The sequence below is a fragment of the Pogona vitticeps genome, chromosome 1 (genome assembly GCF_051106095.1).
Source record: "Pogona vitticeps strain Pit_001003342236 chromosome 1, PviZW2.1, whole genome shotgun sequence".
Classification (NCBI taxonomy): domain Eukaryota; kingdom Metazoa; phylum Chordata; class Lepidosauria; order Squamata; family Agamidae; genus Pogona; species Pogona vitticeps.
The window spans coordinates 65,901,523-65,973,611 of NC_135783.1; positions in this window are offsets into that span (position 1 = coordinate 65,901,523).

Consider the following 72,089-nt stretch of genomic DNA (forward strand, 5'->3'; position numbering starts at 1 on the left):
ATAAGGAAATTGAGGTTGAAAAGCAAACTTTGAATGATATTGTTTCCCCTTTTAAAATATGGAAGAAAAAAGAGTCGCAGAAACAAAACAAGCACAGGGAGGAAAGGGGAGGGGAGAGCAGGATTTATATTATTTTGGGTCTGCTGAGTGTATTCTCAAGAAAAAAGGAGGGTGAAAGAGGGGATATATTTCACAATTGGCCTTGGTGTTCTGATGCTGTGGGAATAACATAGATTTAAGCTGTAATACACGTATAAGTTGAAAGCTAAAGAGGTTAATACATAGACAAAATAGTCAAAAGAAGAAGAAGAAAAAGATGAAGAAAGATGAACCTTTATTGGAACATGAATAGATTAGATGTTTATATACTTGATATGTAAGATTGAATGATTATGCATTTGATGTTTTCTTATTCTCAAAACCCTTTTTCCATTCCCCCCACTGCCCTTTGCCTTTTGTATTCTTTCCCCATTACCCAATAGTTTTGAAAATAAAATTAAAAAATTATATATATAAAAAAGATCTAAATTTATCTGTTTTTATTGTTGTTGAAGAAAACATTAAGCTCAGTCCCCTAATACAGTGGTCCCCAACCTTGGGCCTCCAGATGTTCTTGGACTTCAACTCCCAGAAATCCTGGCCAGCAGAGATGGTGGTGAAGGCTTCTGGGAGCTGTAGTTCAAAAACATCTGGAGGCCCAAGGTTGGGGACCACTGCCCTAATAGACATAAGAAACATGATTGTTGAAGTGCAGCCTTCATTTCTCACCATTAGCTATCTGGGCTTGGCTCAATGAAAGTCTCAGTCCAACATCTTCTGGGAGATTACATGTTCCCCATTCCTGCTTTACTCCTAGTCTTCTTCTCTTAACCCATTGCTTTATATACCCACCAGTATGAACTAACACTTGATTTGTTCATCTTCCAATATTAAATGGACTGGCAGCAAGCCTATTTCTATTTCCACCCACCCCCCATTGTTGGAACATTCTGACTCGACCTGTGAATATTCAACGAAAACCCCATCACCTCCTTTTTCCACCTGCTTGGAGGATGGATAATTTTGGGAGGCCACTTTTGCTTCTCTTGAGGGCATGCTAGAAGGAGTGATTAGCCTTGCATACTGCATGAGCCTAATGTACCTCATACATTGTCAACATAATCACTAATTTAATTTCATATGGGAATGGATCCACACTGTCTAGAAGCCCTACATTGAGTGAGGAGCATTTGGTCCTGGAAATGTTTTGGTCTTTAGCTCATGTCAGCTACATTCAACATATTCAATGGTGAGCAATTATGGGAATTGCAATACATAGCTTTTACAGGCTATATGCTCCCTACTTCTCTGCTAGAGTTTTGTATAGCCATTGCAGCCTCCCACTTTTACCCAAATCCTCTTGCCCAGTTATGCTGGCATAGAATAATAAGTGTAACTTTTGGAGGCAAATTGCTCTAAGAAATGACTATAGGCATTATTTATTTTTATTTACAAGATTTTTTAGCTGTGCCATTACCAGTGGTTTCTGCGCAGCATAAAACAATATTAAAACTTTAAAAACAGTAAAACGTGTTGCATGACTTAGCATGCAGCTAATAGTGTCTACAATGATTTCTTAACTTGGAAAATTTGTCTCTAAAAGTTGAGTAGCTACACAAGAGAATTTTGGCCTTCATGTTCTCTTGCAATTGTCATTGAGTTTGGATTCATGATTCAGTGTTAGTTTCTCAGTCACACATTTTGAACATTGTTAATACTATCTTGGCTTTTACCTTAATATACACTGAAATCTGGACTAAAAATAACTTGCTTCAAAAGGCAATGTTCTTCAGCAAGCAAATAATTTTTACACATATGAAGGGAATCCAACTGTATACCAGATTGCTAGTGTGTAAAAAGTATACATTCATGTCTATTAAATATAAGTGCTATAATTTTCCAGATGAATCTTATAAAACTACAGTAAATTCATCCCCTTCTTGACAGGAGATCCCAAATAACACTGGTCCATGCATTGGGAATCTCGAGGACTGATTAGTGCAATGCTCTCTATGTGGGACTGCCCTTGAAGATGGTTTGGAAGCTGCAGCAAGTGTAAAATGCAGTGGCCAGGCTGGCCACTGATACATTGAGATTTGACCATATTTCGCCTTTCCTGGCTCACTTGCACTGGCTGCCAGTATGCTTCCAGGCAAAATTCAAGGTATGGATACTAACTTATAAAGCCCTTTACAGTTTAGGATCTTGCTACTTGTCAGAGCGCCTCTCCCTCAAATCATCTTCCCATCCCACTCGCACCTCCCAGTCTTTAATGTTGCAGGTGGTCACTCCAACATCAACCAGGAACCGGGCCTTTTCGGTAGTGGCTGTTCCATTCTGGAACTCTCTTCCTGTGGAGGTGTGACTGGCCCCCACCCTCCTGAGCTTCCTCAAGCAAATTTAAACCTGGCTTTTTACCGAGGCCTTCCCAAGCACCACCCTTTCGTAAAATTATGCTGGCCCGTTATCTGCCATCCTTTGTCCCAGACTGGTGATTTTATGGGTGGTGATGGTGGTAGGGTTTTGTTTGTTTTCTTTTAATATATTTTATATGGTTTAAATATGTTTAGCTGTATATTTTATAATATTTTGTAAGCTGCCCACAGTAGCATGCTCACTAAATGGGTGGGGTATAAATTTAAATCAATCAATCAATCTGCTTTTATGCTTTAGATTGCCACAAGAGCAGAAAAAATAGGAAATTAACCTTTTTTCATGATTATGTGTTTTTTTAAAGGCAATGTTTTAGATTCTCTAATAATATTGCTAAATGGCTCTTTCACCTCAGTTATGTTTTCCGAATTCAAGTCAAATTGAGAAAAAAGTTCAGTCTGTAAACCATTGGCAAGTTATGGTTGCAACCATAACCAATCTGGACTTACAAAACAGATGTCCCTGCACACATTAGTCAGAATAATTAGCAGGCTTAGGTATTTGATGGAACTCTTCTGTAGTGGTTTCACTATGATGGGGATGGTTGGGTTCTGAAATGACAGTTCATGTTGGCAGGAAAGATTCTGGGATGTATAAGCCAAAAAAAAAAAAAAGACTTTTCCAAATTGTGGTGTACTTAGATAAACTCTCAGTTGTGTTTCTAGGAGTGGTAGGACCAAAACGTAACTTTACCAAACTCTGTCTTTAAGATATTTGTAATGGAAAGCTATGCTCCTTTTTGCAAGAGGAAAAACAGATGGAGTTTTTCAGTTTTACCAGTAAAATCTCCCCACTGAGCTTCCATTAGTTAAAAAAAAAAATAAGGCAGTCCCTGATTGGGCTTTGAGGCAGTCTCACAGTCTCCAAATTTCTTCATATAGGATAAAAGACTAACAGTAAAATTATATGCATGTTTACTCAGAAGTTAAGTCCCATACAGTTCAGTGGGGCTTACTTCCCAGTAAGCATGCATAAACTTGTAGTCTGAGACCCCCTTGGGTCATTACTTTTGATTCACATCCTGATGCTGCAACACCTGGTCAGAATGATTGTTGGACTTTCCTGTTTATCCCCTGAGCTCTTCAAGTTCTGCCATGCCTAGCCTGAAGCATGGGTCTGTTGGATTTGAAAGCTTGTCTATTTTTGACATGGTGGGGATCTCAGAAACATATTACCTACCCTTGTTTCTGTATTCCTTTGTTGTGATCCCAAAGGGGTGGGATACTAATACTAATATTGCCCTGGGGCAAGGAGCAGCAAATTGCGGCCCATGGGCTCAAAGCAACCTCCCAGGGGCTTTCTGTGCCAGCCCTTAGACCACCTCAATGTTCCTCTCCCTTGTGTCCTCTGTGTGGGAAAAAAAAAAAAAGAACAACACTGCCAGGAGTCTCAAAATCAGATTTTGCTTTAGAGAGGTTAGGGAACACTTCCTTTAAAACCATGGCCATCCAGACACCTTCATTTTAACATTTTCTATTTTTCAAGTATTTTGGGCCATTTCCTGTCTGGCGTGGCCTGTGGCAGGTGCTGAAGGTAGAAGTTTGGTCCCCAGATCCACCAAAGTTTTATCCATCTGTTTGTGGACTGGACATGGTGCTACATAAAAACTGTGTATATCTCATGCATGAAAATAGTATCTCGAGGTCTACATTTTTAAAAGGCTGTTAGCTGCTGGGAATGCAATTCTCTGCAATGGCATTGTGCTGCTTGGTGTCAAAGACTATTAAAATCAGGAAAAGTCATTAACACATTTCTGTCTTAGAAGCCTAATCCCTGCTACATCATTGCATATCACCACTTGATAAGGACACACTCGCTTTTTCAAAGAGCATTACTTTAGTGCAACTCTGTAATTGTAATTGATCTTTTGAGGGAAAATATCTATTGGGAGCTTTTACCAAAAGTAGGATTAAGCTACTTCTCACACTCCAGATGCCCTGTCTTTCCTGGGGAAATACAATAGCAAGGCTGTTTTTTAGGCTTCCCCCCCCCCCCCAGATGTCAATACCCTTAGAGTCAAAATACAGGTCAGTCAGTTTCAAGCATCTGCTTCTCTATCCATCAAGAAAAAAATGAAAAAGAAAATTGCAGTAGCGCTATGTCCTTGAGATCTATCACAAAACATTACTGCACAAACTTATCACTGAAGGAGATACTTAGGTGTTATAATGATTTATTTTGATAGATACAGGCTACAGAGAAAAAAAAACCATATCTCACTTTGTGAAATTAGCAAGATATGCCTTGTTTACATTAAAATATTAAACTCTGTTTTGTTCTTTAGCATGGCAAGTAAAGGGTGTCAGTTTTTATGAAAAGATGCCATATTTTTTCATTTATAAGACAACCCGCCCACTTTTCTAACCCAAAAGTTAAGAAAACTTAGCTTTGAAGATTCAGCCTGTGGGCTCAGAACGCTCAGACATTAGGAGTCCCTATTGAATCTGAGCCTACAGACTCTACCTCCAATGAGGTGTGTTAGAATTGGTTTGTTCAGCATCAGCTGATGTCAGTTCCATCAGGCTTGGGGTTGGAGAAGCTAAGTCTCCTGACTGTAGGAAGCTAAACCTCCTGATTGGAGGCAGCTAAGCCTTGTTATTTCAGGAAGCCTTTTTATAGAGGCAAGGTACAGGCTATTTTGTTCTCTCTGTGTTCTCAGCTTACTTCTGTGTATAAGACTCCCCTCAATTTTTACTGTAATGATTTTAGGAAAAAGTAGCATCTTATACACGGAAAATACGGTACTTGTATGCATCGTTATAAATAGGAGTCAAATTCTGCCATTCTTCCTCTTTAAATTGGCTCCAAAGTTGCAAATAGGACTCTTTGAGCCTTCCCATAGCCCTTATCACGGCTGTGGCCAAGCTCACAGAACACACCTGCGGCCTCTGGCACATTGATTGGATGTCATCAACAAACATTGAAAAACCACATGCGGATCTGGAAGCCACAGGAAGGCCTCATGCTTGGAGTGAGTTTGGGAAGGAAGCAGTAAGGTGCTACATCCTATACAGAGAGTGGAAGGATAAAAACTTTTCACAGAGCTGAGGATAGGGCAGGGATAAGGAAAACCCTCCAGGTACTGTTGGATTATAACTGCCAGCATCCTTCACCATTGGTAATGCTACCAGGGGCTGAAGGCAACTGGAATCCATGAACACCTGCAGGACAACATGTTCTTCATCTCTGGTACAGCAGGAGCGTTATCATATGGCAACACCACTACAAGGGCTTGTGAATATGAACGAATTCTCCAGAAAGATCCACTTGGACATTTGTGATCTCATGCTCCCAGAACTAGCAACCCATCTCCTGTAGTAAGGACAGGAGCTGCCTTAAAAGAGCTCTAGCCTAATGAGGATACAGAAGGAACACAGACCATAGGAAGCTGCTTTAAATAAAGCTAAACTCATTCATGAGCTGATCCTGGATGAGGGTTCAGATCTGGCCTGTATCACTGAGACCTAGGTGGGCACAGAGGGTGGTGTGGCCTTCTCTCTAATCTGTCCACCTGGGTATTCCATCCAACATTAAAGCAGACACACATATCACCAGTACTCATCTCTCTCTGCAAGGCCTCTGCTCCCCTAAGCTGCCTCCTCTTTTTTTAAAAAAACAGATGCCACCTGTTCATTCATTCATTCATTCATTCATTCATTCATTTTTTAAACAGCTTTAGGAACTCTTACCACCAAGAAAAGCAAGTAATGGGGAGGAAGGAAAGCATTCTTAAGGCATTTCCTTTGAACTGTGCCACCTACAGGTGTTTCAAGTGGAATTGCCAGTAAAAAGTTTTTATCCTCTTCTGTGGCCACTTATATTGGATAGAACCAAGCGCCCCTGTGAGAATTTGCAGTGAGAGAAGGTGAATTAATTCACATTTCCCTTGCTGTGTAGTTATAGCCTTAGAGAGAAGCCAAACTGTTTTTTTCCACAAATTGGGAGACAGTTTCACTTATTTCTGAACCAAACCAAACTGAGCCTATCCCATTTCCTGCCTGGCAAGCCCACAGATCCTGCCATTCTCCATTGCAGTCACCCTATGTCCTGCATTTTCCAGCTTCTTCTGGTACAATATTTTAAAAGCAGTAGTTAGGTGCACATCATGGTTGTTACTATAGCTGTGCCTCCAACACAGCCCCATTGAGTTGGATCAATAAACACCTACTAGGAATTTTCATCTCCACTAGGACTCCAGTAAAGCTCATGGCTTTTGCTCACACCCAAAAGGCCACTACTTTCATTACGGAAGGATAACGTACAACAATTTGTTCATAGGGAGATCCTCGCGAGTACACAAACTGCTGTGAGAACTGCAGCTAAGTTCACAAAGAACCATGAATACCAGAAGGAGGAGGACATGTAATTGTCTGTACTAATAAAAAAAGCCCTGCAGTTCAATCCTATGCTCCACTACAAAACATTCCAAACATGTGGCTGTGCCAGTCTCTTGCAGCAAAAATAACAAAGAGTTTTGTGTCACCATAAAGGCTAACATGTTTCATTTGGCATATGCTTGCATAGATTGCCATCCACTTCTTCAGATGCCTTTCAGCTCTTTCTGTCTCTGAAGATTAATACTATGTGGAAAATCTCAGTGGCTGCTCTCAGGTTTTGGAATGCACTACCTGGACAAAGCCAGGTTGTCCCACTCCCTCTTATCTTGCCCTTGACAGGCAAAGACCTTCCTTTTAAGCAAGAAGTGGGACGCTAGGGAATGCTCTGTTAATGAAATTCAGATGTTTTTAAATGTTTTTCAAAATGTTTAAAAATTATTTTTAATTTTGATTAATGTTTAATTATTTTTAACTGCAGAGCTAGAAGGGTCCCTGGAGTCGAGCTCCTATCAAGGAAGCACAGTTTTGTATAGTAATTTATGATTGTACAGTTTTAACTGTTGCGAGTTGCCTTGATTCCCCTATGTGGAGAAAGATGGCATATTGGATGGATGGATGGATTGATGGATGGATGGATGGATGGATGGATGGATGGATGGATGGATGGATGGATGGATGGATGGATGGATGGATGGATGGATGGATGGGTGGGTGGATCTTGAGCAAGTTACTATGTTGTAGCAAAACCAAGAAAGAATTTTATGGCCCTTTGCTTAGTGGAAGCATTTGTGAGTGTTGTCCACTTTTTCACATTTGCCTGGGCTATGCTCCAGAAAACCCGACACCTAAAGCAATATGTTCTTTTTCACTTTTTCTTTTTTGCAATGACACAAGACTTTGCTGCGTTTGCTGCAGCTGGGCTTCACTACAATAATGGTTAGAACCTTAGGGGTAATTGTGTCTAGCAATGACATGTGGCGGTGCAGAGGGGAAGGCACTGGTGATTAGAGTGAAGGAACAGAATGAACTAAGTGTTATCTACAGCTACTTCTCATGCTATCCTGGCATAATAGATGAAGCCCCCAACCCCAGCTCTCCAAGCCCCATCAACCCTGGAAGTCATTGACTTGGGGCAGGATCTGTGTGACCTTGGTTGCTCAGAGAGTGATGAAGTTCCTCTGCCTAGTTTTCCAGTATGTGGGCAGTGAAGAACAATAGCTAGCAATATCTGATGTTTGCATCCAGAATCCATCGTGAGTCCATACAAAGTGAGCAGCACAAAATGCCATATCTAAATTATTGCCTTGGTAGTGAACATATTTGGACTGAGTTCAGTTTTCACTCATTAACAATATTGAAGATCAGACATGTGAGCAAATACATTCATTGCTTGCAGTTTGACCCATTTACTGACTTTTATCCTCAATCCAGGGATATGGGAGCAAACATGGAGGATATTGCTGAGCAAAATATCACATAAAGTCAAGTGAGGTACAGGAATCTCAAGACTACCTTTCCAATCCTTAATAAACCCTTGTATCAACATTCTTTTGTTTACCCACAAGCTGTAACAAGCTCCAGATAGAGGGAACATAGAATTTATCATTTGTCAGATTTATTGGCTAAAAACTAGATGCTCAGATCCAGTAAATAACAAACTATACAAAAGGTTCAGAAATCAAGTTAGTTGCCTAAATGGAAAAGTCCACTGAGACATAGAAAAGCCAAGCTGAAACATTGGCAGAATTTCTGGAAAGACGGACAGGGAACTGTTCTGACATGTTATAGATGACAATACAACTGAAATTGCCAGAGGGCACCAGAATAAATGAAAGAGGCTGTTCAGACTAGTCCAAATAGTTTGTTCCAGCATGTTTGATCTGCTGATTTTAATTTGTTTGTATGTATGAAAGGAATAGTCACATTCCAACTATTATTAGTCTCCTGTCCAGAATCAACACAGTTGTCCATAGTGGATAGAAAGGACAAGTTGTTCACCATCTGTTTCTGACAGGGATATGAACAGGTATTCAAGATCATCTAATTCTCATTTGCACGCCAGGATGTTTTCAACCATACGCTCTGCTTTATTCCTTATGAATTATAAGTGCTATGCAATCTGTAGCTCAGCTCTCACAGATGGAAGTCGAGGGTGCGGAAGAAGATGCAAGCTGACCATTGAATGGATTCTTGCCTGCCTCTCCAGGCAGTTGTGAATCAGTCGGTACAACCCTTGGTTACACTCTATAAGTTCTTCAGACTACCACCTTTTCCCCCCTCCAAGGAGCGCCAATGTAGTGAGTAAAAAGCAATCTCGGCAAGAAACTTAATTAATGCCCTCTAACACTATTATCAGCACTTCACTGTGCTGCACACCCAGCCATTGTGTGGGGGTACTCCATTACCAAGTGATATTGATTTTAAAAAATCCCTTTCTCTGGTGTAAAGCACTTATGGGACGTATGTGGAAAGGAATGGCATATAAAGGCTGCAGCAGGTGCCTCTGAGGCTGCCTGTACAAGGAAAGAAAAGGAAAAGGCTAGAGAAAGAGGGAAAGAACAGAAAATTGTTGTGCATCTGGTGATTAGGGCGGAATTAAAAAAAGAAACCAGGAAAGTAGAAGATTGGGTTGAAAAGTGTTTGCTTTCACTGGAGAATTTCAGTGGCCTATGTAGCACTTTCCACTTACCTAAGAAGAGTGTAAACTCCTCCCCCCCCAAAAAAAAACCCCCAAAGCCAATAAAGAATGCCTGCTTAATAGTGAATGCTTTGTTTCTTCCAAAGCTAAAGCATGTTTTCTTGTCTGGTAAGTGCAGTTGTTAGCTTTATGATGGATAATCAAGGAAAAACTAATGATGCTTTTAGTATCCCGCTTTGAAGTCACCCAGCATAGAAGATAATTATGATAATGTACACAACAGCTTTTGCTTCAGTCAAAGCATCATCTCCATCAATCTCTCCTCCTCTGTCCTCCCCCACTACCAAGTTTCCCCCTGTCAGTATCTTGGGTAGCAATAGGAGGCCCAGCATTGCTCCTTTTTTTCTCACCACTACTGTTCACTGAAGCACATTTAATTAAAGAAATGTATATTGACATGCATAATATAACCAGGTCAGGTAATGGAACTGAAATTGATTGAGTAGAGCTCTTTCACACTTATTTCAATTTATGAATGTCCAGATGCAGATGGATAGTGAAAAGGTTTAATTTCCGTATGTGTTGTTTTGCACAGTCTTGCATAATGTAAGCCTTAATTGAACATGCTCTCTTTCGGCATGGAGCAATCAAGCATGTCCACTTTTTCATAAGCAGAGGGCACAGGTCAATGCTGAGCGGTATCTAGCAATCTAGTTAAAGAATCATATTTACATTCAATTCAGCTATAATATTAAAGACTATGGATCTGGAAAATCAGCATTCAGACGAGTACACAAGGCATCAATAGGAATGGCAACACTTTATTCATTTGACTGAGATCTCTTTTTAACATTGGGGGCTGGAGAAAACTGAACACACCTGGACTACTGATAGTAATTTAACTGTCAAGGCTCCATCCTATAGGATCCTGGAAGTTGTAGTTTGGTGAAATACAAATTCTCTGCTACAGATGTCTACTTGTTTTTTTCATGGAAATATCATCCAGAATGTCTGACAGTTTAGATTCATTGTAAACTGTAGCTGTGCATTTCACTCAACACCATCTACAGTATGTTGCAGTCATTTTGATCTGACAGTCTTGTAGCATTTATGACTCACAAAGTGTGTTTTTTTCCCTTTCTGTAAAATATGCACAATTTTTCACCTGCTGGGAATATTAAACTGGAGCAGTATGGGGTAGCCTTTCAAAATACTTATTTTGCTAGAGAAAGAGTGTTTTATCCATTTGACAATCCTTAGCACTTTACATTTTATCAGCAAATGGGTTTTTTTGTTACATCGTGTGCATAAAACACATTTTGCTTACGTCCAATACATCCACATAAACCATTATGCAAATATTTATAGTCTAATGCAAGTGGCATTTCCTCTTTTTTTTCAGGCAAGAGGTGCCCAAGTTATCATTCAACAAATTGTGCTTCCTCTTTTGTCTTCATTTAAGAGATTCCACAGGGATTTTGTTTGATGGGGCACATTGTATATGCAAACTGGATCTAAGAGCCATTGGCTGAAATCCTGTTCCTCAGTTATGCAAAGGGCATAAAATTTAGGGGGAAATTGTTTTTTTAAAAAATCAGTAGGCATTATCTGTTGCACACTGAATTTCACAACTCAGTATGGAGTAGGTAAGGTTTGAGGAGGTTTCTTAACTTATGGCAATTTGCCTCTAAAAGTTATGCCTTTTGCATAGCTGAGCAATACAATATTACATTTAGTCAGCTCACTGGCTAGACTCCATCTAAAAAATATACCAGTACAATTTCATTGATGTGTATTTCTGTGGCTAATTGTCACAAGTTAAAAAGTCTCCTGAGAAACCTATACGTGGGACAGGAAGCAACAGTTAGAACTGGATATGGAACAACTGATTGGTTCAAAATTGGGAAAGGAGTACGACAAGGCTGTACTGTATATTGTCCCCCAGCTTATTAAACTGATATGCAGAATACATCATGCAAAAGGCTGGTCTGGAGGAATCCCAAGCCAAAATTAAGATTGCTGGAAGAAATATCAACAACCTCCGATATGCAGATGATACCACTCTGATGGCAGAAAGTGAGGAGGAATTAAAGAACCTCTTAATGAGGGTGAAATAGGAGGGTGCAAAAAACGGTCTGAAACTCAACATCAAAAAAACTAAGATCATAGCCACTGGTCCCATCACCTCCTGGGAAATAGAAGGGGAAGATATTGAGGCAGTGACAGATTTTACTTTCCTGGGCTCCATGATCACTGCAGATGGAGACAGCAGCCACGAAATTAAAAGACGCCTGCTTCTTGGGAAGAAAGTGATGACAAACCTTGACAGCATCTTAAAAAGCAGAGACATCACCTTGGCAACAAAAGTCCGAATAGTCAAAGCTATGGTTTTTCCAGTAGTGATGTATGGAAGTGAGAGCTGGACCATAAAGAAAACTGCCAAAGAATTGATGCCTTTGAATTGTGGTGCTGGAGGAGGTTCTTGAGAGTCCCCTGGACTGCAAGGAGAACAAATCTATCAATTCTAACGGAAATCAACCCTGAGTGCTCACTGGAGGGACAGATCCTGAGGCTGAGGCTCCAATACTTTGGCCATCTCATGAAAAGAGAAGACTCCTTGGAAAAGACCTTGATGTTGGGAAAGTGTGAAGGCAAGAGGAGAAGGGGACGACCGAGGATGAGATGGTTGGACAGTGTCATCGAAACAACCAACATGAATTTGACACAACTCTGGGAGGCAGTGGAAGATAGGAGGGTCTGGCATGCTCTGGTCCATGGGGTCATGAAGAGTCGGACATGACTAAATGACTAAACAATGACGAAAAAGTCTGTGTAGGTATTTCTTGTTCCACACCGAATCATGCAATTGCTTTGTTGTAAGAAATGCCTATGCTTTTAACCAGTGACCATTCATGGCCGAGTAACACCAATGGATTTAGTCCAGCATGTGTAATTAATAGGATACTAGCCACTGAGTCATAATATACCAACAAAATGATAGCAGTTCATGTTAAGTAATCTCTTCTCTTGCTTTTAGATGGTTGGCTAACATGTTTGTGTCTCTGATGTTTTTAAAGAACTAATAGAATAGTTGAATCAATCCCAATGCCAATTTTTGGTATGACTCTGGCACAAATTATAAGTGTTCCGGTTATTTATTCTCTGGTTGTTGTGGATTTTTTGGGCTCTTTGACTGTGTTCTGAAGGTTGTTCTCCCTAACATTTTGCCAGTCTCTGTGGCTGGCATCTTCAGAGCACAAGAGTCAGAACTCTTTCTGTGCTCTGGTGCAGTTTGTTTGGATAGTTGAGTATTTATAGCTGCAGGATCAGCTTTTGTCCTTTTCATGAGACGGGTGATTGTGGTGATCAGCGTTTTTTTTTGTTGTGGGTGTATTGTTGTGATAAGAGGGAGAGATTATCTGTCACTGTTATCACAACAATACACCCACAATAACAAAAAAACACCAGACAAATGTAGGCCAGAGAAGTATCAAGGAAATAAATAAAGACAGAGGTTGACTACATTCTTTTTTGGGTTGGAAGGAAATCAGTATTTTGATGTTAAATTTTCAAAATATTTTGTAAGGATATGCCAGTAGACCTATACAAGTGACCGGCACATTTATTACACTCATTTCCACTATAGCCCTGCTTCACCATTTGTAATAAACAAAGAGCCATGTTACTGTGTTAAAATTGGGAATATACATCGATATTTCTCTCTTTTTCCATCACTTGAGGTTTCCCCAGGATAATTTGCTTTAGCTAACCATAACTGGAATCAACAGAGAGAGAGGAAGATATCAGCCTTGGTTCCCACTGACTAACCATATGAACCATCTCCTCCCCAAAGCTGGTGCTGTGGTCTACTTGTTCTCCCCAATCCTCCTGTCCCTTCCCTTCCCTTCCCTTCCCTTCCCTTCCCTTCCCTTCCCTTCCCTTCCCTTCTCTTTCCTTGTCTTTTCTTTTCAAGGATTGCTGTCCTAGAGATAGGACAGGTGACCTGGGAGAGGGTAAGAAGAGGGTTGAAGAATCAGCAGAGAGAGAGGTTTGCAGTTCAGCCTTGTTTCCAGCTTGGAAAGAAAGAAAGAAAGAAAGAAAGAAAGAAAGAAAGAAAGAAAGAAAGAAAGAAAGAAAGAAAGAAAGAAAGAAAGAAAGAAAGAAAGAAAGAAAGAAAGAAAGAAAGAAAGAAAGAAAGAAAGAAAGAAAGAAAGAAAGAAAGAAAGAAAGAAAGAAAGAAAGAAAGAAAGAAAGAAAAAGAGTTAGGACTGAATAGAGAGAAGTTTTAACATAGTTCTGCTCTAATCATCCAAATTTGCAGGAGGCATGGTTAAAACAGAACTACCTTAAAAACGTCCTTCTTTTTGTATGTGGAGTCCTAGCTCCCCCTCCTCCTTTTGGTTGTCTAGTTGTGCTAGCACTAGATTAGCAAGCCTTTAAGAGAAAAAAAAAAGGAAAGAAAGAAATAGAATGGAAAGGGAAGATGAAAGCTGACTCTGGAACTAGGTGTGATGAGCAGAGGATTCAAAGTTTCCCTGTTGCCCTGTCTTACTCCCTGCTGCTGTAGAAGGCTGGAATGGCTTCAGATACAATCAACCCCTCCACTCAGCTCAAGTGATCACACTCTTTGAAACAATGCAAATGCATTCAATAAAAAAAGTAGAAGCCCCAGTGGCAGAGGAGAAACCTACAGATTAGAAGGGAAAAACTGGTGTGATTCACATTGACTTGTACATGATGTTCTCAATATTCTGTGCAGTGAGTAAAAAGTTAACTTCATTAAAATCTGTGGGACTTGCATACAATAAATCATTCAATAATTATATTTTTGGTTAGTATTCTCACTACCAGTTGTTGTGATAAGAATACAATAAGTTATGGATAGGAGCCATGCAGGACCATTTTTGCACCCACCCCATGACACCCCATCTGAAAAAAAAGAGTACTGCCAAATTTCATCAGCAGATTTCATATTTGGTGGCAATTGTGGAACAAACACCTTGTTTGCTTTAAAATGACTTGCACATATTTTCACTGCATTTCTGTGTCAGGCATGTAAAGGGTGCAGAATGCTTGCTTTAAATGTCATCTCCCAATGCTACCAACATTTGAACATACAAAATGTTAGCAAATATCAGTGATGGCAGTGTGTGGTCTGCAAAAGATACTGAAGGAACAGAATTGGCTCCCAGACCCGCTGAAGTTAAATGAATCATGATTTGTGTGAAGGGGTTCCATTCCTGTGAATTAATACAGAAGTAAAACCATTAAGAAATTGTACTGCAGTAGCTATAAGCTTTTTTTTTTTTTACCATTTTTAATACTGTCGCTCTCTTTTTATTACTTACTCCAGAGAGGGGAGGCAAAAAGAGACATTAAATATGCTTTTAAAAATACAGTTAAAATTGTGCCAAGTTCTGATTAGTTGCAGATGGAAAATAGTTATCATATGGCGCCCCTCTTCCTCCACTCTGGCACATGCCTCTTCCCTAAGGGGCTTCCTAGGCACAAGCTGGCAGTCGGCGGTACCTGACTCACCACAGCAGAAGGCTTGGAGTCAGCAGCATCTTTCAGAAAGATTGGTGAGGAATGAAATGAACGTCAACAGGCACTCTGTCTACAGAGAGATTACCATGTGCTTTTTATTCCTCCTTTCTCCCTCCTCTGCTGCCTTTTGCCTGATGACATAACAACTTGTGAGTTATTAAAAATGTAACATTATTCAGAGCCATCCATTGCTGTGCATTCCTGGTTCTTCTTATTTTCCCACACCTTGTGCTCAAAAGCACTTGCCTCAATGAAAAATGATGGGAGGAAAGAAAATCCCTTCACAATATACACTGCAGACAGCATATGGCGAGTAAGCTTAACTCGGGTATATAAATGTCTCAACTCATCAACCATCAAGTATTTCCTGTCTGCATTGCGTGCTCTCGCTCTCTCTTCCTCCTCCACCAGCATTTTTCTCTGTTTAGGAGCAGGGTTATGGCCAAGAAGTTGGAAAGGAGTAGCAAATATTTCTACTTGCACATTTTAGAGCTGCCATCCATTGTCACGTACAGTCGTGCCCCACTTAACGATTACCCCGTATAATGACGAATGCGCTTCACAACAATGTTTTTGTGATCGCTTTTTCGATCGCAAAATGATGCTTTAAATGGGTTTTTTTCGCTTTGTGAAGATCGGTTCCCTGCTTCTGGAACCGATTCTTCGGATTACGATTATCAAAACAGCTGATTGTCGGGTTTTCAAAATGGCCGCTGGGTGCTCAAAATGGCTCCCCGCTGTGTTTTTGGACGGATTCCTCACTCTACAGACACCGAAAATGGCTGCCCCATGGAGGATCTTCGCTAGACGGTGAGTTATTCAGCCCATTGGAATGCACTGAACGGTTTTCAACGCATTTTAATTGGCTTTTTTATTTCACTTTACGATGTTTTCACTTTACAGCGATTTCGCTGGAATGAATTAATGTCGTTAAGCGAGGCACCACTGTATGCACAACTAACCTCCCATGAAACACCCAGAATTTCCCCATGCTGACTCACCACAGCTTCTTGGTAAGCCAAAGTTTGCACAATTGCAGTCAATGGCTGAAATCCTGTTGTGCATTTACACAAAAGGCATAACATTTGGAAATTTTGGAATTGCCTCAAGTTAAAAAAAAACTATGTGTGCTTTATCTGTTTCCTACTGAGTTGTGCTACTGGGCTTGCAACAGAGATTTCTTAACTTGAGGCAATTTACCACTAAAGTTATGCCTTTTGCATAGCAGCACAACAGGATTTCAATCACTATATCACATCTACAGACTTTGGCAGAAAGGGGGAACAACTGGTATCACCTCTGATTATACAGTTATCATTTCTAATGGATGGGCATTTTCACACCAGTAAATTAAAAATAAAAATGTGGGAAGCACACAATAGGAAATGCAGGTCTACCCAGAGTCCCAACCGCTGGTTTTTCCTTTCCACCAAAGTCCTTTCTACTTTTTACAAGTTAAAGTATGATTGCTTTGAACCGATGCAAAATGACTGACCAGCACATGCATACGCAAACATAAAGCAGTGCTTTGGCGAAGCACCTTCCCCCCACCTCCTTTCTCTCAAGGGGGGGGGAAGCAGCACTAGCATTCACCTCTCTGTGCAAACCCTCTCTCTCAAGACACTTATTTTTTTTAACGGCTTATCCTAGGTTGTTCCTGTATATTATTATTTTTAACACTTTAAGGAGCTCTACCATGGACAAGATAACATGAGGAAGGAGTCACTAATTTCCTCTTCAGGCAGTCCTTTTGAATTGCACCACATAAAGGTTCTTCAAATAGAACTGCAATTAGAAGGGATTTTTCTTCTCTGCCTATGTGACCACTTACATGGAAGAGAACAGAATTCCCCATTGTGACTTCACAGCAAGATAATGCGAGTTAATTCACATTTCTCTCACTATGTAGCTGTACTCTATTATGCCAGAGGTTTCTCCCCAGAGAATTCCAACCATTTTCACTGAATCTGAGAGTACGTTCCCTTCAAAAATAATTACGAAGGAGAAATTTTGGAGAAATGCTCCTCTGTGAGGTCCAGGATTGTTGTGCTAAACTTACTTATGAGGTGACTGAGGAGATGTGCATATGTCTTGTCTTTCATTGCACAAATCTCCATGGCAGCTGGCACCCTCCCCAACTTCCCACGCTTCACTTAAAGCCCAGAGAAAAACACCCTAATGCAACTCCGCCCACAGTGTATTGTCAGATCAGGAAGCTGCAGGGGTGATAAAATATGTGTTATGAATGTTCACTAAGATGATAGAGAGAAAAAATATTAAGGTTTTTCCTTCTATAACAAAGTAGGTGCTTTATAGACGCATGGGCCATCAGTTTCAAAACAGACCCACAATAAACCAGAAGTTGTTAGAAAGATGAATACAATATACAGATGGTGAACAGGAACTTAGCCAGTATATCCATTAACATCATTTTCATATCCAGAATACAAGATCCTTTGTTTCATTTCTGGTGTTACAATTTACTCCCTCACCCCATAATTTATATTACAGTTATAGGCAAGTCATTCAATCTCAGCCAGGTATTGGTTTCCATTTCAGATCAGATTCAATTTGACCTCACATGGCCTGGGCCCTTTCTGATCTGATCCAGGCCTAGACCCAGTGAAGTCCTAGTTCTCCATTGTTCAGCATTGGTTAGACCTCATCCAGAGTACTGTGTCCACTTCTGGACACCACACTTTAAGAAAGACAACTACAAACTGGAACAAGTTCAGAGGAGGGCAACAAAGATGGCCAGGGGGCTGGAAACCAAGCCTTATGAGGAAAGACTAAAAGAATTGGGCATGTTTAGCCTTGAGAAAAGTAGACTATGGCGATATAGGATAGCAGTTTTCAAATCCTTGAAAGGCTGTCATACAGAGAAGGATAAGGATCTGTTCTTGATCATTCCAGAGTTCAGGACACATAATAATGGGGTCAAGTTACAGGAAGCCAGATTTTAGCTGAATATCAGAAAAAACTTCTAAACCGTTTAGTGCAGTATGACAATGGAACCAATTATCTCGGGAGGTGGTGAGTGCCGCATCACTGGAGGCATTCAAAATAAATTATATAACCATGTGTCAGATATACTTTGATTTGGATGTCTGCATTGATCAGGGAGTTGGACTTGATGCCATTATAGGCCCCTTACAACTCCATTACTCTATGATTTTGTGACTCTAAGCTGTCAGTCAGCGAAGACAGCACCTTCCCCCCCTTTTTTTTGGTTTATATAATATTCCAACTTTATGTTTCCTGTTCTGCACTTTTCAATACATCTCTTTATAATTTTAACTCTTCAAGTGCCAAATGTTTCCAGAGTGGTCTAAGATAGTTCTGATCAACAGCAGAACTGGATCAGGGTTATTTGTTTTTAACTGTGCTTTGGTTAACTGAAATAGCTCCAGTTTGACTGAAGTTTGTGCGCAGCCCTATCATTTATCGTGTCATATGCAGACAGTAGATAATGGCCAGAATCTGACTGAACAATTATACAGTATATGCCCATTGTTACAAATTTAACTGAGAAATTGGCATTAGTTAAGATAGCATTTATTTTTGTTGTTGTACGCCAAGTCATGTGACTGGTGGGCAACAAAAATAGCAAATGCCACCTCCTTGATTAGCAGCAATTCACAGCTGGAATTAATGTTGATGGACTCAATACCAAAGGGCAGAAACAATAAGATTATGGCCAATGAAGAAAGGTTTGCCAAAGATCCTCCTCTTTGTTTTGACATGTGTTATCACTCCATCATTGAACAAAGACAATCATGGACTCTGAAAATTGTTTCATGTGACTGTTTCATGAATGCTGACTTTTTCTGCATACTTGCACATATTTAATTAATCATGAATGGATGAATACAGGTGCAGGAGAAGACAACACATGTTTTTCTTAGTTCCAAAGATTTTTCAGGACATATTATATCACATCAATATGTATTGAATAATTGCAGCAATTTCTGATGTAGGAAATGCACCTAGAAAGTTCAATTTGTATTGATTTCAGCATATACTTAACAGTAATTCATAGGCTAGTGCTTTAGGATCTGGACCATTTTGGAGGTCAGCTCTGTCTGACAAAGAACCCTCTGTTACTACACAAGTCTCATGAATAACTCATATTACTCATTTATTTGTTGCCTGCCATAAGAAAGGGAAACTACAACTAGATGTAAAATGAAGAATAAATTTACGAATACATGTACTTGCCTATATGTTCTTACTCAAGATTTGAAAAGTTATTTTTAGACTACAACTATCAGAATCCCCTAACCACCATAGTCAACATCCATGCTGGCTGTTGGATCCTGAGAGTTTTAGTTAAAAAAGGAACTTTTTGACTTTTCCCAGTTTTAGTCCTGAATAAAAGCATTGTTCCCAAAAAAAGAAAGGAACTTGGAGGCAACATTTTTTCTTCCAGATATCCCCACTTCCTTTAACAGCTTATTTCTCAGTGGCAACAGAGTCAAATAAAAGACTTCCTGAACACAGAGGAAATGGTGTGTGAAGGAAAGAAACTCAGCAGGTCTAGTACAGTTGGCAGCTTTCCACACACTGCATTATCTGTTAAGTGCTGGGTTCATTTGAACAAATATATGTTGCATTTCTAGATATTAAGCTGAAGTGAAAAATCTCTGTCTGTGGTAATTAAAGAATTACATATATGCAACTGACCTTAAAGCTTGCTATTAATAAAGCAAAAGTTCTAAACTCTAAGTATCTCCCTGGACAATTCCCACTCCTCAGACATGTTGGCTTTCCCACTAGAAGCAAATCCAAAACAGTAGCATCAGCATTTCATTGGTATGAAGAGGCTTTTAATAAACCAGTTTGAAAACTGGTATGACTCATTTCTGCCAGCATGTATGCATTTTACAACAGGCAAAGTTATTGGCAAGTACACATAGAAGCCCCTTGGTCTTCTCTTGTATCTTTGAACAAAGGGCATACCTTGCTGTCTGAGTCACTCTGTATCTTCCACAAACCGGCAAGAGATATTCTATTGATTGATTGATTGATTGATTGATTGATTGATTGATTGATTGATTGATTGATTGATTGATTGATTGATTGATTGATTGATTGATTGATTTGATTTGATTTGATTTGATTTGATTTGATTTGATTTGATTTGTATCCCGCCCATCTGGTCTGGTCGACCACTCTGGGCTATCTGATTCCCAATCTCTGTATATTTTTTACATCCCACTAATAGGGGAAACACTCTAATGAAACAACCTGTGTAGTCTTTCCACTCAAAGCACATACAATAATCACCCCTCCACAATCACACTTATACTTAATCCTAATAAACAATATTTCTATGAAGTTAAACTAAGGAGTGAGAGAACAAAGGAAAAGAATATTCCAGAATGCAAAGAGGTGACCCAGCCTTACTTATCATTTTCTCCTTTCCTCAGTTCAAATGCCTTAACAATCTTTTAATGCTATAAATGTCAAATAGGACACGAGTAAGTAGTGGCTTCTTGCTCCACTTTGTAGCTGTCCCGTATTTGCACCAATACTCCTGGTTTGGCCCATTTTTGCACATTTGCCTGAAGGCACCTAGGTTTGCTCCAGCCCAGCAAAATGTATTTCTAATAGCAGTACTTTTCTGTCTAAGCATTGCTCTGAATTTGTGTCTCTCATATCCAGTTTTAAACCTCTGCTCAGTGCACCTTACTGAACTGAACTTGAGCTATTAACATATCTGGGTGATTTAGAATATAATTATGCAGGCTACGTGTGCACATACAAATACAAACACAGAGAGAGAGAGGGAACACACACACACACACACACACATACAAAATTAACAATCCAGTTAAAAGTCCCTTTGCATCATTATATACACCTTAGAAGGTGGTAGCACTAAAAGAAGCAGAAATATGAACGCTGTTTCTTCAAAACGTCCCATAAGCCTTACAAAAGTGAGATTTGCCAAGATGTGACATGTTCTTCTAATAAATCCTGGGAGATGCAAAAACTAGTTTTGTGAAGAAAGTCTGATTTGATGAAATTCCTTCCTTGGATAACAATCAGTTCTCATTTTTTTAGGAATCATAGATATCACACAGGGAGATGCTGATGTCTGGAAGACATGGATCTCAAAACTGTTTTCGCAGTTCTGCTGAAAGAGAGGGGAAAACATCTCCTACTTATGTTCAGAAAAGACATTGAGGATATTCCCATTGGTAAACCGACTCTTCATGTTCATATGGGCAACAGAAAAATACAATGAACCTATTGATGGCTCATTCAGCCTTGTGGTTCTCGAAGCTGTTAGACATTATTATATGGAACCAGTTTAACAATGAACATGCCTTAGATTCCTTGCTGAGGAAACATTAATAAGAGAAAGAGTTTTATTCTCATTTGTTTCAAGATACTAGAGAGAAGGATCTCATTTGATCAATTAAATAAAAATATGTTTTGAGTGAAGAACAAGTGTAACAAAAAAAAAAACCTCCTCTGTTTACAAAAGGGATAGATGATGCCAAGGTCTTGAACTGGTATCTCCTGTAGGTGTTTGATATTGTGAGGCCCACCACCCCCACCTCCGATGGAACTGCCGGACTAGGGATCTCCTGCTTTTTAATTGAGCCTGGTGCCTCTGACTATGGTTTTCTGTCCCACTCTGCTGCACTCCATGGACTTAGTTTCCACCACTCATCCCCTGGCAACGGTCAGTTGGTACAGGGCTTGGTTCCCAATGATGTTCTGAGGCCAGTGAAGTCCTGGTGACAAACAAGCTTGGAGCCCCCCAATGTGAATTGGTAGAGGCAACTGGCAGTGCATATTGGCTGCTTTCTTGCTCTGCATAAAGCCCTGACCTTCTCTCCTGTTGGCATTTGTGCTACCAGTGCCTCAACTGCATGGGGGTGGTTTCCACAGAACCCATCAGGTGTCTTGGACACCATGGAGCTGTGGATACAGGAGTTGTCTCTGGGGCTAGGGTGGGTGCAATCCCTCTTCCTCAGTCTTGGCCCTTCAACATGGGAGATTCTTGCTAGTGCTCATCTTCCTAGTTTGAAGTCAGTTCAGCCATTGTGCAAAGAATGGGCTTCAGCACCTCCAGTGCTGAGCCCCAAGTCTCTTCTTCCTTTGTGGACTGAGTGTTCTCAGATCAGAAGCCTCCAAACTTTCCTTCCCACCTTCTAGTTCTCTGCCTTCCTCCTATTCTCACAGTGCTGCTCTGCATCCCCTTCCTGTAGACACTTGTGCTCTTCTCCTCCCAGCCACTTCAGGAACACAGAGCAAGTGCTCTGTCTAAACCCTTGTGGAAGTGTTGGGCTAGGGCAGGCAGCCTCCCTGGACACTGGGAGCAACCCCCTCACAGATATGAACAGCACAGAAGTTTCTAAAGGATTTTTACTAGTGGATGCACTGAAAATATTGGGCCCTGCCTACAGATTCTTTATGTATATTTCACACACAATTGTCTAGACTGCCGTATCTCTGCATCCAGACCATGATTTTTCAAGGGAAGAAGGTTTGTGAATATCCAGCCTTGATAGTTCACACCCTGTTGTGGCTTTAACCACTAGGCTGAAGCACAGACAACTGTGATCGTAGGAGCAGTGTTCACAATATAGATATGCCTGCAAACTAAAAAGTTTTGTTCTGTTTCCCACCCCCATTTCCTATACTTTAGTTCAACACAGGAGTACCAGATTGATGGCTTGGGAAGATGTCATCTTGACAAACTTCTTACGTAGAAAAAAGAAAAATAAATTTGTTTGCACAGTAAGAGACCCTACTTCCACTCCATGCTGTTTCTACCTGACCTGTACAGGCCTCTTTAGGCATACTAAAAAGGTTTAAGTAAACACTCAGTGATGGAGGGGGGAGGCTACCTGCAGCCACACACAGTCCAATGACATTCTGCTCATGTGAAAAATGACAGATGGAAGTAGAAAAACCTCCTCTCTGTGTTGAATCTCTCCACTCACTGGAAAAATCATAGTCCAGAGTCATGGGGAAGGCCTCCACTTCTGACCATCACTCTCTGTGAGAGAGCAACAACATTAGCGAGGCAGGCTAAGTCATGATGATGGGATATGTGGTCAGGGTTTGTGGTCAGAAGTGTGTCATGTTGATGGGATATGTAGTCAGAGAATCGTAAAATGGAGTCAGACAGGTTCTGTGTGGAGATGATTTGAGAGACTTTGGAATGTGTTTTTTAAGCACCATGAGAGTGTTCTCCTGAAGTCTGTTACAGGCCAGGATCCAGATATCGTGAAGGATATATTCAGAGGCTCTGTAGACTCAACATTCCAAGCTTGCTAGAGAAGAGATAAACAACACCTGGATTCTCATGGGAATAAGGAGAGGAGAGAGGTGGTACAACCTCTAAAGGTTAATTAGTTAACAGCCAGAAAGGCCATGGAGAAGGAAGAAGTTTGGGAAGGTAGAAAATGGACGATGGGTTATATTAATGTGTCTGAGACTGGATGAAATGGATTCTATTCTGTTCTGGATTTCATTCCATGATGATGGTATGAGCATGTAGCTTGAAGGAGAGAGGATGTTGGTATGAGCATGTAGCTTGAAGGAGAGAGGATGTAAGTAAAGGAGAAAGAAGGAGGTGGCGGCTACTTCACATAGCCCACTATAGCCCACCTTAGTTTCAGCTTTTTAGTGTTTATTATTTTAGATGGGAAATAATTATCTTATTTAACTGCAATGATCTTTGAATATGTTTTTTATGCCAATGCTTATGCAATATAAGCTGATTTCTAATGAAACTCTATTTTTCTAATAAAAATTAATTATAAAAATCTTTATGGAGGACTGGTTTCTCGAACAGCAGAGTCTGGCTAAATCCAGGAAGGGAGAGGGCCACAAACTAGCTATCATTCAAGAGACCTACCTACTGAGCTATTGTGAGTTCTAAGGAATCACAAAGCCCATGTGCCTGTACTTGCAAAGTAATGAGTAATTGCAAAGTGTTATTTCCGGTTCAGACTTGTTCAAAGAGCTTATGCTACACACTGCTGAGGTTTTGTGACTTGCCCCAGTGCAAAGGTGGTAGATAAGCGCCGACTGAATTCTGGCTGAATGCCCAGTGGCCCTTTAGGGGGTCCGGTGCCTCACAGGCTACACCTTTCTTCCTGTCATCAAATAATTTCTTGAACCTGTTCAGAATGCTTGAATACAGCTTGTGTGTGTCAGTGAAACCTGAGTGGCATATGACACATGGGACTGAAGAACCCTTATTTTTATTTTTTACATGATGCCATGACTCTATAAACAAGATGAAACTATAACAATATACCTGCTACATGTATGGGAGAAAGCATGTACAACCTGCCAACTATAACTGGAAAACTATAATGATAATTCAGTAGCAGCTCCTAACTTATTGAGTTTTCTCCAGGGAGACTTACCCTGTTCCCATTTGTAGCTAAGTATCAGAAAATTTTGAAAACTCATGTCTTATCTCTGTTTCTTCAACAAAGGTTTTATAGGCATTGGCTTGGTGACAGGCATTTCAAATGTTACTGAAACACTGCTTTTATGTAAAACTGCTTCTATTTAATCTGCTTTTTGTACTCTGTATCACATTTCATATTACACAAGTGTTGGGAAAATGCTAGTTTTGAATGGCAGCTAAGAAATGAATTGACAAATAAAATTTAAATTACAGATATTTCAAAGTGGTTGTGCCTGAAGCTTAATAGATATGTTGATTTAATTTGGTGTAAGAGCTATGATATTAGAATTGGCCATTGAAAGGAAATCCAAATTCAGATCTCCCACTTGGTAATAAATGTGAAAATTCAGTGCTTTCTTATCATGCACATGAAAAAGAAATCTATACTTGGAGAAAAAGTTAAAATACTTTATCTTTTCAGTCAAAGGTTCTCAAGATAGCAACTTGCATTACAAAATATTTGAAGCCAGTTATTTTTAGACAGGTGTACACATAAAATAGTACACTATTTTATATTTAGGCTTTGTGTTTCAGGCATTCAGACAGGACCAGTCCAACCTTTTTAGCAAGGCACTGCCTGGGCAGAACATTTGTTAAAAATCAATCATGCAATGAGAATGAATAATGGTGAAGCTTTGCTCGTTATACCAACATCAGCATGAATAGAAATGCAAAGGAGAAGTTCAAGAAGGCCAGAGTTCTGAGGGGAGAAAATGAGAAGTACTTCCTTCTCTTATTTCCTGCCAATAACCTGACTATTAAGGTAATGACCTTTTGTCTTTTGCAACTGTAGGCAAGAAAGAAAATCAACTGAAGTAACCTCCCCCCCCCCCGCCACAATATCCTGCAATCATGTGGTACATCTTTGTTTTGAAGAAATTCACCAGGATATTTTATCTTGACATGCAACTGACGGGAGTTTCTCTCCATAAATATCCATCATTTCTCATTCATAACTTTAGTTAACATTAGTATTTTTGATACTGGTCTTCCTCAAACAGTTATAGATCTTTAAACATATTGAAAGGTTCACTGGGTAATATTACAAGTGATGCCACCGTAACTTGGAAGTACTACTTTTGGATAAATAATCTAAAAATCTAGTGACAACGCTAACAGTGGTGTTCTGAAAGTGTACTCCAGAAAAGTTCTCTTCCTTTGCCCTCCCAACCCTGGAATAAAGACGCGAGATAAGAATTATAGATTAAAAACACGGGCCACACTTTATTAAGATAATCAGTGTTGCCATCCTTTGGCAAAGGGAGGCCTGCCATAATGCGAATTCAAGTTAAAGCATAGAGGTCTCAAAGGACCCCCCTAAGCAAGAAATGGGCAAGTTCCTGACCCCACGTTTTCACAGTCTTAAAAGACAGCGAGAACCCAGCCGGCCGCAATTTGCCCACCCTGGATTTCAAGCCAGTTTCTGGTTGTTGACTGTTGGTCCAGTTGTGGTCCCAGCACATCTTTCCCCATAAGTACAGTGGGGTCTCGACTTATGAACGGCTCGACATACGAACGTTTCGACTTACGAACCGCTCTCATAGGAATATATGGACTCGACTTGCGAACTTAGACTCGAGTTACGAACTCTTTTTTTCCCTTTTTTAAAAAGCTAAGTCATCTTAGGTTAAAAGGAAAAAAAGAAAAATATCCCCCTCTAGTGGCAGAAGGCGGAATAGCAGCTTCCCATTAGTTTCTATGGACGAAAAGAGCAGATACGGATTAAATGGTTTTCAATGCATTCCTATGGGAAATGAAGATTCGACTTACGAACTTTTTGACCTGAGAACTGCCTTCCAATACTGATTAAGTCCATAAGTCAAGACCCCACTGTACTGTAATCGCTCAATCCGCAGCCCTGGGAGGTCAGATGGGCTATAGCTTACCTGAGTTTGCAATGGGATTCACCAGAAAACCTGTTATATCTGCACTACCCTCTACAGCATTGGGACTAGCCATGCTAAGTCCCATGCCCACCATTGAGCCAATCAAACTCAGCAAGCAGCCCCCCCCTTGATGTCTTCCAAGAAGACATCCAAACCCAAATCGGACAGATGTACACCATTGTTCTGAAAAAACTCAGGCCTATCCAAGCGGATCCTTTGGTGACCAATCACCAATCCAAGGCCACCGCAGACCACTCTGCAGACCTCCTGGTTAACACTCCTGCATGCTGTGTTAACGGAGGAAAAATTCCTGGCATCTCTTCAGGCCAACTGAGGGACGATAGTCAACCACACAATATGCATGGCTGGATATGTGGCCGTCAACCATTTCAGGTCACGTAAAACGTCCAGGATCAATGCCTTTCCACGATGCCTGGCCAGATAATTGCCACCCAGATGTATTACCAATAAATATGGTGGAAATTGACCAAAGGCCACTGCCCTGCATAGCTGACTCCATAGCATTCCACGCAGCCCTCTCCATACAATGTGGGTTCTGGCTCCAAGGCCCAGGTTGCTCCCCCATGGGGATATCACGCCACATATCACGCTGCCCAATAAACATAGCTGTGGCCCAAACTCAAAATGTGCCTCTGCCTCATCGTCGCCACAAGACCTGTGGAGATAAAACAAAACGAGGCCCTTGCCTAGACATTAGGAAGTGTTCTGATATATCTACGATAGCTGGATGAAGACCACTGACCCAAACGCTTAATTTCATCTGTGTTATATCCTAAGGCTGCAGTGGTGGATGCTGCACCAATTTTAAAGGAATGTGTGGCAAATCTCATTCCCTGCACGGCAACCTTATTCAGCACTACGTCTGTCAATTTCCAGAACTGGCATTTTGTTAGTGGTGAATTATCTCCATGTTTAAAGAAATAGCCGTGATCCTGCCCCCTAACCTCTGAGTATGCAATTGTGGCTTTCACAGGGCAAATGCTATCCATATGGCAATACACTAGTGTAATTTGAGCACCCCTACATAATTGATTGGCCTTGGATCATCAAATGTGAATTTGAACCGTCCCATCCACAACCCTAATGTCCTACCATGGCAGAGCTACCCTAGTCTTGTCATTCTTTCCAGCAGCAACTACTTCGCTAATCCTGAGGGCCCCAAAAAACATCAATGGGGCACTGCTTTAAATAAAACAATTTCATACTCATCCCTGCACAGAAGGTCCCACTGCTTACAGATGCATTCTAACAGCGTAGGTAATATGGGAGTCCTGGTGTCCTGAATTCTACCCCTTTCCTTGGACCACCCTTTCATCATTTTCTTAATGCAGTCATCTGATGAATAATCCTGGTGGCCATTAACCCTAGCATAAAAGGCAAGCACTGACAACCTATCCTGTATAGTTCCAGGTGCCAATCCCCTTCTATTCAAATGCACAATGAATTGCTGAAGGTGATCCACTGGCTCCAGGATGATCAGCTTTCTAAATTCCTGGATTTCTATACTCACAGCCAAGTGCCCTTTCTATGACCTCGGTTCCAGGACCAAGCCTATTGCTCTTTCTGCATCTTCGCACCAATTTGCCAGACCTCTGGGGGCAGAATCTCCGGGAACTCATTGGCTCCGGGGTCTAGCTCCCTGAACAGCTCAATCTGTTGGCACAACAATGCATCAGATAACCTATTGTCTATACCTGGTATGTGTCAGGCCTGCACTAGGATGTTAAACTGCATGACCTGACTAATGTCATGACTCATTCCAAATGTGACGTAAGGTTGGTTATAATATAAACAACCGCCTGATTGCTGCACCAAAATCGCACCACAGAGTTTGACTGCTCTTCAGCCCATAACCATAGCATGTCAACTATTGGGAAAATTCTAGGAATGTTAAATCCTGGTAATGCCAGTCCAATGCCACTCTTATGGCCACGTACTGACACATCATCTACCTCTAGAATAGATTCCAAACCCCAAAGATCCTGCCATGTCTGAATGGACCTGAAAGTCTGCCTTCAGCCCCATTTCACCTTTCCAGAAATATATCCCATTGATCCCTGCTAAAAACTGCCTAAAAACCCTTAGAACCTCCTTCATAATATGTGTAGCCCTAGTCTTATGCAAAGGACACTGAAGTCCCTTCATTGCTTTGCAAAACCAGCGCAAAAAGGCCCGCCTGGGTACCACAACTCTGCAAGCAAAGTTTAAGGGGCCCACAGGCTCCGGGAGCTCTCATAGAGACACCTTTTTTCTTTGCAACAGTGAGGCTATCCTAATCTTAAGGTCAGCTAATTTGTTGTCAGGTAGCTTCGATGTCTGCTGAACAGTATCTAGTTCAATGCCTAGGAAAGTAAGCGATGTGGCTGGTCCCTCAATTTTTTCCTCAGCTTAGCTCCTCTGCCATTAGCTGAAAAGCGTTTAAAATAAATCTATACCTTCCTATGTTCCTTTCTCTACAAAAAAGGTAACCATCCAAATAATGGGCCATAGACTTACAGCCCACCGTGCTCCTGAGCTTCCACTTGACAAATGAGCTGAAATGCTCAAATGCAGTGCATGAAACCGAGCAGGCAATAAGGAAAACTCTGTCAATGTAAAAGAGTCCCTGAAAATGAAATCCTAACAGGTAAAAATCCTGCAAGTGAACTGGCAAAATCTGGAAAGCTGATTTTATATCGCATTTCGTCAGCTCTGCCCTCATGCCACACTTCCTTACCATGTGAACCGTCTCATCAAAGGAGGTGTAGTGCACGATACAAAGTTCCTGAGGGATGCTCCCTCTGGGTAAGACAAGAGGTGTATCAATCTAAACTCACCCTGGGCCTTTTTTGGAACTATTCCCGAAGTGGAGACCCTCAAGATCTCCAAAGGAGCCATTGCAAAGGGTCCTAGTACTCTCCCTTCTTTTACTTTCTTTGCAATCTTATCCTGGGCAACACCTTCCATTCCGCACATCAATTTGATTTTTTGCACAAAAAATGCCAAGCGCTCACCACCCACCGGGATTCGAAAACCATACTTGAAGCCCCCCAATAGGTAAGTAGCATCTTCTCTGCAGGGGTAATCACTCAGCCACGCTTCCAAAACTGTAACCTTAATTTGGCTGGGTCCCTTTTCCAGGGTTACCTCTGCCACTCCTGGGCTTTTTACCTCCTCCTGGGCCCTTATTCTGTCATTGAGCCCCAGCCCTGAAGCATGAGGTGTTGAGGTGTTGTCCCCCACATGCTGAACACTCATGCCTAAAACAGCATGGTTTCCTAGTGCAAGCGCCCTTGGCATTGCATTCCCAGCAGAGCATTCGGGGTTGAACCACCTGCCCCGCTCCTATATGGGGATTCTGATTCAGGGTGGCCTTTCTGTTCAGCTGGCCGCTATCAAACCTATCCCCAAAATTGGGTCTGGCTGGTGTGTGCTTCAGTCAAAGACCCAACAGGGGCTCATCCCAATGAAGATTTGGGTGAATTGCACTCTGCATACAGAATGATTCATCATAATTAAGCCATGCCTGTCCCACAAAATCTACATACCAAATCCAAATATTGAAAGCGGGATTGCACTCCCCATGGTTGTGCTTTAACGACCACCCCTGCATAAATTAAGAACCCAGGTAACCAACTGGACCATGTCCTATCAGGCCTCTTCTTTCTACCTCTCTTCAAGCAGGGATTGGTGAAGGGTGCCCTATACAACAGCCGACTCACCTGACAAAGGTGTCACCATGCTTGTTTCATTCCTGCCATAAAGCCGGTCAGGGCTGGCCTCGTTCACCCCATCCTGCCTATCGGGAACTGTAGCTACTGACTTAGATGTTGCAGGTGTTGCCAATCTTCCCTTATCGGTACGCCGCGGCCGTGCTGTCGCAGTTGCCCCATCCACATCACATCTGGGCATCCCATTGGGCTGCTGCTCCACTTCAAGAATAGCAAATTTAGCCATTATATCATCAGCTACAGCTTTAGGTTTGGCCCTGCAGTGGCTCTTGACTTCCCTAGCTGATCTGCATGTCTGTGTCTTACAGGACTGTGGAGCCTGTCTCGCCAGCTGTTTGGTCTCCAGTGCAGAAATTTTTTCTTCAATTGCTGCCAGACAGGCCAGGACTCCTAGTTAGATGATGACTGAGGCGGAGACACTTGGGGAACTGGCCTTTTCTTGATAGGCTGTTTTCCTTTTTTATTGCCCTGACCCTTACATGAGGTCATTATGTATCTAGCACTCAAAACCAGTCAAGGGGCACAGATGATAATCCCATGCTACTTAACTAGAGAAGAGAGGGACCAGTTTATAACTCTCAGATGTGACCTGTGGTAAAGCAATGCACTCCTATTTTAGGATTAATGAAGAACCAGCAACAACCTTGATGCCACAACTGCAAGCAACTGGATCACCATCTTCCAAATGAGTTGCCCCACACAAGCACCCATTTTGGCCAGCAAGAGGTCCATGGCTCTGTCCTCTCATGTCCTCTACCATGTGCCTCAGAGGAAGCCAGCCAGGTATGCCTAGAGTTTGGCTGGCCAGAAGCTAACTCCTAGCCCTATGAGCTGGGGGGAGACATTGGTGAGTCCTGTGGCCAGATAGGAGAAGGCGCCTATGCCACCCACCTGCAGGAGCAGTTGACTGCATGCAACATAACACCTGTGTTGTAGCATCCTTTACTTGGCCGACTTATGTAGGCTCCTCAATTTGGTGGAGAAGGGGCTCCATTCTACCATCTTAGCCTTAAACTCAAGGTGTAACAGGGAAAGGACTGGGAGTGAAGTTATCTCACTGGCACTGAAGACATTCAGCTATGTTGGGCCTTTAAATTGCATTGGTTGTTTGAATAAAATGTTTGATTTCTGCAACAACTTACCCTATCATCATGGGGGGGGGGCCTGGGAGCCAATTACAATTTTATTTTTTGTATTTCCATTTTAAACATATTTAATAGATTAACATAACTTACAGCTTTTATTTTTGCTGAAAACTGTTGTTTCCTACTTTAATTACCTTAGTTTAATAAATTTTCACTCAAAGCAAATACTCCCTGGCTTCCTTCTAGATTACTTAGTGGTCAGAAACGAGGAAGTAATTATTCCAAATGAAGACATTCTTAATCATAGCTATCATAAAGGCTTTAAATAGGTTTAAATAACTGTCAGATAAGTTTTTCAAAGACTGGATTAAACATAAAATAATCACGCTCATAAATCAAGAAAGTGGCTGGGAGATTTCTTGCTTATATTTAGTGGCAGGTTAGGTTGCCATTTGAGGGTGAAACTTAGTTTTTTAAAAACAGTGTTTCCTGAGGATCTTTGAACATAGAAATTGGCTTGGGGACCAAATGATGCCTGCCTCTCCATTAAAGGTAAGACCTAGCACTGATGCCATTTTCTTTCATCCCTGGAGAAGTATTAACTTCTCAACAATGAGCATACAAAAGTATCTTCTCACTGAAGAGAAGAGTACTTCTGTTCAGCAGTGGTGACAAAACCTGAGGTGGGCTTTTATTGTAAAGAACCACTCTTGCCAAATTACGTTCCGTTCCTGTCACCATAGACCTCAATGGGATGCGCAATCACTGAGACCAAGAGGCAAGTTATGAAGGCAGTATTAGCTTAGAGGCGCAGGGGTGGTTAGTAAAGCTTTTCTTCCAACTTGATTCCTTGTCTTCTTCAGAATCTTACCACAGTTATTAAACATTTCAGAGACTGGGAGAAAGGATTGCTATGACAACAACTCATGAATAATTCAGGAGGAGGGGAAAAGGGGATGCTCACTAATAAAACAATTGCCAAAAGTTCTCTCTTAAAGATCTGCAGGAATGAGGAGAAACACATATTCCATGCTGTAGTTAGCAGTACATTAAGTGGCTTTAAAAGGTACCTGCCATCAGAGATTATTTTCTGGATGCCAAGCAGCTTGAAAGAAAAATCTACATTTATCTTAGCTTGGGAAAAATAAGAGCATACACTTGTGAAAACTGGGCAGAAAATGTTGCTTTCATGTGAAATGCTGGCTGCTCTGACTGCACTGCCACCAAACATTCTTATCAGGCCAGTACACACGTGCGCACATACATGCATGCACACACACATTTTAGTACTTTCATCACACACCTCTCCTCTGGAGGGATTCACAACCTGCCCAAAAACTCCTGAAGTGTGGCTTGAAAGCAGTGTGAAGCCAGTTTCCCTGGGGATGCACTGACTTTATGCAGAACTGCGGGCAAAAGAGGAATGATATTTTCTTTATGCACGAGTAAATAAGCCATCTTATCCTTGCAACTGAAAGATACTCTTCAGAGGGACCGCTGCTTATCTCTTAGAAGTGCATGATCTTCCCATAGTGCTTGCTTACCCTAATTTGCAAACAGAAGGGCCACATGTTTATACCAGTGCCATTAATGGAAGTAGGCACCTTGTTCGTCCATGTCCAGAAAGGATTTTATGCCAAACAAAATCTATATTTCAGATCTACAACCCATCTATCCCAGAGAAAGGTCATTGTTCTCACAGAAACACCATTTCCTTCCTTTGGCCCTTGTTTATATGAAATTAAATGACATATCTAGCCTTAGGTTTTACCACCCTCAAACACAGAAAGTTACATTTAAGAAGAATGAGTGTAATGATGACATACTGAAGCAATCTATAAATAACTAATAGTCCTACCACTCCTCATTTCTGGATGACTTCAGCATATCACTATAATTCTCCTTCAAAATGTATAGCCTCTGCCTTGCCCATTTCAAGAGATTTCTGTACCAGAAATGAGGTGCTGGAGGATAGCATTATGGATACCCTCCCAAGATCGCAAATGATGCTTACAGCAGGTGCCATCACAACCAGAAATAAATCTGTATTGATTATAAACTTTGGCAGAATTTTTCTCTTCTGTTGTTCTTGGAATTGCCTCATTTTAGTTAAAGATTTTGTATACACTCTAGCCTCCTAGAGTGGTCTTATAGGCCAGATGGGCGGAGTATAAATAAATAAATAAATAAATAAATAAATAAATAAATAAATAAATAAATAAATAAATAAATAAATACTTTGGTTCAATCATCAATCCAAATGAAGACAAGAAATGAGAAGACTGAGACTAGGAAGAGCAACAATGAAAGAATTTAAAAGGATAATTAAGTGCAAGAATGTGTCACTGGAGACCAAGACAAAGTTCATCCACACTTTTGTATTTCCAAGAGTGTTTCTGTATATGTTGTGAAGAACTTTGGAAAGCTGCAGCCTTCTCCCCAATCCTGTGCAACTCTAAAAAACTGAACAGCTTGACAGTGAATGAGAGGCAAGAACAGAGGAAGGAAGGAAGGAAGGAAGGAAGGAAGGAAGGAAGGAAGGAAGGAAGGAAGGAAGGAAGGAAGGAAGGAAGGAAGAGGGTGTGTTGTCTGAAATGCAGATTGCACCCTATTCATGTGTAGACACTGGCTCCAATTCAATTTGTGGCCTCTGTGTGTTCACTATCAGTGAACTGAAACAGAAGACAGGCTGCAAATCAAATCGTATCAGAGTTGAATCACTCCGATTCAACTTGCCAATGTAGAGACTTATGGATTCTAGGAACTGTAGCCCAGGAAAATAACTTTGCCAATCTCTACTTTGTAATAAGTACATGTATATGAATTCCCTATAAACATTTACTGAGGTGTAAGATCCATTAAATTAAGTAGGATGTTTGCCTATTCCTAGGCAAATACATGTAGAATTAGTGCTTCAAAAAGGACATTTTCACATACTTATTTTTGAAACCTCTTTCCAGAAATTTAATACACACAACAAACATAAGCTCAAATTCAACAACTATAAGCTTCTAATAATGTATTCTCTTCTCCTCCCACACACTATGCATGCCAGTTTCTCCTTTCCTCAGTGCAACATCTTCCTAAGCTCCCAGCTAAGTGTTGGCATAATCACAATTTTGCATGCAGTAACAATGGGTATTGGTGGGAGTGGGCTTTACAGCGAAACATGATTGTTCTTTGTAGCTGACTTTTCTGGGGGGGAAATTGCATTTGAGGCAAGCTCCCCCTCTCTTCCTGTTTCTTTTGCTTCTATTGTTTTGTTAATAGTCTCTCTCTTCTTCCTCTGACCCTCCTCTGAGAAGAAATTATTCAGGTGTTCCTACATGCTGGAGTTTCAATCACACTTTCTCCCCTTCTGATTGTAACTACAGGTGTTAAGAGTAAGTAACAGATATATTGAGCACAGTTTTGGCTGCAGTACAGCAGTTGAACCACTGCGCCATGAGAACAACCCACTCAAACACTGACAGAATGTCTTGCTTTATACCTTCTGTTCTATAAGGGCCAGAGACTTCCTTTAAAAACAAAATTTAGAAAGCTGACCAGCAGCTGTATTAAGAAGACACTGGCAAAATCTAGCCAACCAGGTGATCTGTTCATCTTTTGGTGACCTTGGAGGGTTAAACTTTACCAGCCAATCAAAACTGAATCAGAAATCAGACTGCTCTTCTTATTTGGAGACGCAGAAGAATTTCCTCAGATGTTCCATTAAATATCAGCCTCCACATTTCACTATGAGCTAAGGTGGCCTTGTACCCTCTTTACAAAGGACAGCCCTTTTTTTGAAGGGTTGCCAGAAGACATTCCTCTTTTGTAAGGTGCCCTGTATTCCAGTACTAGTTTGGTTTAAAGGAATTAAACACAAAAAAGGGGGGGGGGGAGAGAAAGGATCTGAAGTTGTTCAAGTGCAGTTGTCATCTGGACAGCAGACTATGAGGCACACAAAGTTACTTAATCACAATGAAATGTATTATGTCTAAAAGTAATTTCTAATTTTGCATCTTGTATATATACATGTACATACTCAATTTTATGCAAAACAGTGTCCTTTTATTCCAGCTTTGGTGATGCATGTTCTTTTTATTGCTATGAGATTACATTTAGAGACTGATTACACAGGCTGCTTAACCCACAATCTGGAACACTGGGGCTGGTGCACTACTAAAGATAACAATCATACAACATCTTTGCTAGAGTGCACCAGCCCACACCCAAAGCATTTCTACTTATACTTTTCTGGTCCGTATCAAGAGACTTCTACATTTCTTGTGCAGGTATGATCACTCCAGTTTGGATAAGTTCCAAACTTGTAATAATTGGGACAGATCCAAAGCAAGCCTGCCTCTTTTAATTTGACAATATAAGCAAGCCACTTCAGGATATTGGCAAATTAATCACTTCCCCTGCTCAGCAGAGGACAGGGGAAGTAATTTTTTTAAATAAAAACATCTGTGTAGACGATCACTGCTGCTCAACATGATTTGCTAAATCCATTGCAAAGGTAGCTCTTCTTCTCAAATAGTAGGTGGAACACAGCATCATTCTGAGTAATGCACATTGACTGGAAGATTTCCTCTGATAAAGGCAATCCTGAAATTTTGTTCAGGTCTATTATGTTAATACAGGGAACTACTTTACAAGATTTACAGCACATTTTAATGCACTATTTGTACACATCTATTTCTTTGTACTGAATGTGGCCCCTATTTGTATGTGTACAAATATTTTGACTATTGTTTATAGCATCCTCCACTGTGAAACATTATCTGAATGGGTGGAGTGCTTTTTAACAGTCAAAAATATCAGAAGAAAATGCCTCCCTTTCAGTTCAGTACTTATGTTTATCATGAGGTATGGTAAATCATTAAACAGCAGCAGTGTTGTGAACAGAACTGCATGTGGATCACAAGGTAATATGCCAGACATGATTTTAAGAGGAGAGAGTAGTTTTTTAAAAAGTGTGAAAAACCTTGAAAACACAATCTCTTAGTATTGTAATCATTAATTATTATAGCAGCTATAATATCAGCTTTGTAACAGGGACAAAAAATAATCTGCATGTATGATTAGTAGCTTAGAGACAAAGACTTTGTAGTATTTGAACATGGTTTCTGTATATTTGGCTTGTGAATTCAGATCTACATTCCTCCATTATAGCACATAAAACTTTGGAGTCCTACAAATGGTAATGGATCACACTATTACATGTATTTCCTGAGATAGACTTCCTCTAATTTTGAATTTGGATACTGAATTTGGACAATATAGAATATTTTGACAATGTGGAATCAGAATCTTAATATCTCTGTGACATTCAGTTACACCATGCTGATGTGCATAGTCTACTATTTTATTTTTGTAAATGTTTGTACTGTTGTCATGAAACAGTTTTAAGAAAAGAATCCAACTAATAGAAACATATAGTCCTATGGGAACTGTACAATGGATTTGGAGGTGCATCTTCATTTAAACAGCAGGGAGTGAGATTATATGGAGTGGGTTACAAATAACATGAATTAAAACCCAATGATTACACAATGTAAAGCTTATTTTGGGGAAGCTCACTCTGGAATTATATCTTTTGAATTGAGAACTGCCTTTTTTTGTTTAGCCAGCAAAGTGGTTTAAATTTGCTCTAATTTGTTGGCCTTGCTTTTTCCTGCTTTCTGCTGTGTGTGATCACCTGATGCTAAGTCAAAGGAGTGTTGAGGGAGTTTCAGTTATCCTCACAAGAGTGTCTTTTGTCTCAAAACAAGAACAGAAAAGAAAAGAAGAAAAGCTTAGGAAAGCTAAATAGAAAATAGAGGTGGAAATTGCCAATTAGCACCTCCTTAGCACCTTGTCAAATGCATCTTCTGTTGTTGAAGCATAATGCAAACATAGCTCTTTGTCTCTACCCCTTCTTACTCCTGTGAACTGGTTATGATCTGGATCTCTACAGTGGTTTTGCCCATAAAACCCAATTTGAAAATCTGTGGATCATTTTGGATCATTGTGGATCAGGCCATATAATTCCTGTTTGTGTTGTTGCAATGAAGATTGCTCACTTCACTTTCCCTCTCTCTCTCTCTTTTTTACTGTTAGCATCCACTTACATAACAATCATGAAATGCAGAACATAGTAGAGTGAGTAGGTGGCACTATGCAGGGGATTCACTTGATTGAGATAGCTGTCTGACCCTAGAGCGATTACCATGTTAACTTTAAATAATCTCTTCACCAGCTTTGGTGAAAACCAACACTCTAAACAGAATCTTAATGTTTCCTAAGTTATGAAGCCAAGCTATTCAATACAGGCCAAAATCTTGAAATCAAGGAGTTCATTTTGAGTCCAAAGGAATAAAATTTGTTTTCCCTACACAAAAACTATATATAGGGATTCAGGACAGACTGAATAAAGAGAGAGGGAGCAATCCCTAATTATTCATTACATAGAGAGTAACAGTCTGAAAAGAACAGCATTATCTCCATACACTTTCTCTCCACATGGCCAAAGATCATAGTGTTTGGGATTCTAGATGACGTGAAGAGCTTCGATGTATGGGGAACCTCTACTTTTCAGACTATCACACTGTACCTGAAAAGATGGCATGAAGGAAAGCAAAAGAGGTGGGGCTAGCCAACTCTTTCACTTCACACATTCAGGTTAGTCCTGTCCTCAATGTAATTTATAGTATTCCAATCTAATTTTAGTCAAAAGCAGAGATTGACTCTCTGTTACAAAATACTAGCCAATGGCACATTTGTGAATTAACTTTTTGAGCAGATGGCAGGAAAATGCAGAAGAGTTGTGTAGCTGATTCTCTCAGGTTAATGAAACAAATCAAAACCACCAACAGCTAGCTGTGCCTCAGTCTCTGAACTGCCAAAATCTTCCCCCAAAAAACTAACCAAAATGCTCTTTTTATACTGTTCCACAAAGCTAGTATGAAAGATTCATGCACGTACACACACACTCAAGTATGGTGACACCTTTAAGTCAAACAATTTTTTTCCCCCATCTGAGCTTGGGTGCCTCATAATCAACTTGGTTTGGTTTTGTCATGCCTCCTGAAAAAAAAAAAAACTAGCATGGCTACCTCTCTGAAAATGAAAGACTAATTAATGTCGTTTATCAGTGTCATTCAACATTCTTCTCTGCCATCCACAGGGCCTGCGGATGTTCTGCAAAGATCGATAGTTGCCTCATAGTTCCTGATGGCATTGCCGAATCTTTTCATTTTTGTATGTGTACCTGTCCCAGCCCATTTAATTTTTGCAGAGTTAGTTAAGGATATTATATGTTGCTTCTATCTCTGGCATTGGCTAAACAAAACCACACAAACTGCAAGATACATTCTATTTATGCTTCCAGTTCTCAACGTGGAAATCCAAAATATGGAACTCTCCCAACTTTTTTTTTTACTAAATCGGTTTATTTACTAACAAACATTCAGATTAGAGATGAGCACGAACTGCTGGTTCAACGGTTTGTTTCCTGATCCACAGTTGGGTGTCCGATCCCCTCCAGTGGGCACCGACTTGGAGGCAGTACCTGGAGGTGGCAGATTGGGGCACTGCCACAGATTGGGCACTTGCTGGAGAGGGTGGAGTACAGATCTGCTGTTCAGCCGGAAACGAACTGCGACAAATTGCCGAACCAGCAGTTTGTGACCCCCTCTAATTCAGATATAGGTCAGAATCCAGTTCACTGTTGTTTAACAGACAGTTACACAGGTGTAAGTCTTTAAGATGCCACAAAGGCTTTCTTTTTTCTTTTTATTTCACTTTTGCAATCTACCTTGAAAGACCAGCATCTTTGAAAAGACTCTCTGCAGCTTCTCTCCAGATGCAATTCCCAGAAAGCCTTTGGAGCCGGGTGAGAACAGTAAGGCATCCCAAGGCTGGAAAAGGAATACAAGAGCCTTGGAATACTGCCTTCTCCAGATTTACTAAGTATAAAACACTGAAGCATAACTTTAGTAGAGGAGAGGCAGACAGCTTTGCCCCTTTGAGCGAATTTATTCTGACTACCGGAGTGAGCTGAGTTCTTGTTATTTTAATCATTGTTATTGTATCAACCAGCAAAACCATGCTACTTTTTGACCATTAAAGAGAAACACAATGTGAAAGGGGAAACCAGACTAAATTGTGGATTTGTCTTTTCTTAAAAACACATTAATCATGGCCACTCTTTTGCACTTTCAAATTGTATTGCTATGTCATGCTTAACAAAGCATGCTGTAAGCTAATAAAAGAATACAAAAGAGCAACTTGGGTTGCAGTGCCTTAAAAAAAAGGCAGATATTTGAAAAGGGAGAAAATAGCTTTTTAATATCCTGCTTACACTGTGCGGCATGCATCTTTCAACAGATGGACAAGGGGATGTGATTCTAGACATGAGGAAACAAAGTTACATATTTCCTACTGTGATTTTAATTCAGTATATAAATATCTAAAGCAGGGGGTGGGGAACTAAGAGCTAATTTAGAAGTACTAAGGTAATGTAGTCAATGGTTAGCATTCTTGGAACTGATTAGAAGGTATGCCTGTGGAGAGAAATAGAACTAATTTCTTATAGGGAAAGGATGTGAGCAGCATCCTTAATATGGATATGAATACTGCACTGCCCCAGTAAAACTGTAAGTGGAGTTGAAATGGCCTGTTTAAATATTGTAGGGTGAGAAGGAGTTTGAATATTCCCCCAGTTCAGCTCCTGTATTTAAGACAATCATTTTTAAGAAAATATATAGAAGATTTTCTCAGGGGTGGGAAGGGAGCTTATTAGTGTTAAGTGGGCTATATCTTGCAGCTGCTGTGTATACTGCTATAGAGCCAGTTGTCTCGATTCTATCTCAGTTTGGAGAGTCCATGAGATTATCACCAGAGCTGGTGCAACTCATAATCCATGCTCATCACATCACACCGTGCATAATTTCCAAATGAGAGATATCACAGGCCAACCCTGCTTTTTAACTTGGAAGCAGTTCCCTCTAATTCTGGGTCTTTCCCTCCGATGTGGCTGGTTAGTCTTCTACAGAGGTGATAGTGAGAACTGAGAGTATAAGAACTCTTCTGGAGCAGACCATAAGGTAAAGGTGAAGGTTCCCCTTGACAATTTTTGTCCAGTCGTGGTCGACTCTAGGGGGCAGTGCTCATCCCCATTTCCAGGCCATAGAGCCAGCGTTTGTCCGAAGACAATCTTCCGTGGTCACATGGCCAGTGCGACTTAGACACGGAACGCTGTTACCTTCCCACCGAAGTGGTCCCTATTTATCTACGTACTTGCATTTGCATGCTTTCGAACCGCTAGGTTGGCAGGAGCTGGGACAAGCGACGGGAGCTCACTCCGTTGCGTGGATTCGATCTTACGACTGCTTGGTCTTCTGACCCTGCAGCACAGGTGTCTGTGGTTTAGCCCGCAGCACCACCATGTCCCGCAGACCATAGGCCTGTCTAATCCAGCCTTCTGCTTCCACAGGTGCCAACTGGAAGGATCCAGGAACTGCACAAACATGAAGTGAGCAACATAGCCCTCTCCTGGTTGTGCTCCACAGAAACTGATGTTCAGAGGAATCGTATTCTAGTACTGGGGATTATATATAGCCATCCTAACTAGTAGCCATCCAAGTGGGTGGCTATCAGGACACCAAAGCTTGTTCCTGATTATATAATGATCCTGACACAATTTTTATTAGTCAATCAGAAGTTCAGCATGCCGACTTCCTACTATCCCACCTCTTCCCCCGGAACCATGCCCAAGGTGGAATGGATCTCAGGATAACAATAATCAAAAGGCCTCCTCCATGTTTACCCAATCTCCTACAAAAAACAAAAAATCTGTGCCCCTCAAAATTTTTGAATTGGTCACAGTCATGGTAAAATAACTTTGCAGGAAGGGTGCAAAACAAAAAACAAAACAAAACAAAAAAACCCATACCCTTAGCTTCAGTTCAAATTGTTTGTTTAATGATTAGCTTTCTAGTCCCTCCACATCAGTGTGTTCCTGAATACAGTGTATTGGAAAATATTTGTACATATTTCTGTAAGTTTTCCCACCATGAAAAACTTTGACCAAGAATGGAGTTGTGAAGCTCACTACTACCAGCTACCACTCAAACTTTATTGTGCATGCAAAGCTTCCTCCAGTGTTTTTCTCTCCTTCCCAGAAGCTATGGAATGTATTCAAATGTATTCAGCTTACTCCATAAAACATTTATTGAAGGAGGAAGGAACACTTTCAGAGAGGAGCATCACTGCCAAAGAGGGTGGAGTACATGATGGTCTTGTGAGTGTCACATTTGCCCTGTGAAAAACAGACATGCACATTTTTTTAAAAAAGAGAGAAAAGCAAAGTGCTGTAGAAATAAAATCCAGAAGTAACCAGCAAGTGTAGGCAATGTAAAGTACAAATGGGGAGGGAGTCAGATAGCTTAGATCCTATTCCTAATGCTACTGTGATCTGCCTTACTCAGAACTGCTTGATAGATTCAAGCTACCCATGGCACAATCAAACAATATTCTCAATGGATTAGATTCCAAAGTGTAATGCAAAATGATATGTGCTGCTACCTAAAAGAAAATAAAGAGTCAATGATTCAAGCACCATTTTGGGCTTCCTTGTTGCACTCTGGATTGGTTCTGAAACAAATACTCCTGCTTCACTGCAGATCCTGAATAGCTTCTGAACCCAGAGCATAATCTTACTCTGCAGAATTCCCAGTTTATGCAAACATAACCTTTGCAGGATATCTGGATGTTCAACCTCCTACACTGTTTCTGATCGGAGCAATAGAGTCATCCCACACCAAAACTGGGGATAAGGCACCTGCCACTCCATGGTGGCCCTACTGTTTCTGCCCCAAAGAACCACAATCTTGGTTTCTGAGGAAGACTTTTAGAGAGAGCAGAAGATTTCATATTACAGCTCACACTCTTGGGCCATTCTTTTAGCCTCTTATGCCTTGTTACTTTCTTCTTTTCTACTGCTTCAGGTCTTCAAGGGCTAGACAAATTCTAGCCATAATCCTGATAAACCCTGGCTTAAATCAGACCCCGATGTCACATCTCCAAAGCCTTTTCAAGCAATTGTGGTATTTTAGCTCCAAGACCTGAAGTCCCATGCTCAGTCCTCATGTTATATACAGTATTCACTGGCTGGACCAGGTATCGAGATATCACAGATCAATGAATCACAGTGTTCTGTTACAGATGATATTTTCCAGTTTAGAAAATTAACTAGCATTCCATCTGAAAGTCTGTTATATGTCAGCAGATGGCGAAGGAAGGGGATGGAGCAGGAAGTGCTCACTAGGAGGGGGAGAAAGCACACAAATACATCCAGATTAGCAACTTCTAGCATTAAAAATCCTTTTCTTCAATCACATTGCTGTATGGATGCAGATCAGGGGCCTCCTTTGCCTCTTCAGTCCAAGGCTGGACTGCTGCTCAACATGATTTGCTAATATAAAGCCCTCTTGGGATACCTTAAACCTGAGAGGCAGTATGCTGATCTAAATTCATGATCTTTATTGCTTTGGAATGGCTTTGTGGAGCCTGCAAGGTGAAATGAGATACATAATTTGGCTCTGTCCATACTGGAGACAGCCTGGTGAAAATTAAGATGATGCACATTTGCAATAGCTCCCCAGGGCTGATCAGATAAATAGTGTCAGCTAGGTCTTTTATATAGGAACACGGCCTTTTATGGTATGTCTTTTGATTGGTAGAGATTCTAATGCTTCAGATACTTATTAGCAAAAGATGGTGAGGGAGAACAGAAAACATATCTAAAATGTTTCTGTGCTAGTTCTTAAGCCTGCAGTCTACATCATTAAAAGCTGTTCTAACTGCCTTGCAGTATTGGCGAGGAGGGCCATTATTAAAAGCCGAACAATTGACTGAAAATGCTATAAAAACATTTTGGGCTGTGAGAGCCTCTAATGATATACTCAAAAATGTAGCCAATATTTCTAGAGTGATGTTTGCTTTAGTGAAGAGGTTGCAGATAATTTATTGCTTTGATTATTTATTAAATTGTGATACTGTCCTTTAGTTGTATTTTCAGCATAGTTTTGAAACACATGGACGAATCAATCAAATAATATCATATATAAGGTCAGTCAAAACTACTGTGCTACTTTCAAAGTGATAAAAAACAAAGAGGATAGCACTGCAGAATCAGCTGAGGAATGGCTGTGGCAAGGTATGCTAAATTAATGGCCCAATACCATAATGGTATTGGACAGAGAAAGAAAAGGCCCCCAAATTATCTTGCTAATTGTTAAGACCAGGCTGCCTTGCTTAAAGCTCCCAAATATATACTGCTACCTTTTAGAGTCAGCTTGAGGTAACTGATTTTACCTCAAAGTGTTTAGATTTCATTATCCTTCTCAGTTCCATAGACAAATGGTTGCGGATCACTCTGTGAAGGGCATCTGTCCCATTGCCTTATATCTAAGTACACAATTCCCGCTAGCTTACATGTAAAAAAAAAAAACAAAAAAAGGACAAGACATGGCAGCAATTATACCAAAGATGAAGAGGAGAGTTGAAAAAGCAGGCAGAGGGAGTGGCAACAGTGATGACCAACAGCAGGTAACAATGTTGGCCAAGGCCACCTGAGAGGAACGTGTTGCTTGCTCCCTACTCTGCAGGAGGAGCTGGCTTCCCAATGGCTTATGTTTTTGACTAGGTAATTTTCTAGGCCAATCTCTACCCCTTGGCTTTGGTTCCAAGAAGCACATCTCAGAACCTGGCACACTGAAAAAATAGTAAGCTGAATGGAGCTGTAGAAGCAGGTTACACGCTCCAGTGTTCTTGGCTGCTGCCCCCTGATATCGGTCATCACCACTGTTTCTGCAGCCCCCACCACTGCCACTATCCTCCACCACCCCCCAAAAAAGTCAGTTGCTTTCCCAGCCCCCATTTTCATTTTTGAGGGTGAGTGTGCCCTGCCATTGCTTTTCATTTTTGCCACCACCCCTTGAATCCCACCCCTCCCAATGAGCTGCCTATTGCTGTAGTAAGATAGGGAGTAGTGCTGCTGTTGCAGCTGCTTCTCAAGTCCACGCTTGGATGGGCCTACAGCGGTGGTGGTGGAAGCAGCACTCTTGCCATGCTCTGCCATGCAATGGGGGACCAGCCCTACAAAGGACATTACTCTGCGCACTCTATGTCTATCTGTTCCAGATGCCAGAGCAGCAGCTGATGGCACTGGAAAAAGCAACCGGAGGTGGGATAAATTAAGCCCTGACAATTTCTCATAAAATGGGCAGAGACCCAAAGCAGGGGCAACTTCCCTCACTATTGTATCCTGCTGTCTTCCAGTGTCTTAATTCTGATACCCAACTGATGCCCCCCATTCAGTCCCCCCCTCCCATCCTTCACTCACATTAGTCAGCTCTGAAGGAAAATGTACTCACACAGACAAGGCAAGCACTGGGGGAGCAGATGTCTTGCTTATTCCCTTGACCCCGTGCCACCACTTGGAAACATGTAGAGACCAAAAACATGAGCAATGTGTCTACCATTGCTTTTATCTGGCTCTCCTTCATTCAGTCTTCCCCACCTTCTCTCTTGCTCCTCTACTCAGGGTTTGACAACACAGTGAAGCACATACGAAATCACATACATTCATTCATTGTGAAGCCACAGCAGGGAATTCAAGTTTCCTGTAGTCTCTTTGCAATAAATGGCCACATGGGGAGATAAAGGATTGCTGTTTCTCCTCTCATCTCCATACTGTCATTCATATCCCAGAGCTTTTAATTTCATATTGTGATGAATATACGATAGCAGCAATGTTTTACTGCTATCACTCTCAGAATACGAGTATTAACACAGACACATGCACACACTAAGTTCATTCTGTTTCACTTCCCCATCACTGATGTAGACAAGTGTGCTTCCACAAGTCCCATTTAAGACCAAAAGGGGAAGGTAAATGTCAAGTCTTAGCAATGCTTCCACCTCCCATATTGATTGTGTGCACCAGCACTTCAGTGGAAGTTTATGGCTCACAGCTGTAAGTGTCATTTATGCCTCTGAAAATGTTCTCCCACTAAAAATGATGGCTTTGCATCTGATCATGCTCTTAACTGCAAAGCTCCAACAGATATTTACTGGAGATGCTTAAGGGCCCATTGTGACCTCCCACATATATATTTCCTATTGACAACTCCATAGCACATTCACTCAGTTTATGAGCAGAGGGATAATTTTTCTAACTGAAAACTCCACCTGGGAGCTGAAAGTCAAGCTGTGTTCCCTTCTGCCTCTCACATTATCACCACTAATAAAGAAACTGCAGGCAGGACTTTAGCTAGCAATTTTGCCAATGATGCATGAAGCAGGCAAGGCTCCTGGCTTGCTCTTCCGCAGCTGCACCAGGCAAGTGGCAGAAACTTAGTTTGCCATTAAAAGAAAGCCATTTGAGTCAGAGACACCAGGAGAACTGAAAGATGAGGCAAACATTTTGCTCCTGGTGATTTTTTTTTTTTTTTACAATTAAATTGCATGGAAGTTCCTTTATTTTTTTACCATTTGTTTTTACAGTTTTCTGCATCTTGATTTTTCTCATCTCATCTATTTGAGAGCAGGAAAACACATTTGCATTAACTTCTTCATTTGGGTCAGAAGCAATCCAATGGTGTTTCCGGAGTGGAAAGATCAGCCAACAGGGTGCTGCCACTGCCCAGGGGATGCCCAAATATAATCACAGTCCTCACATTTTTCAAGGAGGCTCTTTGTGTGTCCTCCTGCATTAGTGGATTATTTTGCTCAAACTGAAAAAAAATATGCATTTACAACAAATCAGTTCATACTCTGTGAACACTGTTCACATTTTTCCTCTTTCCTGTTCAAAATATACACAAATAAATATACACAACTAAACATGGGCATGCACATATTTTAAAATATGATTTGATTTGATTTTTTGTCCAAGCTGCCTCCCATGCACCTCTCTAACTAGTGTTTTCAAATTACAGTGGATACAGGGTCCTACTGTACTAACACCAGATTTCTATTAAAAAAAAAAAAACAGAACCTTGAATTAAACACAAACTCAGATGGGTTGAAAAGGGCCTCAAATTGCCAACTGCAGTACCTGGAAATCTTTGGGGGTAGGTATGATTGGTCACTGTTATGTAAGTTTGAGAGGGGTAGGGGGACCCTAAGTGCCTAGAATGGTGGGTGCAGGGTGGTGCAGGTGTCCAAGGTCCTGAGGTGGGAGCATGGCCATCCTTGTTTTAGCTAGCAATGGAAATGTGTATAAATTTGTAGATTGTGAAAACATGCATTAAAATATACATGTAGTGGAAAGGGCATACCAACATGTGTACAAATTCAACCCAATGCATACTTTTTGCATGGCAGGATACAGATGAATTTTCAGAAATGCAATAAAAGCATATCTGTCAGACTGCCATATTCCTAAACTGTTCTATAGTCCTCCCCCCCACCACCCCATTCTCTGGGCCTCATTTTGTATCTCTGTCTGAGACTACTTTGTACAGCATATCCCAGCCTCCTACCAACCCAGACACGGCAGCCTAAAACTCTCACAATTCTATCCATCCAATTCATGGTTAGGAATGATAAGAACAGTTGTCTTAAAACATCTAGAAAGTACTAGGTTGAGGCAGACTTATCTTGAAAAATTAACACGATCAAACATTATCAAATTGTTATCTTGAAAAACAGGGTACCATAAACTGTAAATCTGGAAGAAACCTGCACCACATTTTGGGGGATACCTATGAGGCCTTTGGACTGTGTCTCTTAGGTGGGTAGGATACTAGGTGGGTTTAGTATAGGTATAGGCATCCTTCAGTCCCAAGAGACTATGGTAACATGCTCTGAATCGAGGAGTGTCCTCTCCAGAGCATGAGGCCCGGGTAAGGTAATATGGAGGATAGGCTGTTACCCAAGCAGCAGATCCCCCCTCTCCACATTGCTGAAATGATCCAATGGAAAGGCAAGAGCCAATACAACTGGTTCCAGCAATGTCGCAGGAGTTGGCAGAACGACACATGCTGCCTTCGGGACTCCAGCTCCGGATTTTGCCTCGAGGTTAACTCCTGAAGCCTTTTCCATGAGTGGATATAGCCACAAGGCAGTGGAGGTTTGAAATCAGAGTTTTCCTTCTCCTAGATGGGCTGCCTTCCATGGCTGACGAGCCCCACCTACCCGGCCTGTTCTTTAATAGTGCAAAAGTATGATCTGTTCCTTAAAACTTTCCTGACTCCCCGGCTTATGCAAATCTAATTGGCTTTCCTATTTACCATATTAAGGCCAGATACAAAATTTGAGAATTTTGGGAAACGCTCTTATAAAGCAGGAAGTCCCACCCCTAGGCCCCACCCCCAGGCCATGTGCTCAGGAGACAAAAAGAAATCCCAGGTGGGTTTAGCTGCTTATTTAATCCATATACTTTAGTCCCTTTTTATGTGTATGTGTTGTCCTGTTGGAACCCATTTATAGCAATGCAAATAGGGCTTTCAGAGTAAATGAAATATTTAAGGAGTGGCTTTACAAGTTCCTCTGTACCATCATCTCCAGGTTGTGGATTTCCATGGCTGAGCAGGAATTTGAACCCAAGTTTCCTAAGTTCTAGTCTGTCACTCTATTCAGGAAACGACTCTGAGTACACAGTTGCTCTTTTACTACCACAGGATCAGGCATTCCCCCCCCCCTTCTGCTCCTCTGACCAAGTCAGAGGAGATCCCATCTCAGAATTCCAGGGCAGCACCTCCCTGGCTTGGTTGCACATTGCTTATGCTGACATTCTTTCACTGTATTATAAAAGATTACACTTCTCCCTTGAATTGCATGGCTCAAAGCAGCACGGTAGTGGTTATACATGATTTTTTTTCACTGCTTCTCCTAGCATGGCAGCTCTATATGGTGGCCAGCAACTTTCTCTGGCCATGGGAGGGGGCAGGTGGGGCTGATTCAAAGCAAAGGAAAGAGGAGGAGGAGGAAGAAGAAAAAATTGATGCAAAACATATGCACACATGGAGTGCACCATCCCCACTGCTTCTGCTGTGAGCATTTTGTTGCACACATTGCAACAGAGGATGAACCTGATTGCTCCTGCTTGGTGCCATTGTCACCATGTCTGGAGTTGGAGGTGAACACAAGCACCTGTTCCAGGGCAGAGGAGTGTGTATGACTCACTATGTGTGAATCTGAATGAGTGTGCATGAGAAGGGTTGTTGTTGACGGAGTTTGTACCCAGATTCTGAACCATATGGGAGTCTGGCACCCCATTGTTGGAGAGAGAAGTGTCCTATTATTCTACTCCAGTTGTACAGCAGCAAATTCAAACATGCAGGATTCCTCTGTAATATGTATGTATCACACCTTTTCACCTATAATTTTAAGCATGAACTTCTGTGGATTGCAATTCAAGAAAGCTGAGGCTAAAATAAATCTGTTTGTCCTAAAGATGGCATCAGACTTTGGCTGAAATCCTGTTACTTATTCTGGCAAGTCACAACTAGTCTAGGCTTACTTAAGTCAGTGGGGATTGGGTGAAACAACTCCTTCCTGAGTTCTGTTGCTTCAAACGGCCCTACTCTAGTTGTGACTTACTATGTAAAGCAACAAGATTTCCACCTTTCTGATTCTCTGATATTCTGAAGCAAACTAGCATAGCTATTTCTTTGAAAATTTTGCCTACAGCACTCTCATTCTTGAACCATATCCAAGTTGTTTCGTATTTAAAAAGAAATTCACATTTTTCAAATTATGAGTTGCAATTAAGGACTGCTGCAGGTGTAGCTGAAAAAGCTGAGAGAGATCTTTAAGTGGGGAAGTGTCATGCAGTGTCGCCACCTCTTCATGTGTACACGCACCGTCCCACTCTCCTGTTGCCCAACGGTCTTCCTATTCACTGCTTTCCCAGATCCTGCTGCTCTGTGTGAATATAGACATAGAAACTTCTCATGTACTTTCTCCCAGTGCCCAATTACTCTGTCCCACGGAACACACCTTCCCATACGCACACACATCCATAGCACACTTTTCTCCAGCACACTAGGGCCCTCTCCATGGTTGATTTTATTAACTCAAAGTCAGTACTTTGGGTTCTACATGGAGAACTTTTCACTCATCCATCTGGCTTTCTTGGTGCCTAGGAAAATAAACATACTCATATCATCCTGTGTCCACTTACAATTTTAGGTGTCCCCAAGATACCACAGAAAGCACATATTTTTAAAAGTGGAAAAGGAGAACATTTGGGAGAACCAACTTGGTTCACCTTTTTGGTATTATATCCATGCCTTTCCTGTTGTCTTTTCACTTTACAAATAGCAATGAAGTAACCTCTGTGTCCACAGATTTAGTCGCTTTTCCAAGCATCAAACTTAACAGCAGTATATAATTACTACACTGCTCTGATATGAATGTTTTTAGCCATCCGTTTCTTGGGTGAGCAGGGAAGTAGCCACTCTCCCTTGTTTCTTCCCATTAGACATGCAATTACAAGAGACAGAGTGATACAATGTTAGACTAGGACTCAGGAGATCTGGGCTCAAATTCCTGCTTGGCTATGGAAACCCACTATGGACAACACTGGTAAAACACTATTTGAGTGGTCGATCAGACCGGATGGGTGGGATACAAATCAAATCAAATCAAATCAAATCAAATCAAATCAATCAATCAATCAATCAATCAATCAATCAATCAATCAATCAATAAAATTACACATACCTCAAAACCCCTGTTTGGCTCTCCATAAGTCAGAAGTAACAATGAGGGCACATAAGGCATAAACACAGCATCATAGTGAGGATGCTGTCTCTGACTGAACTAGATGTTAACAAAAGGTATTAAAACCCCTGATTATTCCAATGCAGCTCTCTTTCTTTCATTATTCACCCATACTCCCAAAACATTCCCATTCAATCTGCCCACCCATTCACACATATAACACACATCTGTAATTATGTACTGTACCATCTTCCCTTAGCCTTGCACTCTTCTCCTGACTTTGTCTGCTTTTCCCCCAGTCATGCAGATTAGTCTCCTGTCCTTCCATCAGTTATTTTCCTAACCCTTACCCTGGAGATTTACAAAGAGAAAAAGGAAAGGAAAAAAAGCAAAACATTGTTGTAAATCCACTCACTGCCTTCCACGGGGAGAATTCCAGGAAAGGAGAAACCCAGGAGGCAAATGGTGACTGGGGAAAATTTGAATCTCTGCATGGCCTCAGTGCAGATGGTGCTCCATATACTTACGTTCAAGTAAAACAAACTCAACTCATGGCTTTGCTTTGTTTTGCCCTTACCACTGATCTCAAAAGGACCGGTATCTGTGCTCCACTCTTGTTCTCATGCAGGAACAGATGCATATTATTTACTAACCCGACTGAAAAGGGGAAGACTTTCCAAGAAGGATAAAAATTACCTTTCTTAATGCAGGGAGAGGAGGAGGTGATAAGCAAGCCCTGTAGCACACTGGTTGAAACTGCAGTACTGCAGTGAAGACTCTGCTCACAACCTGAATTCAATCTTAACAGGTTCAGGTAGCCATCTTGAGGTTGGCTCAGTCTTCAGTCTTTCCAAACACAGTAAAGTGAGTACCCAGCTCATGGGCAGGGGCACAAAGTTTGCATAATTATGTTGTTAAACGCTCAGAGAGTGCTGTAGCACTCTGGGTTGATATATAAATCAGAACAATAATAATAATAATCTTCCACATACTCCACATGATGATCCCGGTCCAGATCAGGCATGCATGCTTATTTATGAGAGTAAAACAAACCAAATTTACTCCACCGCTGTGTGGTCAGCCAAATGCCCCCCAATCTGCTCTTTCCTCATTTGACTGACCTCTTCAAAAATGAATGTAAGTAAGCCTGCATGTTCGAGTAAAGAGAAAAGATGTGCACTTTATGTAGATGGAGAAAGCCATTTAAAAGAAGTACACACAAGCAATGATTGGCTGTAGGAATCTCTACAGGCAGCAAAACAAGGCTGGTTGATTGTCTGGGATGAAGCAAAGAGATTTTTAGTTCTTGAGCTGACCTTCCTGCCATTTCAGCCATTCTGATGGGGCTTCAGAACTGCTGGGAAGAGATTTTCTTTCCTGAGGCAAGAAACGAGAGTGGGCGCTCATGAAACACTCTTCAGCTGTCTTCCTGTCTGGTCTGGGATATTCTGCATTGCTGAGAAACACACACACACATACAGTTGTTCCTTTTTAAAAGAACAACAATGACAAAAAAAAGTATAAACGAAAAACAGAGTTGAAGCCCAGCCAAGGTAAAGATGGAAGTATGGCTCTCTCAAAGTCAGGAAAGGTGAAACTTGTGATGGCGCATGGCCTGTTTAACAGGGATGTGGCTGAAACCACTCTGGAAAAGAAGTAGAGAGACAACATCCCCCTAAGACCCATCACAGCTACATGCTTGTTTTGCTTTCTGTCTTTTCCACATGCACTCACAACTATTTCAGATTGGTTAGCCACTTTGAATGGTGTGTTAAGCACTAGAACAGTTAAATGAATGTTTCAATGCATTTGTACTAATGACCATGTTCAACTTTGTGTGGAGAAAAGCTGAAATTTTCTAGAAAGCCAAGCAAGTGCTTGCTGTAGAGGTCACTAGCTTCTACAAAACAAGTCTCAGCAATGTACCCAATTAGGTGCACTCCTATGAGTGCTACATATGAGAATGGAGGATAACCCTCAGGGGAAAATATATAAACACAACCAGACAAGGTACATGCCTCCAAGGTGTTATATGGCTGATAAAAATCTTCTCCTCTGTGAAATAGTGTTGCAAGATGACCCTGTTTGATTGAATTTGGTGTGAGGAGTGTGCCCTTTTGAGGATTCTGTTGATCCTGCCTAAGCTTGTGCCTCTTCCTTTTCTCTGTACTAAGACTAGACTTCACTTTAACAAAGTTTTTTTCCTGTTTGCTTGCTTCATTTCTTTTGTTCATATATAACATAAATATGTAGGGTGATCACATGCTCACCTTTAGGTTGTACAGTCCCAAGGCTTAGAAATAATGCATGAACATCAACATATTAATGTTAAAATCCTTACCTTCTCATCTGTTCAGAAAACAAGCAAACTGAGGCATCTAATCTTCTGAAAGAAGCATATTGATGGCAATATTTTTTTTACAATATATATAAAACATTATTTTGGGGAGATTACATGCAGCAGTTTGCTTGTCCTCCTGTGTAATTCAGAATAGTGATTCTGTATTGGGAGGTAGTTAGTGCTCCAGTACTGGAGGCATTCAAGAGAAAGTTAGGCAACCATCTGTCAAGATATATTTTGATTTGGATTCCTGCACTGAGCAGGCAGTTGGACTCATGGCTTTATTGGCCCCTTTGAAGTCCATTATTCTATGAGTCTATGAGTACATTCATTCCTTTGAAGGGCTGCCAGAGGACAATCACCTTTTGAAATTGTCCTCCATTTCAAGGACATGCCAGTCCAAGCCTGATTTAAAGAGAAGGGGGAGCGAGCAGGAACCTTGAAGTTGCTCATCCACAGTAAGCACCAGGACAGAAGGCTCAGCAGCTACACAGGTTACCTTGTCACCCACAATGACCATATCTTCAACATTTTTTTAGATGCATGATACTGGTAACACATCCCTGTCCACAGGATGCAAGATTTAATGCTAGTGCCAACAGAGCCAAAGAGGGACAAAAAGGTTTTTATTTCTGTGGTGCTTTACAAACTCCCAGGTGGTGATAAGGTTTTTGCTCTGCTTTGACCCAATTATGCTCCAGTGCATGACATGTATGGGTTCCCATAACCTGTTGATGCATGCTGATCTATGCACTTTGTTGGTACGTCATCTAGAGATCTTCCTGCTGATCAGTCTCCATCCGTCCATGCCTTAGTGCTGCTCCTGTTTAGTTTTTCTGGGATATATGCTGTTCCTGTGTTCTGTTTTTAAATTCTTTTAAAAAATGTTACAGCTTTTGCATTGAAGAGTAAAAGTGTGACAACTAAAAATGAAAACATGAAAACATGAAGTTTTGCGAATGGTGAGCAGGTAGAAACAAGGAGGGAAGGAAAGAGAGAGAGAGAGAGAGAGAGAGAGAGAGAGAAGAAAGTGGGCAAGGAGAGGGCAGAAAAGATATAGAAAAGGAGACAGCAGTCTGTGTTATAGAAATTCTGTTGTAGAAATTCTGGATGTGTGAGGACAAGGGCTACTGGGACAACACAGGGCATCCCAGTACATATAGCAACAAATACCTTCTTGATGTTTGGATACCAATACTGGGATGATCTATTCAAAGCTGCAGCAGGAAATACCAGAATGACCCAGATCAAGTCTAGAATGGCCAGTGACATCGTCACTGTGTGGATGAACCCTGTGATATGTTGCAATTAGAGATGGGCACCAACCAGAAACCTGGTGGTTCATGGTGGTTCATGGTTTGTTGCTAACCACCATCTACGAACCTTCACAAACCCCCAGAAAAATGAACTGGTTTATGGGTCTTGTTACCAGCTTCTGTGCCTGGGGGGACCTGCTTCTACACTCCATCTGCACCTCTGCTGCCTGCCCACCCCCTTCCTACTGTCCCCACCACCTCCCTACCTGCTCCTGCCAATGGCAAACCCCCCCCCCCATTTTACCACAGCAAACAAAGGGCTGAGCTGGGTAAAGCCTGGTATTTTGTTTTGCTTCAGCAGAGTGGGATCCCCAGACTGGGACATGAACGGAACTATAAACCGTTTGCAGTACGGTTCGTGTCCATCGCTAGTTGCAGTTGAGTTTAAATTAGAAAAATCGTTTCTCACTTTGCATCTGCATATAAAAATCAGAATATGCAATTTTATGCAACTCAGGGTCCTCTTTCAACTTCCTTTAGGTGATGCATGTCTTCCTTTTTTCTGGTAATGTCTAAGTGTCCACCTATAAATGTGTCCCTATAAATACCTTGGCCTTACATAGCAAGCTCCACTGGCGAGCTTGCTTTGCCAAGTGGAGCCTCTTTACCCTCCCTCCCAGGATAGTGTGAGACGTGTTAATCATGTTTCGGCAATCCAGGAGAGGAGGGGGAAGGAGCAGCTTTTTTATAGCTGCACCTCCCCTTCATCAGCCTCTTTCGACGCTTGCAACCCACCCCCTGACCTTCGGTTCTAGTGTGAGTTTTAGTGGTCACCTTTGGAGGCCGGATGGGCATTTTTGACCTGCTTCCTGATTGGCGGTTTCTTTTTGCCTATCCCACGCTGGTAGAGGGCATCAGGAATGTTAATTATGGGTGGAGTTTGTCTTCAGTCACCAAGAGACAGGGGGCTCGGGGCTCAGAGGTGGTCAGATCATGGCCAGATGGAGCTGCACTATGTTCAGGACCAAGTGACCTCAGGGCATGGGACTCACCCATTTTCATAAAGAAGGGGTCCAGTGAGACCTCCGCTACAAACCTGATTCTGCCCTATGGCAGGCCCCTCTTTTGGTTGGCCTCTGAAGTTAATAATATGGTTAATGTTAATCAAGTATGCCCCTAGTTTACCTCATCACCTGCACCTTGCCTCATTATTCCAGGATGGGAGGGCAATGGCCATCCTTCATGCTATTCCACATGCTCTCAAGAATACTTTGCTGAAATCGGTTTGCCAAGAAATCAGAGTTTGTGCCGAAGTCAATACTTTCTCCAAAATGTTCACATTTGGGCAGCTTTTTATTTATTTGATTTATTTATTTATTATTTATTTATTTATTTGATTTATATGCCGCCCACTCTACCCAAAGGTCTCTGGGCGGCTCACAGTGGAAACCTAAAATACAGCAGTTGGAAACCTTGTCTGTGGTTCCTTTTCTACAGCAGCTGCAGGAACTTCACTGAATTGCCAACAGCATCACCAGGTCCTTCAAAGGCCAGAGCCTTAGCTGTAGCCCAGCTTCTCCTAAACTGAGCAAGTTGTAATTACACCACCACCACCACCTCCGTGCCAAAGTATTGCTTCTGTGAAAATGTTTTTCTGGGATACATCTTGTAAGATAAAGGAATGCCAAGGTTAAAATATCACTTCTATATATATACCTTTCCAATAATGTGCAGGTTTGGACATAGATCTGAAGAGAACACCTACTAACAATTTCAAAATGTGGAGCAACCCAGAAGCATTAGAAAAACATTTTATCAAATTAAAAATTAAAATAATAAAATAAAGAAGTTTCTTTCTGGGCCTGCCCTCCAAGGCTTTGCTGGGTGACAAACAGGGTGAAAGCGTCCATCTCCACTCCGTGTTCACTAAGCAGAAAATGTAAAAGCGAAGCCCTGGTGACATTGACAGATTTCCAACCACTGTGGGAAAAAAATGGTGCTAAAAACTTAAGAGTCCTGAAGATAAGGTGGGAAGGTTTTCATACCACTGTAGGCTTCAGAATAAGATATAGGCCTGGTATGGACAAGGTGCTTCTGATATGCCCACGGTCAGAGATAATTTAATTTTTCAGGATCAATGAGAATGAATAGAAGGCATACACAAAGAACCATGCTAGTCCCCAGCTACCTAGTTACAGAGCTGAGAAATATACCATGGTGGCCAAAGTGTGTGGTTGGCCAGCTGGCATCCAGGTGGATGTGAAGGATCCTTGAGGACTTTTCTCGGCATTTCTCTTATTTCAAGCTGAAAGGTATGCATACAAAATAATGCACAGGGAAATGAGAATGCTTTGGGGGGGGGGAATGAATATAAATATGTACTAATTTCTGGGCAGAAGAAGAATCTCACAATCCAGTGCACAATTTAGACAGAAGAAACCTATTGGTGAAGAAAAAGAGATCTTCAACTAAACCTAGTTTGACAGAATCTCCACCTACATAAGCTTCAAAGCCTTGTTCAGATATTTTCCTTCGAAATCAAGGCCCCTTTGAGGGCCATGCCAACACAAAAGCAACCCATACATTCAAATAGAAATAACCTGCATATTTAGATCTACTCCGACAGTGAATTTGAGGAGCTTTCTATTATTCTGAGCAACTTTTTCATTATCTTCTGTGAAGCGTGCATACAGTAGCTTGACGGTTACTTTGTAACTACAGCCAGACCCCATGCATAGAGTATCCCATGCTTCCTAACAGACCCCACACATTGAATATCTGCTTTCCGAGGCCTAACCATGATACTCTGGTGTTTTTAGAGTAATGAAAGGCTTCTGATTCATAGCTTCAGACTTTAGAATGGGGATGCAAACCCTTCCTATTCAAGAACATTCTTCTTGTTGTCCTATGAGAGGACAATGTTTTTTTAAACTTATTTATTTATTTATTTATTTATTTATTTATTTATTTATTTATTTATTTATTTATTTATTTATTTATTTATTTATTTATTTAAATTCAACATACAAAAAACAAAAATAGAAAAAGAAAAAAGAGAATAATAAAGAAGAAAAACTAAACTAAACCCTCTACTAAACTAAACCCTCACCTACAGTAGTCTTGCTGCTGTGAGTATATACATCAGACAATGCTTCAATTTTTATCATTAATTCCTGGTATGACATTCATTAATGCCATTTCAGGTTTTATATCTAGTTTCTGCTGGGCAATTTCTTTTACTAATTCCCACACCTGTGACCAATAATTTTTGACTTTTTCGCATGTCCATCACATATGATAATAAATTCTTGCATTTTTTAACACTTCCAACATATATTGCTGTTACCCTCTGACATTTTTGCTAGTCTTACAGGTGTGTGATGCCATCTGTAAAACATTTTGAGGATATTTTATCTGAGATTTGCTGGTTTGATCATCTTATAGCTTTCTACATCTTAGTCCAATCATCAAGACCTATGTTATATCCAAAAAAATTTGCCCATTTTACCATCGTCTCTTTCAATGTATTTTTCAGCACGCTCAGCAAGAGAAATGTTCTTCTGCACAAAATTAAGCAAACTGGCACAAATAATGCATTAACACAACACTTTAATGCAAATCAAGTAATCTGCACAAAATTATGATAGCTACTGCTTTATTGGATGTACTTTTGAAATTGAATGGGAAGAATAATTTATCTTTTTTAAAAAAACAGAACCCTATCAGCTATTTGTTTTGCAGGTACCCAGCGTAGTGTACTGTAGTCGACAGAGTGAGGTACTAGGACTCAGGACATCTGGATTTGAATCTCCACTCATCCTTGAAAACTCACTTGGGAGGCAGAACTGGTTAACTCACTCCTTAAATATCTCCCATACTTGAAAACCCTATTAGGGTCATTGTAAGTCAGCTCCAACTTGATGTCACATAACAACTATTTGTTTTGTGCTTGGTGTGTCTGTGTGCTTTGCTTCTCACAGGGGAAGAACACTAGTTTTAAGTAGATATAATCTGCACATATTATGGAGACTCTGATGAGAAAATAATTATAATAGTGCTCCTTGTTTTGTTCTCACCCAGAAGCAAAGCCTCTCTGTGGATCTCTCCTTCTTCCATGAATGTAACCTAAGATATAGCAGTTTGATACTATTAAATTGTCATAGCTCTATCCTATGGAATCCTGGATGTTGCGGTTTAATGAGGTAATTCGAATTCTGTGCCAGAGACCTTGATTCACTCCCCTCGACTTCAACAGAGAATTCTAAATATCCTACCACATGACAGATTCCAGGATTCCATAGGATGAACACATGACAGTTTAAGTAGAATCAAGCTACTATAACTGTATACTATAACAAACTCCAAGTTGCCTAGCATGTAAACTGCATTTGGTAAGTGTAGTTCTGAATTTCTTTATTGTGATACTTGCGTTGCTTAGGTCTAGCCCACAGTTGTGACTTTATCTGTCATGGTTTGTTTGTTTGTTTGTTTGTTTGTTTGTTTGTTCGTTCATTCATTCATTCATTTATTTATTTATTCATTCATTTATTTATTTATTTATTTATTTATTTATTTATTTATTTATTTATTTATTTGATTTAGTTGGCAGAGTCTTGTTAGCATCCCAGAATTTTCTTGTTATCCATCTACACACAGAGACCATGGCTCTCACTAAAGCTGCTTTCTTTATACCAGGAATGCGACATAATTTGCCCTGCAGACATTTCAGAACTGCAGCTCTTATTATTCCTTGATATTGCTCACCCCCCATCATATGCAAAATAGGCTTGGGAATAAGACCATTTATGTTCACCGAGATTTCATTGAAAGATAAACATTCTTAAGACTGAATGCATGTTTTTGGAATCTCAGGAATCCCATGAAAGGACAGACTGGAGTTTTCAGTCAGTGCTAATTGATTGGCATTTAACTTCATTGGTTCTTATTCTTTGAGACTTGGCTTTTTCCAACTCATTTATCTGATCATACATTCTGAGCTATTCACTTCCTTCCTGAAAGCAAATAAATTCAAGGTCTACTTTCATATAGGATCCATCCTTCCTGCCACTTATTTCTTCTCTTTGACTCTTCTTGAACTTTGCTGAATATTCTTGAATCCAATCAACACCACAAACAATCTTCCAAGTTAAAACCAATGGTCAAATCTATAAGGAAATTGTATTGTGCATTCCATTAGTATTTGACTTTGCTTTTTGTTTTTTTACTTACAGTTGCTTATTGAACATGCAATACGAATTAATATAGACATCTGTAGAAATTTAGAAATAAGTTATTTTTTCAACTTATATACCAGCTCATACTGCTAGCACACTCTCTGGATGGTTTACAGTGGAATTATGCAAAGAACACACACACACACACACCCCGGTGAACTCATTTTACTGACCTTGGAAGGATGGAAAGCTGAGTCAGCCTTGAGCCAGATACCTGAATCTGTTGGGATTGAACTCAGGTTATGAGCAGAGACTTGACTGCAATACTACCGTTTTAACCACTGTGCCCCAGGGCTCACTAATGTGTTTGGTAATGCTTACTCCCAGATAAATGTACAGAGGATTGCAGTGGTTGTGAATTGTCCCCAATGAAGTTTAAATCTAATTTTTATGGTTTTATACAAACTTAATTATATTAAGCAGAACCTAAATACAAAAACAAAGAAATGAAAATTTATGCCATGCTGATTTTTAAAAAATGGAAAGTACAGTGCCACAGAGAAAACCTATCCCCCCATTCTTCCCCTACTGAAAAAAAATGTAATTTGCAGAGATTACTGTGGAATGTTAAAAGGGTTACCATACAACAGGGGAAATGTTGTTTTCTATTATCTGCTTCCCTTTCTGTGCAACTTTCGCTCATGGTTCATTAGCACATTTTCCACAGGAAATTCACTGAACTTCTTAGCATCACTGCCTTATCATTACTATGGAAACATGTGGCATGCTCAGTTTTCTCATTGTTGGCCGGTATGTGGCAATACTGTCTCATTCAAAGCCAAGATCAATAGCAAGCGCTCTCTTTGAAGAGTGGGATTTGAGGGATTCCACAGGAAAGCAGAGGGATCTGTATTACACAAGCTTTTATTTCCGTCAGAGTTTGATCTTACATAAAACCTGCTCTTTTGAAGCACTGGTTACTAGACCGTGTATCTGTTTCAAGCTGCTCTTGAAGTTTACCTGTATAATAGAACAACTGTACTATTTCACCTTTCAACTGTCATTCTCTTTGAATATCTATGGATATTGCCATAGCTTAGGGTGCTTTTTCTAGCATGAACTTTACTCTTCTGTTTTGCCAGAATGGTATAGTTTGCTCCTTCCCTAAGGGCAGTTCTTACACCATTCTTGTACGTTTAGAGGAAGAACTCATAAGGGGTTCACCAAAGTCCCTTGAACGCTACTTATGCCATTGTTAAACCACAGTGTCCTTGTGTTTCTCTTGATCAACATGAACCTGTCCTCAAGTTTATACTGGCTTGGGATTCAGACACCAGAAGTATAAATCAAGCATATATACTATAGCCTTTTCCAATTTAGGTAAAGGTAAAGGTTGTCTCTGACTCTAGGGCACGGTGCTCATCCCTGTTTCCAAGCCATAGAGCCAACGTTTTGTCCAAAGACAGTTTCCGTGGTCATGTGGCCAAAGTGACTAGACATGGAACACCATTACCTTCCCACCAAGATGGTACCTATTTTTCTACTTGCATTTACATGCTTTCAAACTGCTAGGTTGGCAGGACCTGGGACAAGCGACGGGAGCTCACGCCGTTGCGTGGATTTGATCTTACGACTGCTGGTCTTCTGCAGTTTAATCCACAGCACCACAACGTTCCTAATCCCAAATTTTCCAATTTGGTGCCCTCTAAATGTACAATCAACAAACTCCGATATGCAGATGATACCACTTTGATGGCAGAAAGTGAGGAGGACTTAAAGAACCTCTTAATGAATGTGAAAGAGGAGAGTACAAAAAATGGTCTGAAGCTCAAACTAAAAAAAATGTAAGATTTGGACCACTGGTCCCATTATCTCCTGCCAAATAGAAGAGGAAGATATGGAGGCAGTGACAGAGTTTACTTTCTTGGGCTCCATGATATCTGCAGATGGTGACAGAAGGCACAAAATTAAAAGACTCCTGCTTCTTGGGAGGAATGTGATGACAAACCTTGACAGCATCTTAAAAAGCAGAGACATTTTCCTTTTCTCTTTCTCCATCTTTTTTTTTTTTTTTTTGTATACCACCATCTTGGAAACCTTTTGTTTAGTACTAATTTAGTATAAATGCATTTTATATGTTTTTTTAACTTGTTTTAACTGATGTAAGCCGCCCCGAGTAGACGTTGTCTAGAGGGGCAGGATAAAAAAATGAATAAATAAATAAAATAAATAAATAAATAAATAAGACATCACCTTGCTGACAAAGGTCCGCATAGTCAAAGCTATGGTTTTCCCTGTAGTGATGTATGGAAGTGAGAGCTGGACCATGAGGAAGGCTGACCACTGGAGAATCAATGCTTTTGAATTGTGGTGCTGGAGGAGACACTTGAGAGTCTCCTGGACTGCAAGGAGAACAAACCTATCCATTCTGAATGAAATTAACCCTGAGTGCTCACTGGAAGGACAGATCCTGAAGCTGAGTCTCCAATACTTTGGCCATCTCATGAGAAGAGAAGACTCCCTGGAAAAGACCCTGATGTTGGGAAAGTGTGAAGGGAGGAGGAGAAGGGGATGACAGAGGACAAGAAGGTTGGACAGTGTCATTGAAGCTACCAACATGAATTTGACCCAACTTCGGGAGGCAGTGGAAGACAGGAGGGCCTAGCGTGCTCTGGTCCATGGGGTCACGAAGAGTCAGATATGACTTAACGACTAAACAACAACAACAATATGTATGAGACAACAATTTCCCTCACCTAATCTGGTTTCATTATCCAGCATTCTGGCTGTACATATTATAGCCCAACATATCTGAAGAGAAGCCACATTTGAATCTAAATTGTTCTTCCAGGATTACCAGTATTTATGGAGAATTTGAAGAAAACCATTCCAGTACTGACATCTAAGAATATGCATTCATTTGTAATTACTAAAATAGTGAATTGAATGGGGTCCAATTCAGGTCAACTTCCATTCTGTTACAACTGAATGCCATGAGCAATGAATGGATACAAAAGTAGGTAGGTAGGTAGGTAGGTAGGTAGGTAGGTAGGTAGGTAGGTAGGTAGGTAGGTAGGCAGGTAGGCAGGTAGGTAGGTAGGTAGGTAGGTAGGTAGGTAGGTAGGTAGGTAGGTAGGTAGGTAGGTAGGTAGGTAGGTAGGAAGGAAGGAAGGAAGGAAGGAAGGAAGGAAGGAAGGAAGGAAGGAAGGAAGGAAAGAAGGAAGGAAGGAAGGAAGGAAGGAAGGAAGGAAGGAAGGAAGGAAGGAAGGAAGGAAGGAAGGAAGGAAGGAAGGAAGGAAGGAAGGAGGCTTATTTGTTTAAAATAAATAGTTGAAAAAGCCCTCCTAGGAGTCCACAATACTCAAGAATTACCAACAAGACTCTAATATTCCATTCTTGGGCAAGGTGTGAGAGTGGGTCCGTATGGAAAATATCTTACCTGTCAAGAACAGTTACTAGAATGGACAAAGAAGCACAAGTGGCAAAATCCTGGAATTACACAACAAAGTCCACATCAGGAAAAAGGCTGCAAACGAGAGGTGCAGCTGGTATGCCATTTATATAATTCATAATGGAGAAAGAGATACTTTGTCCAATGGTAACATTTCTGATTCTGTTCCCCAGCTCACTGTAACTGAAGATGAAGTTTGAAGACTGATATCAGCATTTGCTTAAGCTCTAAAAAAATTGGCAATCAACAATTACACCCAACTGGCATACAAGTGAGTGGGGTGTGTAGGACAGAAAAAACAAATGGCATTCATTTGAGATAGATCGAAACAAGCCCAAGTTTAATGGCTGCTGCTATAGACTCTTGTAATTTCACAAGGCAACAGGTCTAGTCATCAGGCAACCCACCTGATGAACCTCCCTTCCAAGAGCAGCTTCTGCAGATAAACCCCTATGATGACCAGAAATAGGGATCACAAGTGTACTCAACTGTCGACCTCCACCATAAGAGTTATGAGAGCAGTGCAGCTGCTGAAGTGAGGTGAGCCAATGAATTCCCCAACCTGAGATAGGTTTCTCTCAAAAGTGGAGAATATAGGGTAGGGTATAGGGTATAGGGTATACTTGTCCTCAAACCTGGATCCAGCCCAGTGCCCAACTCTGCCACAAACAGCAGTTGGGTGTGTGTGTCAAAAGGCTTATGTCCACTTCCTTCTAAAGTTACAGCAGCTGCAACCAAAACACGAATTTATTTCAGATTCCATGCCACCATATATCTTCCCAGAGTCCTACAGATGTATCTACCTTACTGAGACTGAAGCATTGTCTCCCTGTTGAAAACATCCCAGTGGTGAAATGACCACTCACTGGCAGTTACGAACTGCCTGTCAACTTTGCCAGCTTTCTTTGTTGTTCTGTTGGCCTGCCTTGAATCTTGAGATGCACCTGTCCATTGCCTGCTAATACATACCTTTGCACAAGTCTGACTACATCATCACATCAGTATCTAGTAATAAGGACCTCTGTGTTCCCAGATCTACTTCAGCTCTACAGATGGCCAAATCTTGGGCATGGTCATTCCCCCCCCCCGCAACTGATTGATGCCCTTGCCCATGGTGAAGGAGAGAAATTGTGACTTGCTGTGTAATAGTTGATACCCACATCTTGCTGCTGCTGCTGCTGTTGATGCTGGTAATTACATTTATACCCTGTCTTTCAATTACTAAGTAGTGCTCCAGGCAGCTTACAGTCATCAGACATAAGAAAGGCAATAGTAAAAAATCAGATTGTATCATAAATATCAAATAAAAACAAGACAATAAAATGTTAAAATACATAAATCAACAGTTACAATCAGTCCAATAAATTTAATTGACTGGAAAGAGAACACATTTGGGAACCAAACAGGCAGTTTCAGAGCAAGACAGGTGATCCTGCTCATCACTGCCCCCTCTGAACTATTTTGGACCTGTGAATAATCCATTCCAAGACAATGGCTGAAGTACCAGAGCCCAGTTGGAACAGTTCAGACGCAAGGCAGAAACCACCTTTCTGCTTTAAATGTCTCACAGAAAGGCATTATAAATGCAGTTTCAAATAGTGCTGTCTTGAAGGCTGGCCAACTGAAACTGATGTGCACCACTACAGCTTGTACAGAACGTTGAGAATGATGCGTCTCCTGTTATCAGGATTGGGCAAGAGACCCCTCCTCCAACTCTAAGGAGGCAAGAGGCCCTTCTTCCTTCCTGGTGAAGGAATCCCTATGTCATTCTTGAGGAAGGAAATGGCTGCAGGGAGATGCCTGTTGTTTTGTTTGAGACAAGGCTCAGCTTCCTTAGAGAAACAAAGTATGAGAGAACTATGGCCTCCATTGTCTGTCATGTGCCGAGGCCCCTGGAATTGAAGACAAATTACAAGAAACCCAAATCTGTCATGTGTAATGGCCTTAAGGTACAGGTGGCCACACAGATGAATGTTCCAGAGTCAAGGAATGCTGCCAAGACTATAGTTCCTGAGGGAAAAGATCTATATGCTGCTCCTAGTTTGTCTTCCAGTAGGTGGGAAGTCCAACTTACAATGTCCTGTGTGACACCCAGATAAATGAACTGAGGGGCCCTTAGTCCCATCCTGAACCAGAGAACAGCCTAGCTTCGACTATTAGTAAAATCTAGGTTCACGCAGGATTGTAAGGCTAGCAAAAGAAAAGTCATTTTGGTAACATGTGGGATGTAGTGAAGAATCTCATCTAGATCAGCCATTCTCACCTTTTTTCCCCACAGCCATAAACACAATGTGAAAGAATATAGGCTGAAGCAGGATTTCATAAGTTGCTTAGTGAATCTTATATTGTTTCCAGTCTATGGCCCTCTTCAAATGTGTCAGGGAGCCATATTGAGAATAGCTGATCTAGATAATGCATGACAAATTCTGGCAGAGAATGAGAACTAAAGCTAGCTTGGGAAGACATTTATACCAGTATGTGGACTAGATAGAAATCTGCCTGAGCCATTTTGGTTTCCTAAGATTCAGCTCTTGCCAGATCATTGTGCGCTTGATTGGCCAGCTGATGATGTATAATAATGTGAGACCAAGGAAAACATCTGGATACTCCCCTGTGTTGCCACCACCCTGTAGAGGGCAGCACTCTGTTGTGAAACTGGTCTCATAGTGAATAAGGGTGGGGCATAGAGGCATGCTGCTTGGCATAAGCAACAATGGGCATTGTGATCTGTAACTTCTAATTTAAAAACATACCATTACTAACATCTCCGGTGCTGTCTCTTTCTTCTAGCACAGCTCAGATTTTCAGTCTTGCTGTAAGACAAAGCAATTTAATATAATTTTGGTCATTTTATTTTCTTCAATAAAAGCAATCACTACCTGTAGCTTGTTTCAGAAGGCTGTAGGCAACTTGAAACTATTACAAACTGTCTGTTAAAAGGAATCGCTTAAACTTTGCCGATGATTGTCAGCTAAAAGTAACATTTAAAAAAAAGTCTTTTAAGAACTGGAGTAGCATGCAAGAATACACGGCAGCTGGCAATCAGTACTGTAAAATGTAAGATATTGTTTAGCTAAGATTTCAGGTGAGATCAGAAAGAATAGACTGATTAATTCATTGTGGGGTTTTTATTGTTCAAAAGTGTCACAAACATCAGGAGCTTGATCCTATTCCCAGCTACATTAAATGGCAAAGTTCTGTTGATTTAAATGTTCATGGCACAATCAGATTCAAATTACATTTAAAACTGATCTGAAGAGACAACGTTTTTAAAGAATAAAATATGTGTATTTTTAAAGGTGATGTTTCATAAATGATGAAGACTGAACTATGCTTGCACTGCGCTATGCTGAAACAGATATTTCTGTTCTAAATAATTTTGGTTGTTTTGAAAAATGCAGTTTTCCCTCAACAATGCTGGGGTTAGGGGTGCTGGACCCCTAAAATATGTGTATAAATATACACAGAAACATAACTACAGTGCATAAAAAGTTTTCTCTCTCTCTCTCTCTCTCTCTCTCTCTCTCTCACACACACACACACACACACACACACACACACACACACACACACACAAGTTCTCTCCATCAGGTTTCTCTTCCATACCTCTGACAATCCTTTCCATACTATGCAGCATGTAGTGAGCCTTAAAGGACCTTATGACCTGGTACTCTAGAGCAGGGGTTGTCAACTCTGATCCACGGCATGGTGCCAATCCGTGGGCTTGCTGGAACTGGACCACAGATACAGATCTCCGTGGGGGATGTGTCACACTCACAGTGGGCATGTCATGCTCATGCAGGGGGTGGTACATTGCATCTCAAAGTAAGGGGCAGGACAACATATTTCCCTTAAGATCCCAACAAAGTTCTTTTCCATCCCTAACACATAATGCAGATGTGCATACATCTGTGAACACATTACATGCTTCTAGTGCTTACACACCACTCAGGGCAACTACCAACCATGAAATCTAAAGATAAAATAGAAAACATTTACAAAGCACACACATGCACATTATGATTAGAACTGTCTGAAACTCAAACTTCCTTTGTCTCCTACTTATTTAGCACTCCACTTGCTCTTCCACCCATCTCTTGAGTTTGTGTTTTCAACATAAAAGAAAGAGGCTCACTTCCAACAGTATCAGCTGTTAGGTCCCCTGGGAGGCAGATCTATATTGAGGAGGGGAAGGAAACGCAGACATCATGCTGGTGTGGAGTGAAATATGCTATCAGTCCCACATGGAATCTTTACCCAGCCTCTCCATCCTGCTGAGAGTGGTCATTTCCTATCAGTCACTCAGACGTCTGCATAGGTCAGACATATGGCTGAAATATTTAATGGATTGCAAGCACAGGGGAATGAAATGTGTCACTGATTGAGCTGTTCTTATAAATATTTTCCTCCCAAACCCATCTCTTAGTGCAGGTCTATTTTGTCAAGGCCTTCTACCAGTAGAAATAACTGACCAAGAAACATAGAAGGCTGTCTTCTACTAAGCCAAACTACTGGTCCATCAAGACCAGTGTTATTGACACTTGACTTGGTAAATAAAGTTGACATCTTCAGTCACAGGTTGCCTATTCCTTCAGTTGTAATAGACGGCTGAGAAAATACCTATGGAGAAGATTGTATCTGTTGGAAAGACACAGCCATTGACAACATCTTGGAAGTTCTCCTCGTGATGTTTGTGTTTGGGGAAGCCATGCCACTTCTACATAACCAGGGACTGTTTTTTTAGGTCCATTTTGCCCTGTGTTGTCTGCTCTGACTGATAGGACCTTCCAGGGACTCAGTGGAGATCTCTCTGAACAATGATTACCTGATCATTTTACCTGGAATCTTCAAACATGAAAGTGGAATTGTCTGCACATGCTCTGTTACCCAACTTCAGGTCCTTCTGTGGTTTGGTTGTTTTATTTATTAGGGGCCCTATATTCTAGCTTTGAAGATGAAGGCAGAGCTTTGTGGAATTACATCTTTGGACTACCTCCCCCAATATACCCATTTATCATGCCCACCATTTTGACAGTTCTAATCTAAAAAGTAACATTGCCACACATGATATGCAGGGTTGGCAGAAGTGATTTTTAACACTTTCTCACACCATTTCTTTGATCTTAACTTCTTCCTACATTGCCTCTTTCTCATGAGAAGATACTTGGAAGTTCAACTTTAGAATCTTTGGAATTTTTTAGGAGACTGGATATGCTTTTAAAGGTCAATCTTTGGCCTGTTGGATGTAGTGTAACCTACATGTGATGCTTTTAAGAGGTTTTGACTGGGAGGGACCTTTCTGGACTGGAGTTACTGTCAGTCAACTCAATGGCAGGCAATACTTCCCTCACTACCTCAGATTCTTTTTCCTGCCTTTTTCGAGTCAGGGTTCTTTTGGTGTTAGCAATGGAGTCTGTCAGAAGTGGAAAGTTAAGAGTGGTGTGTTCTGTCAGCTATGTAATGAGTCAGTTAATCAGTAATGAAGCTAGTTATGTAATGAGTTAACATTTTTACACAGTATGATTCTTGTTTTTATCAATGAAAAACTGTAAGTAAGTGGAATCTAATTGTTTCCCATTTTCAGAGTCTCTGAGTGAATGCATTGAGACAGTAAGTGCCAGTTGAGGTAAACTAAGAAATAAGGCGTGAGCTACTGAGAGAGACTTGTAACTCAATCTGCTCTGTAGGTTCCTGCCTGAAACATTTGATCCAGTGCATAATTAGATGAAGTTTTATTTTATTTTTTATTAATGCCACACTAAATTTCACCACACATTCTGCTCCAAAGTAGACCACCCCTTCCAGATTTTTGAACTACAGGCTTCATCATCCTTTGCCATTGGTCCTGTTGCATTGGCGTAATGGGACTTGTTGACTCAAAATCTGGTGGAGCAAAGATTACCTATAATCTCCCCCCTTTTTTTCTTGTTTTGATGCATCCAAATCCCTGTTCTTCTTTGTTTATGTGTTACTTATTTTGAAATGGAGTCTAATCAGACAAGTCTTGAACAGGCCTCAGCTTTTCATGTGTACCAGTTTTGTGACAGTCTGTGCAAGTATCATGTCAGGACTAAAGCCACAGTTTTGTGCATTGCTGTTTTCAGTTCCTTAAAAATGTTTTGGTCCCAAAGTGCTGTGTTTCCCTTTGTACCATTCTGTCCAAGTGCCAGCCTTTTTTCTAAGAGCCCTCATATCCTCTGTGATAAGGGAGCAAGTAGCATGTTGAGGTGTCTGGCTAAGTGTTAACATCTAACAAATAAGCTTAAGGCTAAAATGCTGCACTTCTGCAAATGTTAATGCAGGCTGCTGCTAGCCAAGGGAAATACTTTGTGAGGCTCATTACTTTAATTGGTCCCTGTCATCTAGTTACAAAGAAGAAAAGAACTATTCCTGACAAAAACAATGGAGGCTGCCGGGTGCATCAGCTAAAAGTGCTGTTTTGTATTCCCCCCACCCCTTTTTTTGAAAACTTGGAGAATACAAAGAAATAGAGGTGTCTTTTGATGTGAGTGTGTCTCATTCACCAATTGTATCTTGCCAATCCACAGTAGTAGCAAGGGAACAAATACCCTCTGAGACTAGACACAATTGTGCCACCTGCTTTTTACATGACATACAATAAGAAGCTAAGTATCATTTCATATTATTGCTTGGATATGTTTTAAATGTTGTCAAATTCGATTCCAATCTCATCATGCTCAGGGGTTGCCTAATCCATATCATATGGGATGAAGAACAAAGCCATCTTAACTTCACAGCTTTGTTCCTTGGCTGTGACAGGACCTCCCTTCTAGCAATGGTCCCAGACAGGATTCAGAATTTCATTTCATGAGGCACACCAGAAGGGTACTGTACTAGCTGTGCCCTTCTCTTTATGCACCTCTTGAGTTCTCTTTACAGGGAGGAAGGTACAGTATTTCTCAAGGGAATCTCTATAGAGACAAGAGGTTCTCTCCTTCATAAAGTCACCCACCACACATGGAAAGGAATGAAAATTCATGAAGGGGAAGGAAAAGGTGTGTCCTCTTATGTTTGTAGTGCATTTTGAACTACAACTCCCAAAATCACCTGGTTTTGGCCACAGTGACTGGGAAATTCTGGAAGCTGTAGTTCACAATATTGACTTTTCGGTGCTCCAGCTATTACAGACAGTTGTTTCAGAGAACACTGCAAACATGGGTGGTGTTCATCCACTGGGGATGAAGAGGAGCTTGGAATGTTACATTTTAGAAGTTATTCAACCCCCACTACTTATTAAGATATCTGAATAGGATCACACTGCTTTTATTCTTTGCAGTGTTGGGAAATCTACTCCATTTTGTTACTTGTTGCATTGCTTATTACTTTTTAAATTTCTTTTCATTCAATTTTTCAAGTAAAAACTTAGGATTGACATATGAACAGCATAAAAAGAAATGTTCTAGTCTGAGTACCATATTCTGAGTACCATCAGCAATGTTTGGGGACTGTACTGCAATGGATGCAGCTGAATGGGTTGAGGCTGAACCCGGACAAGATGGAGGTCTTGAGGGTGGGTGGCCCCTCCACTGGCAGTTTGGGAAACTCCCTCTCTTTTGAGGGGGTGACTCTCACCACACGGAGTGGGGTCCGCAGCTTGGGGATATATCTGGACCCGGCGCTTACCATGGAAACCCAGGTGGCGTCAGTGGTCCGCTCTGCCTATTTCCATCTGTGGTGGATCACCCAGCTGCGACCCTACCTTGATGGAGGTGCCCTCACCACTCTCGTTCATGCGCTTGTAATCTCGAGATTAGACCACTGTAATGCGCTCTACATGGGGCTACCTTTGAGATTGACGTGGAAGCTCCAAATGGTGCAGAATGTAGCGGCCAGACTCCTTAGTGGGGTGAGAAAATACCAGCATATCTCTCCCACTCTGGCTGCCTTGTATTGGCTGCCCATTTGTTTCCGCATTGACTTCAAAGTGTTAATGATGACGTATAAAGCCCTAAACAGTTTGGGACCTTGATATTTGGCAGATCGCCTTCTCCCACCTAAATCTACCCAAATTACTTGGCACAGCGAGGAGGGACGGTTGAGGGGCCTAATGCCAAGAGAGGTCTGGAAAGAAAGAACAAGAAACCGGGGCTTTCTCGGCAGTGGCCCCTCGACTATGGAACAGCCTTCCAACAGAGATCTGCCTGGCACCCTCGCTGGGTGTTTTAAAGAGCCATTTAAAGACTTGGCTCTTTAGGTGGGCCTTCCCTTCTGTCCATTCTTGAATTCTATCTTCTTTTTTATTATTCGCCATCTTGAATACACTATATTATTGATTCAATTGCTTAATGTTCATGATGTTTTTATGATATTTGTAAGCTGCCCTGAATAGACGCTGTCTAGGGGGGTGGGGTAGAAATCTAACAAACAAACAAACAAACAAACAAATAAAGATACCTCATAATGCTTTTTTAAAAGTCAGTTTTTAAATTAACATTACCTTTTGGATAATGAGTCTAATGAACATATGTTTCAAATGTAGGATAATAACCAAATTATATTATTGGTATTAACAATGTTTTCTAGTTACTTTCAAAAGTTACTTTTAATAAACATTATAAGACATTTTAAAGGTGTTTTGGCAGAAACTTTCAAGATTGCAAAGTTATAGCAGGAAACACAGGAAAGAAGCAGGTCCAACAGCTTAGGCCAGGAAAGCAGGAAGCATCACCTGGTTATTTAAACCATCCAGGATTACATTCCTCTCTCGATGTTCTTCAGTGCTATCATTGTCTACCCTCCAAATGTTTTTTTTTTGTTCCTATTTTATTTTTTAAATCAGATTTAACATAAAAAGACAAAATTAAATTGAACTAACTAAGAAAAAAACAAGATAAGAACAAAAATGAAAACTATCCTGTAAACTAGCATTATAAATTTACAATATAGTTTCAGTGTGTATATCTTATATTACACATATAAATCAATGCAGGCCACCCTCCCAATATAATGAACTGAGACTGTGATGGTCCCTGTACTTTTCATTTTACTCCTGTAATAATCACAGCTACTTGACATGGGCTGCAGTTGACTTCTGTTGACTTCTGCACAAGAAATAATTTAGAAGAACCAGTAATCATAAGAAGACCAGATTCACTGGAAAAGAATAATGCAAAAGCCAACAGAAAAAGAGGAAGATCTGTCATGAGATGAATTGACTCACTAAAGGAAGCCTTGGCCATCAGTTTGCAAGCTTTGAGAAGGGTATTAATTATAGGGCCTTTTGGAGGTCACTGATTTGTAAGGTTTAATAATTGGGAAAGGAGTATATTGTCCCCCGGCTTATTTAACTTATATGCAAAATACATCATGCGAAAGGCAGGACTGGATGAATCCCAAGCCAGAATTAAGATTGCCAGAAGAAATACCAACAATCTCAAAATATGCAGATGATATCACTCTGATGGCAACCCTTCTTAGTATTATCAGACATGCACCTCTGCAGCCATATGATTGCACCCTTTATAAAGAATTGCAGTGCTGCGCAAGGATTTTGTCATGACAGAGAGGAACAATTTCCAGTCTACACCAGGGACCTCAAAGGCCCCCTTCTCTGCTATTTGGTAGAAGTAGCAAACTATTGTTTGTGTTAGTTTTTTAAAAATTATTTCATCCACGTATTACCAGAGATAATTATGGAGAAAGCCAGAGAGTACCAAAAAAACATCAACTTCTGTTTCACTGACTATGCAAAAGCCTTTGACTGTGTGGGCCACAGCAAACTACGGCAAGGTCTTAAAGAAATGGGATGCCTGACCACCTTATGTACTTCCTGAGAAATCTATATGTGGGACAGTTAGAACTGAATATGGAACAAGTGATTGGTTCAAAATTGAGAAAGGAGTATGACACGGCTCTATATTGTCTCCCTGCTTATTTAACTTCTATGCAAAATACATCATGCGGAAGGCTGGATTGGAGGAATCCCAAACCGGAATTAAGATTGCCGGAAGAAATATCAACAACCTCCGATATGCAGATGATACCACTCTGATGGCAGAAA